General features: G+C 38.0%; 4 protein-coding genes across 6 annotated transcripts; 3 read left to right on the forward strand and 1 right to left on the reverse strand.

Moving 5' to 3' along the window:
* The first annotated feature begins 261 nt into the window (after positions 1–261).
* On the forward strand, positions 262–14722 carry LOC128226621 (E3 ubiquitin-protein ligase ZSWIM2-like). Of its 2 annotated transcripts, none has more exons than XM_052936583.1 (14): positions 262–307; positions 2998–3154; positions 3487–3604; positions 4048–4276; positions 4723–4962; positions 5176–5260; positions 6062–6189; positions 6780–6957; positions 7884–8005; positions 9281–9532; positions 9777–9907; positions 10506–11006; positions 12082–12257; positions 12755–14722. In XM_052936583.1, exons 2-14 carry the CDS (start codon positions 3005–3007, stop codon positions 12968–12970), a joined length of 2526 nt encoding a protein of 841 aa, XP_052792543.1. In that variant the 5' UTR covers positions 262–307; positions 2998–3004; the 3' UTR covers positions 12971–14722. The 2 variants fall into 2 exon arrangements, with proteins under 2 accessions (XP_052792543.1, XP_052792544.1); XM_052936584.1 differs by having other exon boundaries at positions 12121–12257.
* Positions 14723–16752: 2030 nt separating this feature from the next.
* Positions 16753–24222, forward strand: LOC128226569 (uncharacterized). Of its 2 annotated transcripts, none has more exons than XM_052936514.1 (5): positions 16753–17218; positions 19386–19951; positions 20473–20569; positions 22275–22417; positions 23236–24222. In XM_052936514.1, the coding sequence occupies exons 2-5, from the start codon at positions 19475–19477 to the stop codon at positions 23404–23406; spliced, it is 888 nt and encodes a 295-aa protein (XP_052792474.1). In that variant the 5' UTR covers positions 16753–17218; positions 19386–19474; the 3' UTR covers positions 23407–24222. The 2 variants fall into 2 exon arrangements, with proteins under 2 accessions (XP_052792474.1, XP_052792473.1); XM_052936513.1 differs by lacking the exon at positions 16753–17218 and adding an exon at positions 17517–17724.
* Positions 24223–26966: 2744 nt separating this feature from the next.
* LOC128228183 (protein fem-1 homolog C-like) lies at positions 26967–35191 on the reverse strand. The gene is made up of 2 exons (XM_052939345.1): positions 34582–35191; positions 26967–31981 (listed from the first exon to the last, which is right to left on the reverse strand). Exons 1-2 carry the CDS (start codon positions 35123–35125, stop codon positions 30657–30659), a joined length of 1869 nt encoding a protein of 622 aa, XP_052795305.1. The 5' UTR covers positions 35126–35191; the 3' UTR covers positions 26967–30656.
* Positions 35192–38455: 3264 nt separating this feature from the next.
* LOC128228079 (DDB1- and CUL4-associated factor 12-like) lies at positions 38456–51939 on the forward strand. Its single transcript, XM_052939168.1, has 9 exons — positions 38456–38611; positions 42207–42454; positions 42808–43014; positions 43589–43649; positions 43782–43954; positions 44474–44536; positions 45074–45230; positions 45640–45785; positions 46639–51939. The coding sequence occupies exons 1-9, from the start codon at positions 38584–38586 to the stop codon at positions 46801–46803; spliced, it is 1248 nt and encodes a 415-aa protein (XP_052795128.1). The 5' UTR covers positions 38456–38583; the 3' UTR covers positions 46804–51939.
* Positions 51940–70844: the final 18905 nt, after the last annotated feature.

Genomic DNA, 70844 nt, shown 5'->3' on the forward strand with positions numbered 1-70844 from the left:
TCTTCTTATTTAAAACCAATATTTGCAGAGAACCATACCGAAATTTTATTAAGAGTCAGGAAGAACAAAAAAAACGCAGTTGTGGTAATACCCCCAAGACCAAAGACTGCACTTTAAAGAACGTAAATTTTGTTTACAATGTGTTCTTTGTAAAATATATAACCCCATTTAAAATACGGTGCGGTAATGTGTACGGGTTTTATCTGATAGTAATCGATTAAAACAGAAAAATAAAATGTACCTCCCTAACAATATTCAAAACGAGGTTGTAAACAACATGGCGTCGGTTTGTTGAAACTCCGAAAAGGTTTAGTGTTTTCATCGTATTTATTGAATAATTATTTCATTAAAAAGAAATATAATATTAATTAATTGTGTATTGTTATTTTGATGAGTATAATGTAAAAAAAACATACCTGTTAGAGCTAAACTTTCACCCAGAAGTTCGATTTATTCTGTTTTATCTAAAGGCTACATTAGTCTAAAATAATAGACGTGTTATACGGGATTCTTCCCTAACGTCTAAACGGGAATGTGCAAAAAACGGGGGTGTTTTAAAAATATTGAAATTGTTTAAAGGGAAGTATTTTATGGTTGAAATTGATCATAAAGAGTTATATTCATATTTTACCATGTAAGTGAAATGTTATTTTGCACTAAACAAGCATTTTATGCATTAAAACAAGTTGTTTACCTTTCCATAAAACGAAAGCTGACTGACACAGACAACAATTATGCGAAGGGGAACAACTCGATACAATCGTAATAGCTCGGCCTCCTCCGACAAAGCTTCGAGATAGACCTCATTATACAATCGTAACAACTCGGCCATGGCCGAAATGTTCCGAGTGATTTAAAACTGTGCCCTAAAGCCTTGCAGGTGCCCTTCATGTATATATCGTTATGTTTTGACTGAATGAAATGAAAAAAAGCCGTCAAACTCATAATTATAAGTTGGATATTTATTTTTTTGTGTACGGAACTAATATAAAATAACATTATCTGGTAATATTTCTTGTTTTTATGATATTTTATAGACGCTATATGCTTTAACCCGGAATCCTGATCGGAACAACTACCCACTTTTGATACTAAACAATTTGTACGTGAAGGATTTGCCATATCAAAAATCTAAAAAAAATCCGTCAACGTACAATTATTTGGACTAAAGGCTACATATAACTCAGTAACTGTTTGTGGTTCGTAAATGTGCATTACTTTCCCCGCAGGACGGTTTTAGTGCTCAAAACAAGTGTAAAATCTTAAACAAATAATGCATGTGGACAGTATTCATGATCCTCTTAGTTTAATTAATAAACATATTCTTAAACATGAAAATAAAATTCTCATTATCTGATTCGAAAGAAATATTTATTTCATAAAAAATAGGACCAAAAACAGTTTGTTTATGGAAGAGTTTGTGTATTCTTAAAGAAATAAACATGTTCAAATTCTTTTATCTTTACTGTCTTTTTTTTAAAGCATTTTTGTTCATTTTTAGGAAAAAAATAAAAAATAAGAAATAATTATTTTCTTTTATTGGCATATTTTTAAATATAAAATGATTAATTATACTTTGCAACATTTACTTTCTCTTTGGTGCATCCGGATTTACATATCTACTTTCACTTTGTCTCATCCGGGTGTGATGCAGTTAATTTTTACATTGAGTTTCATTGGACGAAATTTTGATTGGCTGTTCATTCGCGCTAATGAAATTTCTTGGGTAAATTGTTACGAGGTTTTTGTCATTCGATCATAGTTGTCGTGACAGTCAGTTGACTTTAGAATAATTTTCAGCTCCATCCTTTTCCTGGTACAACTATTTCTAGACTGACACAGCAAATTACGAGGTGCTTAGGTGGGGCTTCCTTTAGTTTTGTTTTGGTTCATGTTGACACTAATAATGTGGCCAAAGGAGACAGTGTATCTTTTATTGGTAGCGCATTTACGGATTTGGTTTGTGCTATTCGTAAACAACACCCAAATATTCGTGTGATCATATCAGCAGTACTACCTCGGCCGGTGGATGATGCATCTACAAAGAGAGTTATTGTTAGTTTAAACTCAAATTTGGAAAAGACCATGGCTAAGGATTTGAACTTTTTATTTATTAAATCGTATAGACCCTTTTGTTATCAAGGGGAAATCAAACGTCATTTATATGCTCGTTTGGATGGGGGTTTACATTTGAATTCCGAAGGTACAAGGCATTTGAGAAAAAAATATTCTACGTGTGATTTCTAACTTGTGAAAAAAGGGGAGTAATGAAAGAGGGATTTGTGGTCATGGTCTTTCTGGGATTTAATGTTTATTATTTAAATTATTATCATTTTTATTTCTGTAAAACTTTAATTGAAATTCACTTGGTATTTCATTATTGATTTGTAAAGTAAAATGAAGATTATAATTGATATTTTTGGATTACAGGGGTTTTCAGTTTATATAAAGTAATTATAGTTTATTAGCATGATAAATTCTGCATGTTGCATGTGTATTTGTTGATGTCAATATGTTTGTTACCTTTGTGTTACGAAGATTTATCTTGTCTGTTGTTTTGCTTTGTGTGTTGCTTTCAGTGGGCTTGGGTTGGCGAATTTATACATTATGTGTTAAGTTATTTCTTTGAAATGAGAATTATTTGTATCCCAAATTATGTCACGACGGAATAAGCTATATAAACTTGACTATCATTTGGTGTTGTTCTTATTCTTCCTAAGTAAGGGTTTTTTCTTTAATAATAAGCTATATAAAGAACTGAGGATAATTATGGACAATGGTATCAGTCAATATGTTCATTCAGTCACCGAAGTTATGATATCACCAGATTTTTCATCTCTGAATACACACTGTGGCACACATTATAAGAACAATGTCAAGAAAGGTTCAAATCTTAACAATCTGATAAGAAAGCTGAATTGACAATGACCTATTTTTCATTGCAATTAATGGTTTTAGAGCAGTTTTAATTTGCAATTATCAATTTTGATATTCAAGATCAGTGATGGCTAGAAGTGTTCCTTGGCAGCGTCAGTGTAGCGACGGGGTGTTCTGGAGGCAAACCCAGGCTCAGAATGCCACCATATACATTCTAAGAGAGACAGGACCAACTGGTTTCCTCCTGAAGGAAGAAGGCGAGACAAAACCATGCAAGGTAAACAGTAAATTAATACATAGATGTTGGACTTGGCATAGTTATTTTTAAACTACTGTGTTCTGTGTAATTTAGGATAACAAATATTGTGTAAATGGCATTATGCATTCTATAACTATTTCATTCTTGAAATTTGTCAGGATTGAAAACATGCATTTTTTTCCTGTGTACAATCAGTACGATGTATTGCACTATGAATTGAATACATGTGGTTTGTGTTTGTACTGCTCATACTGAAAAACAACATAAACATTGAAACTTTAACATTACTTTTATTTTGTCACAGGCTATTTTAATAGTAAAATGTTTCATATCTGCATATTTATCTCCAGGCATTTCTTGGAGACCCCCACAGCTGTACTTGCTCCCAGTTCATGAAGGACCGAGATTTGTGTAAACACATCTGCTGGCTGCTGCTGAAGAAGTTCAGAGTTCCACAAACCAATCCTAGTAAGTATTCTTATTATACGTAATGACTATGATCAAGATAATAAGTCTTAAATTGCATATTATTATTGCATTTGCATTTACATAAATACATATTAGAATATATCAAAATATTATAACATGTGTTGTAAAGTGTATTTTACACCTTGGCTTCATTCAGTAAAGTATTCTGGTGATTGTAAAAGTGTACTGGCACAGATAATTACTAACAGGCATGTACATAGGCTATAGGCTAAATGCAGAAATTAATTAAAACACCACATATCAATTTCTTGCCTTTGCATCATAAAACACTGTTTTACTTTAGTTTTATATGAATTACGCAAATTTAAGTTTCCTGATCTAAACAAGCGAAAAGTCTGTTTTACATTTCATTACACTATACTTGCTCAATGTAAAGATTGAGCCAGTGTCATAAGGATATATGTAATTCATATTTCCCTCAGTGTCCTGGCAGAAGGGCTTGGTTGAGCGAGAGATCAACGAACTCTTGCGGGGCCTCGTACAACAGATGAGGAAGAAGGTACCGACTGCCGTCACGCGCTGGCGTCGCCCCATGTCCGCCAACAGTGATGCAAGGGAGGTCATCCCACAAAGGGAGATTGCTGAAGATGATGTGTGTCCTATATGTCAGGATGAACTTCTGGCTAAAAGGCTTCCTGTGACATATTGCAAGTATGTTATATTGATGTCCATTAAAAAGACTTTTTGAAATTAGCTACAAGACAAACTCATGCAAATGGTTTTCATACATTTCAAACATACTGAAAATGATAACTTGAATAATACATGTACCAAAAACACATTACTGAAGGGGAAAAACTGTTTATACATAAAGTTTTAGAATTTTCATTGTAACATAGTTCTATGCTGCTATGTTTGTAATTCATTTACATGCTGTCAAAAATAAATAATTACTGGATTATTCATAGACATTCCTGCCTCATGAGGTGACCTGAATGGTACCCGTTGTGTTTTAAGAAATATGTAAGGAAAGCTCCTTTCTAGTGGCAAGTTAAATGCAAAACTGCTTGCTTACAACCAATGATGAGCATGCAGGCAATACCATAGCAAAAGAGCTGTCATATAACAAACAATTAGCACGTTATCATATATTTCAGGTTTGGATGTGGAAACAGTATACACATCAAGTGTATGAAGGTCTGGGCAGAGCACCAAAAGTCTCAAGGGGAGACAACTGTAAAATGCCCCTTCTGTCGAGAGGATTTTGGCCCCTTTGAGATGCTCAAGTATGAGAATCGTAACGCGGAGGGGGTACAGCATGGAGGGCGTATGGATCGACATCTCGGTACCACCTGTCAGAGTTGTAGGCAGTCACCTATAGAGGGGAAATGCTACAGGTATGGGCTGTTTTAAAACAGATGTTCCGTAAAAAGGGTTATGTAAATGTGTTGAAGAAAACTCCAGTTCTATTGGAAGTTAAAAAAGATATATAAATAGATTCACCCTTTTACTTCATTGTTACATTATAATCAAAGTACCAACAAACTTATATGTACTTTCAAAACATTTGTATGCATGTTTTAACGGTATGAAAACAAATAATATTACAGGTGTTCATCTTGTGCTGATTTCCACCTCTGTCAGTCATGTTTCAACACTCCAATACACACGCAACATGCCTTCCAGTACAGACATGTGAGTAGAAACAAATCATGTCTTTCTGTACAGATATGTAAGTAGAAACATAGCATGTCTTCCAGTACAGACATGTAAGTAGAAACATAGCATGTCTTCCAGTACAGGCATGTGAGTAGAGACATAGCATGCCTTCCAGTACAGACATGTGAGTAGAAACATAGCATGTCTTCCAGTACAGGCATGTGAGTAGAGACATAGCATGTCTTCCAATACAGACATGTAAGTAGAAACATAGCATGCCTTCAAGTACAGACATGTAAGTAAAAACATAGCATGCCTTCCAGTACAGAAATGTAAGTAGAAACATAGCATGCCTTCCAGTACAGACATGTGACTAGAAACATAGCATGTCTTCCAGTACAGGCATGTGAGTAGAGACATAGCATGTCTTCCAATACAGACATGTAAGTAGAAACATAGCATGCCTTCAAGTACAGACATGTAAATAGAAACATAGCATGCCTTCAAGTACAGACATGTAAGTAGAAACATAGCATGCCTTCCAGTACAGACATGTGACTAGAAACATAGCATGCCTTCCAGTACAGACATGAAAGTAGGAACATAGCATGTCTTCCAGTACAGACTTGTGAGTAGAAACATAGCATGCCTTCCCGTACAGACATTTGACTAGAAACATAGCATATTTGTTGAAAATAAAGAATCTTATTAAAATTAATCTGAACATTTCTATGACTGTGCTGTGTTACCACATGTGGGAATTAATAACTGAACTGATGAACTTTGGAAACCAACAGAAAATAATAAACAATTTCCTACTTTCCATCTATTGTTCAGAAACGTAATCAGCAATGGCGGGCAGCGGGTCGGGCATATGGCGCTGTTTTACCACAAGCTGTTGTTGATGACCTCGTTAACAGGGAGATCACAGAAAACGACTATGATCTCCTAACACAGCTTGATGGGTGAGCTTTTTTGGTTGTAAATTATGTCCAATCATTCTTCACTAAGACAAGATAATATAGTCTGTCTATTCTAATCATATTGATTATTTACTTGAAAAGAAATTATTGACATCAGTGCAAGTAAGAAAAAAGTTAGGTATAGAATTAGGATTTTCTTAAAGAGAAGGTATTGGGGTAATATGCTTTTTGTTGAGTTATAGAAATGTCAAACATGTTACACATATAACATACATTAGTTGAACATTTGTCAAAGACTGCAAACCTATTATTTTAACCAGAAGATTACCCTTAAAATTTTGACTAGTATCTGACTGCTTTTTGTTTGACCAGTAGATGATCCCTATTGGTTTGAACAGTGGATGGCCTTATTGATTTGACCAGTAGATGACGCCTGTTTTGAAGTCTAAGGTCATCTAATTGATCCTTAGTCCACGATAGTGTTTGCAAACCTGTTTGTAGTGATATTCCAAAAGGTAGCATAAGGGTTTTCCCTGGGGAATGGTGGGAGAATTGGCAGTCTAATATCTTCTGGGTAACAATGTAACCATGTATCATGCATTATTCATTCATTGTAACTTAAATTATTCCAGCTCTGCAGCCCCAGTTGGCAGTGATATCCCAGAAGAGGTGGTGCAGGGGTTTCCCCTGGAGAGAGTACGTCAAACTGGGCCTCAAAACCTTCTACAGCCTGGGGTTCAATGTCGAATATGTCTCCATGCTTACCAGGTTGGCCAGTATGTACGCAAACTGCCCAGATGTAAACATAGGGTGAGACTAAGTGCTATATTTGTCACTGTGATAATATCAAGTCATGTTTATTCTAGACATAGAAAGGTCATCGGCAATGATTAGTATAAAATCGGTTAAGTTTTCGGTTAAGTCAATTTATCGCAAAATGTATATTGATTGGTCAATATTATCCAATAATAACTATTAACCAATCAAATCATTTTAATGAGTCAACTAGCAAGGGTAAACCTGTGGAGAACTTAACAAAGTTTTATACAATTCACTGCTGTTCTGTTATTGTTATTTATGCAAACTGATCAACAAAGGGAAAATATAAATATCTGTACATAGTTATCATATAATTTTCCAAATTTGTTTTGCAATTGATTTCTTATTCAAAATCAAAGACTTTTGGAGTAAACCTTAAAAATTTTACATAATCAGCCTAAATACTCAATTTCATAAAAGAAGTATACATACAGTACATAAACTAGTTTTAAGAATGTAAGTCGGACCAAATTTTAACTATCAATGATCGGAGATTTAAAACATTAAATTAATAATCAAATATTCCGAAACATGTAAAAACATTTGCATAATGGCTTCATTGTTATTTAACTGTATGTATTTATTATCTCAGCCTGTTATGTTAAGCAGTAATTTTCATTTATCTTACCTTGATGAAGTTAATTCGATTACAAATTGAAGTATCTTAAAGATAGTATTAATTTTGCTTAGAACTTACCTGTATTGGAAAAACAAAAATTGGACCAAAATGGTCTCAAAATTGCAAAACATCTGCTCTTGGGATATAGTTTCTGTTTACATTAAAATCTCTATCAACCCCTGCCAATGTTTTACCTTTTTATCGATTTTTTTTATTTTAATAGATATTAGTTACAATCGATTATTGGAACAACAATAACATAACAGACCCTGTATTATGGCAAATGTTTGTATTGCAGTTTCACAAGGACTGTATAGACAACTGGCTCCTCCACTCCAGACCCACATGTCCTATAGACGGTCAGGTGGTGTGGGACAGGTTTGCTGCCCAGCTTGACGACACTAACAACACCAATAGAAAGTGGGTAACAGTGAAAAATGATATCATAAGTTATGTCTTGTTTTGTAAGAAAAGGGGAATAGGCTGAGTGTCATAGTTCAGTGTGTGTATACCACGTGATAAATTGCGTCATAAATGCTACGTCGATGGGCAATATTTGACTTCGAATGAATACTTTAAACAAAGATAACTTCACTATTTCTTTACCATTTTGAATGAAACATAGCGCAGTCTACGCCGCTTACGGAGCCCCGCCCTGCGGTTTTTTACCACTGTTTGATTCAGAGTTTAGTTTCTTAAAACACTTTGACAAACCTTATCACAATACGGCCGTCTGACGGAGCACTGTCAAAACAATATTTTGGAAACAGATTTGTCGAAGTGTTTGATGAAACTAATCACCTTATCAAACTTAAAAAAAAAACGAAGGCGGGCTCTTTAAGCAGCATAGACTGCCCTTTGTTTTATTTAAAATGGTGTAGTAAAAGAAAAGTAATCTTTGATTTAAGTCTTCATTTTAAGCAAAATGTTGCCTTCTGACGTAGCATATAAGACGTAATTTATCACGTGGTATACACACACTGTAGTTGTCACCAGTAAGTAATATTATTTGCAAGCTGTACATGTACTTTCTTTATGAATTCTTTATAATACAAACAGTATCATTCTCTAAACATAACAAATGATAATTTGATTCCTGTTGGAGTAGATTTCTTCTGAGGCCAAAAAAAATAAATTGTTTGTTTAGGGTAACCTTCCCAAAATTTCTAGGTAGGGTAGGTAGGGATTTTTTTTGATTTTTTTTTCAAAATCTGTCGTAAGTTCAGAGTGTTTTCTTGCACATGGCAGTCTTTCCTACATTACTCTCATTGCCTGACTTTGTTTTATCATATAAACAACAATTCTGATTAAAATCTGCATTTATCCGCCCTTCGTAACTCTCTATTCGCTAACAAATATTTTTTTTGCTCAGAAACGGAAAAAAATAGTTAGGGTCGGCGCATTTTTATAGGTATGGTCGGGTTACCCGAAACAGACATTTTTTTTTTTTAGGCCTGATTTGTTTCTAATAATTTTGAAAGAGAAGATTATATCTTTTCTAAAAAGGTATGTCCTCATTCATTGCATTTTATGATCATGATGAATGAATAATGGAACTTTTATGTTTATACTTCCTCAGAATCCTCAAAACTTTATTCCCTTTTACGCTACTTAAGTACTCAAAGAAAAATAGGGTATAGTTAGTGTACTGGGGGTATCCGGAGATGGTGTTTTTACCATTTAATTCACTTTTAGACCACAAAAACGAAGTTCCCAAGGTGACGTCCAGACAACCAACACACTAAACCTCGAGATTCCAGGCCTTGGAATTTCCCTCCAAAACCAGGCCTCAGGGTCCCAGCCTCATCATAGAGGACATGTTCAGGTCCCTAGGGTCAAGCCAGGGGACAGGAGGGGTCGGGATAGGTCAGACAGGGAGGCAGAAAGGGTCCTCAACTCCATACAGAATAACTTTTCACTAAATGGGATCGCTGTTGGTGCAGAGAGGTATTGACACACAAAACCACTATTTAGAAGCATTATGTTATTTACCAATCATACTGAAAATTATATTTGAGATGTTAATCATAACTACCCAAAATGCTACTGTATTGGGTCACCAGATAGGATCACTGCTTTTAACCTCCACTAAACAGTAAACTACACAGAATGGAGAGCCAATAGAAAATGTTAGTTCTTAATTGTTTATAATATTGACTCTGTCCAAATCCATGTTTCAATATTTAAACAGTGATCCAGACATGGGACCAACTACATCAATGGTTCATCAGAGAGGTAGGCTGCTTCATCGACCTCCAGTGAACCACGTAGAGGGGAGAAACGGTTCTCAGTCTCCAGTTGCAGTTATTTCTTCACGTATAGGTAAACATTTAACTTTCAGAATACCAGTTAAAGTTTTTGATGAACATTTTATTTGTTACATTGTACTAAATAAATCTCCTCTAATATAGATTTTTTCCAATATTGCTTGATCTTTTAACAACATGTGTATATATTGATTTTCATTTTTTCAACAACATTGCTAGTGTAATAAAAGTGTAATAAAAGAGGCCATGCAAAGCATCATTGAAGATACTGGATCGTTTATGCCCTTGAATGTAGAAAAATAAATTATGACTCACTTGATCACAATGACAAAATTTGAACAAGGATTATAGCTTTTAGCATGTCTGTGTTTGGAGAAAAAAAGAGAGGAAATTTGATAGCACTGGAGCCATTGTTGGCGCCATCATTTTTGGCATGCAAAGTTTTTAACTTTCACCTTGACTCAAACCATTCAAGACTTTCTAATGTTACTTAGTACACATGTTTCCAGAGACAATACACACATAAGAAATGTCCTTAATTTTATTTTATAGTTTTCCTTGTTTGACCAATAATAAAATAAGAGTGTTGGTGTTTTAGAATATTTCTACTTTTTTTGCAAGGATGAATTAAAATGTTAACTTTTCATTTATAGGTCAAGAGAATGTAGACCCCCTTGACCAAGTTGTGGAAGCAAACCAAGAAATTGGTCATCATGGAAACAATCATTCCTTCAATCACCATGGTAACCCTCTTATTCCAAACTTCCGTGCACAAAATCCTGGATCCGTGTTTGGTCAGCAGGTAACAAGACAGCATGATGCTACTGCAAGCCTCCTCAACAATGCAGAACGCCTAGAATCATACACAGAAATGCCAAACATCTTTCATGATGGAACTGAAAATCACTATCAGTCACAGGACGAAATGTCACATGTTCAGGGTGAAAGTTCAAGGTCACATCCAAGCAGAATTGTTGGGGATGTGCCACCGGAGAACAGATTGTTTTCATCTACTAATACTGGTGAACATGGTTCCAGTTCCCATGTCATGTTTGAACCCAATGGGTCTCTCAGGGGAGGTAATTCAAGAGTGAATGGTGTTCAAGGGAGGCAACTTGCAGGAAGTAGTAGTGCTCCCTCTTCTGTCAATGGAGGTACTTTAATCTTTTGTCTTTAGTATTGCGTATTTAATGCTAAACATTGAAAAATTTCAGAGTTCTTTTTTTTCTTTAATAGTTTATCAATTTGAAAATATTTAAATTATGCTTGCTGTCACATTATCAAAGTCACTATTTCTTTTGTTAATGTAATTTGACTCATTAGTATAATTATGTCTCCCCCTCTCTGGGGGAGACATATTGTTTTTGCCCTGTCCGGTAGTCCGTCAGTCCGTCCGTACGTCACACTTCGTTTCCGATCGATAACTGGAAAACCGCATGACCTAGGATCACCAAACTTGGTAGGGAGGTTGGTCGTGAGGTGTAGAGGATCCCTATTGTTTTTGGGGTCACAAGGTCAAAGGTCAAGGTCGCGGCGACCCCCAATATAAAAAACATTTCTGCTCAAAATCTTGAGAACGGTTTGACCTAGGTTCACCAAACTTGGTAGGGAGGTTGGTCATGAGGTGTAGAAGATCCCTATTGTTTTTGGGGTCACTAGATCAAAGGTCAAGGTCGCGGCGACCCCCAATGTAAAAAACATTTCCGCTCAATATCTTGAGAATGGTTTGACCTAGGTTCACCAAACTTGGTAGGGAGGTTGATCATGAGGTTTAGAAAACTCCTATATTTTGGGGGGTCACAAGGTCAAAGGTCAACGTCGCTGTGACCTCTAATGTAAAAAAATATTTCCGTGCAATATCAGGAGAATGCTTTGATCTAGTTTCTTTTACCTTTTCTTCTATATTATAAGAAAAAATAAACATGTTTGGTGTATTTTTTGCCTTATTTTTAACTCATTTAGCCTCACTTTTGTTGTCTGTGACATTTTGTTTCTGTAACAATTTTTTTTTTTTCTAATTTTAACATAATTATTCATTTTTCATATGCTTTGTTACTTTTGCTATCCTCACTAATATTTTGTTGTTTTTCGCTTTTCTTTTCCTTACCCCTGCATGCTGTTTCCTACCATTGTTTCCATGGCAACCAATCTGTAACCTTGACAACCAATTCTAACCCTTTTCTGTGGACTTGGACTTTTTGGATTACCTCTGACACTTTGCAACAAAAGCGTTGACATATTCTTACAACCTCCCTTTCACAACGTTAGAGAGAGGGCGGGCAGCACAGAGGGGGTGGAACCAGGGGTCAAGTGTAGCGCGAAATCGGAGTGGGAGTAGGGAGCGGAGACAACCAATATCCGGACAGATACCAAAGGAAGGGGAACATCTGTTAGAGAGACTGACTGTAAGCAAAGTTGTATCTTTAGGCAATTTTGAGAGTAAACATAATACCCTGAGTAGTGCTCAGTTTGAGTTACACAATATGGAGATCATGCTTTTGTTTAGATTTATTTATTTTACCATTCATTTACTGTTGTTTAGGTGGGAAATCATGTATTAATCTTGGGGTTTTGGCTGGTCAGTAGATAAAGCCTCAGTTATTAAGCAAATCACAATGCAAGACAGTATATGGCTAAAGTTTCATTTGCATTGTAACACCTTACTGATATGCATGTATTACAGATATTTTTAAATAAAATCCCTAAACTAGCTCCGTCATTTAAAGTTCATGCATCAGCCTTTTGCTAGTGATATGGGCAAATCATAATTTCTATAGAATTGAACTGATATACTAGTAATCTGCCCTTTGTTAGAATATATATTGTAAAAATAAAGACTAGATGCCCTTGTAAAAATGCTTCATTTTAGTTTTATAAAACTTAAATTCTTTCGACTTTCCAGATTTTCACAGACCTTTTTCTTGGCAACAACCCCCGTAATCATCCCCCAATGGCCAGCAGCAACACTGTGACAGGTCTACCCCCACGTCCTCAGAGACAACTAGCAAATCACGCAGCTGCCAGACAGCGCCGATTTGAGAATGAGAGGCGGAGGAATAATTTCAGTCTTGAGGGAAACGCATGCACAGATGTGACATTAAGAGACTTGCTCGGTTAAGGAAATGAAACTGTAAAGAAAACTCAAATATGCTGCAAAAAGGAAAAATGAAAGACTGATCTACTGATCAGCAGTGTTCAGAAATTATGTAACTGGTGCACCTCAGAGATCTTCTGAGCCATTATCACAAAATGTATGGAAACAATGTCAAATTGTGAAAATTGCCAAACATCTTCCTTTTAAAAAAAAGCTGAATTCCAAAAATTGAAATTAATACCTACTACGGTAGATGTTTTATAAAAGAAAACAGGCCCTAAATAGCTCATCATATTGGTATAGATTTTAATTTTATTGATATGCAGTGTAACTGTATTATTTTATATATCAACTTTTCTGTAGCTGTACCTGCATTATCATAGATACACAGTATTACATGAATAACTTGTTGGAGAAATTCAATAACATGTTCAAGTAATTGCTCTTTCAAATGTTGCAATGCATTATTATTTAATTGTACATTGTATTTATTAGTTTTTACATAATTGTTACAGATTTTATTTATAAACTACTTACGGTATGTTAATATTGTGCAATGTAAAATGCTTGTCTCATATTTAATACTAGATTCTTTAAGTAAGTGGGGTGTTTTACCCTTCTGAAGAAGACACTTAGACACTAAAAAGTGTTTATAATTAAATAATACTTAAAAGCATACAGAAAATAATATGCATGTAGATGTATGTAGGTGTTTGAAAATGTTTGTATAAATTGATGATATAAATGTACTTAAAATTGTGTGTGTTTTTTACAAACCATCTTAATACTACAATAAACCACCAAGTATTACCCTTGACAACTTTATGACATGTTATATATTTTCTTTGTTTATGTTTTTCACATATGTTTAATGAGTTGTTTTTAGCTCATCTACCAAATTGGGGCATTGTCATAGCCTTGGTGAAGGGGTCTGCAATAACACTGTCCATATATTTTACCTTTGGCCATAACTCATAAAACATTTCAAACATATAAATGAAACTGAATGCACATGTTGCCCAAAACAATATGCACATGTATTATGACAGTAAAGCAACGGGTATAACTATGGCTTTAATAAATTTTGAGTTATTGCCCTTGTTTGACAGAAAAAATAAGAACAGACGAGAAATGGCTTTTGATCCAAGATGGTCTTGCTATGAATTTGTGATTAGCTGAAATTGTGATACAAAGTTGGATATAGTTTTTAGTATTTTATTCATATTATATATTGTCACTTGTCTGTGATATTTATTGTTACTGCTTGTTAATTGTCATTTGCTCAGTATTGATAGTTGATGGTGTTGTAGTTTGGAAATATTTTTTAAATATAAACAGGTCTTGGAATTTGAAGCGGGCTTTATTGGTTGAGAAACTGAAGATTGTATGTTGATGTGTGTGACTGTGTGTATATATGTATCTGGTCATTCCGTTGATGGATGATTACTACTACTGGTGAACTATTCTATAACAAATAAGCTAGAATGACGATTCCGTCCATTTGTCAATTGCTTATTTTATGATGAATATCAATTGCAAATATATAAAAAATACAGTTTTAGAAATGGTTTCAGTTTGAAAGATTTTTAAGTGAAATGCATATTGTTGAATCTTCTAAGATCTCTTTAGGAGTTGTGCAAACATTACATGTATTCTGCATTATTTCAATATTGTTAATCCTTTTTCTGCTGAATGTTTCATGTATTTAGCTTTCCAATGTCAAAAAGTTATAAATCTAGCTTGTTAATGCACGTTTGAATAAATATAGAAATTGAAGAGATATTTTCTATACCATTGATGACACGAGAAAAAATAGTTTTGAAATATGCACTTAAGTTCCAAAATGGGGCATTTTTGCCAACATTACATGGCATTATCGCAAAAAAAATGAAATGAGAAAATTATCAATAACAATTTCAGAATTAATTGGATACAAAATGTTTAAGAAAATCACTGTTGCTGTCTTAAGAGTACTTTAAGACCTGCTTTTATATGAACTGAAAAAATGATTTAGGGGACGTAAATTATACAAAGTTTTCATGCTGGAAAATGTTAATGAAAAATGTTTAATTGCTAGTGATACCTACAATCTTGGAACATTAAAAATCCTACTCCCAGTTACAATCGATAATGCGGAGGCGTTTGTAAACAATTTTTGACTCTGGAAGTTAATAAACAACCAATCAACGAACAACGTGTCAACATTGGGGAAACTGTTTTTTAAGAACTTATAAATGCTAGAAAGTTGATGAGTCACGTTTTGCCGCTGGAGGAGTGTATTTGACCGCCGAATCAATGCATGGCCTGTGGTTGATCAACGTCTCGACGCTGGTGTGTTTATGAAAAACGTATCTATGAACAGGGCATCTCCGCTGTGGAGTGTTTATGAACAAATTCAAACGCTTGAGATAATAATGACCTTGTATACATCTACGTCTTTAGTTTTTATGCACAACCAATCGTAGCTGTATTTATATGAGTATGTTAATGACATCGCATATTCAGCGAGAAGGCATGAAAATCGTAATTACGCTGTGGACGAACGCGTACAAACAACCACTGGGGATGTCAATTAGGTGCCGCCGCTGGAGGATTTAACGTGCTGCTGTTGGAGGATTTAACTACCGCCGCCGGAGGATTTAACGTGTCGACGCCAGAGGATTTAACTTCCGCCGCCGGAGGATTTAATGTGCTGCCGCTGTAGGATTAAATGTGCTGCCGCTGGAGGATTTAACGTGCCGCCGTCGGAGGATTTAACGTGCCGCCACTGGAGGATTTAACGTGCCGGCGCTGGAGGATTTAACGTGGCGCCGCCGGAGGACTTAACGTGCCGCCGCTGGAGGATTTAACGTGCTTCCGCTGGAGGACTTAACGTGGCGCCGCCGGAGGATTTAACGTGCCGCCGCTGGAGGATTTAACGTGCTTCCGCTAGAGGACTCAACGTGGCACTGCCGGAGGATTTAACCTGCCGCCGCTGGAGGATTTAACGTGCTTTCGCTGGAGGACTTAACGTGGCGCCGCCGGAGGATTTAACGTGCCGTCGCTGGAGGATTTAACGTGCTTCCGCTGGAGGACTTAACGTGGCGCCGCCGGAGGATTTAACGTGCCGGCGCTGGAGGATTTAACGTGGCGCCGCCGGAGGACTTAACGTGCCGCCGCTGGAGGATTTAACGTGCTTCCGCTTGAGGACTTAACGTGCTGCCGCTGGAGGATTTAACGTGCCGCTGCTGGATAATTTAACGACTTGCCGCTGGAGGATATAACGTGCCACCGCTGGAGGATTAAACGACTCGCTGCCGGAGGATTTAACGACTCGCCGGCGGAGGATTTAACGACTCGTCGCTGGAGGATTTAACGATTCTTCGCTGGAGGATTAAACGTGCCGCCGCTGGAGGATTTAATGACTCGCCGCTGGAGGATTTCACGACTCGCCACCGGAGGATTTAACGACTCGCCGCTGGAGAATTTAACGACTCGCCGCTGGAGGATTTAACGTGCCACCGCTGGAGGATTAAACGACTCGCTGCCGGAGGATTTAACGACTCGCCGCCGGAGGATTTTACGACTCGTCGCTGGAGGATTTAACGACTCTTCGCTGGAGGATTAAACGTGCCGCCGCTGGAGGATTTAACGACTCGCCGATGGAGGATTTAACGACTTGCCGCCGGAGGATTTAATGACTCGCCGCTGGAGGATTTCACGACGCGCCACCGGAGGATTTAACGACTCGCCGCTGGAGAATTTAACGACTCGCCGCTGGAGGATTTAACGACTCGCCGCCGTAGGATTTAACGACTCGCCGCTGGAGGAATTAACGACTCGCTGCTGGAGAATTTAACGTGCCGCCACTGGAGGATTTAACGACTCGCTGCTGGAGGATTTCACGACTCGCCACCGGAGGATTTAACGACTCGCCGCTGGAGAATTTAACGACTCGCCGCTGGAGGATTTAACTTGCCGCCGATGGAGGTTTTAACAACTTGCCGCTGGAGGATTTAACGTGCCGCTGCCAGAGGATTTAACGACTCGTCACTGGAGGATTCAACGACTCGCCGCTGGAAAATTTAACGTGCCGCCGCCAGGGATTTAACGTATGCATTGTGTGCGTATGAGCACAGCGTATCGACTACATGCAAAACGTGAATGGGCAAATTATAAACGCTAGGGAAAGGTTGTCATCGGTTATTTGCAAGTAATGGTTACCTAAATATCAGTTGAACAGCAGTTGCGTTGTTTTCATGGGCGCCTTGAGAAAAAAACGGCAAACAGTGAGTAAGTGAAACTATTGTCGAGATAGAAATCAGATTAATTATGTACATACATTTCAAAGTATTACATTGTTTTATTGTTTAATCACCGCCCTAGATCTAAAATTCGACACATGATCATTGTCTAAGACTGAATGACATCTATTGTATATACCTATCTATCTATGTATATCCAATATTGGCGCATAGACTAAATCCCATCGATTCAATTACACCATACTTTTTTCTTTAGATAATGGCTTTAGAAACTTAATCACTGGAATGGATTGGAAAGATTAAATATAAATGACTGTATTCATATTCGATCGGGTAGCTTACAATGTGGTTAAGCATTTGCGCGTGCGCACAGCGACTTGGCAACTATTTACCATTAGATTTTGAAGATTATTATTAGATTTATTTTTTTCACACTTACCCTTTTTATTTGTGACTTGGAGGATTTATAGGTTAAAACAGGGGAAAATGAAATACTAGAAATGTAAATTTATTCGGAATTTTATACTCATAGAGGTAAGCCATTTTTTACATTTTAAATACAATATGTTTAAATATTCAATTATACATGTATGTAATATTGATAATACAATTTTGACTTAATATTTCAAATCAATACATGGATAAATCACGATATCTTTGTTAGTTTCTAAAGGTGTTTAAAATCATTTGACACCGTTTTAAAATATTACTGCTGTGTCAGTAGATCAAAATGATAGCAATCGGTTTATATTAAAGCGTTATAAAGACAGATATGTTATATATAAGTGTATTGTCTTAAATAATACATGTCGTTAAAACACATGTCAAATACATTCCAACCATAGCACAATATAATAGTTATTACCAGTGCCGAACAAGTCACATCGTGTAATGTATGTATAATATGACTTATGGGGATATTTTTCAACAAATAGTTTTAACATTATTAACTTATTTCTTAAGCAAGTTTTAGTTATTATTTAAACAACGCAATCTGTTGCTGGGCGCATTATATCGATCTGTATCCTAATCACGGTAATGACAGCACAAGGAGTTCATTTAGATTAAAATAGTAGCGGGGAATACAGTACATCGATATTCTTGAAAAGATTTCCGGGCAAGGACCATTTCACTCGAACCATACAAAACTATTATATATCCCTTACTAGGCTGGACAACAATGTCACGTTCTCTTAATTAGCTTTTTTATTCTTATGGACTCTGCTGGACCATTTATTTTTCAAGTTAGCACTTTCTTCTGCGTTTTAAGTTCGCTTTTAGTTTAATCAATTTTTTAGTTTGATTGCTAAGAAAGCTAAATTCATAGCTTTCTATTCCATTTACTGAGTAGAAACCAGTACTGGTGCCCATTTAAAATGCTCATAAAAAAGAACCGCTGATTTGTGGATCGAACCACAACCCCTTGGGTGACAACTAGATCACCCTTACGCCTTTTGAATACTATTTTCAAATCAGGAGAACCGTAATATTGTTTCATAATAACTAAACATCATTTTAAAGCCTATCAAAGAAATAAAGATTGTGCGAAATAAGTATGATATGAATTTATATATTTGTTCAAACAAATCAGTAACACAGAATTATCATTTTTGATGATTTCGCCAGATTTATCTCATATTATACCACACTGGCTGGCCAAGTGTTTGCCCAAGTACTTGAGTCAAACTATCTTGATATTCTATAGTTTACCTAATGGTTTTCGAAATTATCCGTATTAGAAAAATGGCTACCTGAAAATAAATATTTGGAATAACTATTTTGTTTGCAAATCGTTAAAAAGTATTGGCTAAGCCCTGAAAGGATTAATTTAAAGCTTTTCATGGGTATTTGTTCGTTTGTAAAAAGAAGTAATTGGAAACATTGATCTTGCGAATAAATGGAAGTCTGAGCAATACATGATAGTTGATACTGGCGTTGTGTTTATGTATTTATTTTTAAATCTGATTTAAGTAAGTGTGGTGCTTTATTATAAGCTATTTATCTTCTTCTTGTTTGTGAGCATTAGCGGATGCATATTGTATAATAACTAAATAATCAACAGAATAAGTCCATCTATTTTCCCATTGACTGTGATCAATACGACACAAATGTTCTTGCTATGACAACAATCACACATGTATAAAAAAATAATGTTGTGGATATTTTTATAAAAAATATCTTTATTTTATTCTCAGATCCTGATTTTTAAAATGAAGATTCAAGCACATCACCGACTGAGTACCAGATAACCCCGCCGCCGACGACGACGACAAAACAGTCGACAATGAGCCACGTAGATTTTCTTGACTTTACGTCACCAAGCCAGTCAGCGTCAACGTCATCAGTCGGCGCTATTCCGTTCGGCTTCAACTCAAAGACAAACTATGACGCCAACGAATCTCTCATCCAGATACGGAGTGAGAATTTCCTTAGGAAACCTGAAATTAAGGAGGAAGACATTTGGAAACGGCCACCACCGGACTTCCGGCCACAAAAGTTCGCACCAAACCCACCTAAACGCAATTCCCGCGAATCTCAAAGACCGTGGCTATACGGTACTATTCCGGGGCAACGGGAAATTGTTAAACGGGAAAGACCGAAAGTAGTTCCTCATTTGTTAAAACCGAAGTCTCAGGAAGATAGAGGATTAGTGACAATGTTTCATATAGACCGGCCATTTACGGCGAAGAAAAAGTTTGTGAAAGAAGGGATGTTCTACCCAGGAGAGTTTCAGAACCCCGCACCGCACGACTTCAGAGGGGTATAATAATTTCTAGTACTATGGTCTATAATATGTCGATCTCAAATTATGTTTGGATAAGAAAGTCACATGCTTAGCTTGTTCTTTTAAAATAAAGGTCCCTGTACGGGCATAGCCACGATGTCCGTAACGTCGTCAAACACTAGCTTTAACTGTCGCAGTTGTTAGTAGCAAGCCGTATCACTAGCGAAAGTGTTTCCTACGCTTGACGGTTTGAGAACAAACGGACGATCTTGCGATTCAATTCTGGTAACAGAGTATGAGAATAGTTTGGAGGCAAAGGTTTCCGACTTAAACCCAATAATTTGTGGGTTCCATCTCAACCAGGGGTACTTTTTTGCTCAAGAAACGTACAAGTGGTCTAGCTAAAATAAGAAATATACATCAACGTTTGTTAGACGATGCTTTTAAATTCAAGTTACTGGAATAGCGTAGTGTCATTATATAAGAAATGTAATAACAAATGTATACTAATGAATAGTGTAGTAAAACCGAATACCCCCCACACCCTTCTGTTTCAGTATCCGCCACTGAAGACCCTGGGGCTTCCGGAGTTTGAACAGAAAACTGACAAAGATCCCTACAACATCAAGTTTCACACAGATCGACTCAACATCAGTAAGTATTGTAATATTGTTTTTGTAAATTGTACCTTAAAGATGAGACAATATATGATAAGCACCTTCATGAAGCATCACCAAATGAACTTCATTTTTTATTTTCGAAATCTTGTTCAGCTTAATAGAACGTTAGAATTAAGCAATACTTATCACTGTTTGTTTCAATCTTATAAAAAGTTCTATTGCAATTGTATTTACATCTCTGGCTATCTTGCCATCTGTTAGCTTACAAGTCCATTTACGAGGTAAAAAGGTCGAGGTAATGTTCTATAGCCTTAGTGAACGATGCCCGATGCCGGCGTCGTCGTCTTGCTAAAAACGTTAATCATGGTTATACACAGCTGTCCAATGGTCAACTAAGAAAACGGACGAGCGTTTGGCAGCCGCTTGTGGTGCTCTTGTTTTGAAAATATTCTGGAAAAAAAAACGTTTTCCAAGACTTAAATTGATTTTCTTTAGAAATGTTCAGACAGGCGCGCATCAATGTCTGCTATTCAAAAGTTCATGACCATGTTCATACATACATATTAAGTAAATAATGCTGTTCTTGTCCGCATCATGTTAGCTTAAGCCATTGATCATAGATAGCAGGTTTTTAATGTAATCGCAAAAGTTTAAACGAGATTGATTTTGCATTAAAAGGGCAAACGTTGTTTATACAACTGATATGAAATGTAAATAGAACTGGGCAGATGATAATTGCTATTACCAGCTACTATTTAAGAGTCGTGGTGGTCTTTGCACATTCCTTATTTAATATGACAATCAATTTAATATTATAATAAATAAAATCTTGTAATTCGAAACTCACGGATATTGGTTGACTGTATAAATTGTTAAGACTTACAATATTTTATTTTTGTCAGTCACTGTGTGTTACCGTATTTTTTATTAGTTTCTTCCTTTAATCGTACTTAACTACGCTGTTTAGTAAAAGGTCCAGTATAAAATACACGATACATTTGTACGTATACATAAAATATCTATCAACAGATTATGAATATCTACTTAAACACGGTTTGTATCTATGTCATTGTATATTTTTGTAGCTAACCAGATTTTTCATTTTTACTATATGTGGAAATCAGACAATACATTTATCATCATAATTTATAGCTATTTCATTACTTTTTATCATTATTAAAATAGTGTTTGTATCAGACTCATATTGTAAAGGAATGGAATGTGTAACTTGGATTCATTCTGCCATGGTATCAGGGTATAGGGGACAGTTTAATGTATATGTACTTCTCAATTAAAACCATGATTTCCCTTCATTGGTATGATCGACCAACCTGAGGGTTAAAATACACAGTAAAAGAATACTAACAATTTTGGTTGCTTTTACCTAGAACGTATTCAGATTTCCTTTTCGAAATCAGATATTATTTGAGTGTACTTCTTTTTGTAAAAAAGAGAAATATGCCATACAGTATAAAGCATGTCATTTCAAAAAAATGATTAAACTATTTATATACTGTTTTTAAAAAGAGTACCCAGTAACGTAATCACTAACAGAAATAGTTGTACTTTCCCGACCGACTCGACGGGATACGACTGGTTATGTTATTATTTTGCTTGTACCGACCCGCTGATAAATGGTTGTGTCGGGCAACAGAGGAAAGTTTCTAAGAAGACTATTACATGTACAGCCATGGATTTTTATGTATAAATAGGATAACCATTATTCCTGTTTCCTCCAGTCCACGGCGCTCGAGTGGACAAGGCGACAGACCGAGAGATCAAGGGCCTCCAGATGGCACCGCCAAAGTCCCCTCCGCCGTTACATGAGTGCCACTTGTTAATCGACCCGGGACCTTGGCCCGTCAAAAATGAACAGTTTACGGTAGGTACAGTGTCTTGTTTGACGTGGTTATTTTATACGGCCAAAGTCCTCTCCATCACTACGCGAGTTCTACTGAGACCATGGTCAGTCAAGAATGAACAATTTACGGTAGGTATCGTGTCTTGTTTCATGTAGTTAATTTATACCGCCAATGTCCTCTCCATCCCCATACGAGTGCCACCGGGCCCTGGTCAGTCACGAATGGGCAGTTTACGGCAAGTCTTGTTTGACATAATTTATAGTCTCTAAGTCCCTACCTCCCCTGCCATTTGTTTAAATATATCGGGCACTCTAGCCAGTCGAGAAGAAGCAATTTACGGTAAGACTCGCTTCTTGTGTGCTGTAGAAACGAGTAGTCTTAAGTCGCCCCGCCCCAACATGACTCACAAGAACGCCACTTCTGCTCTTTATTCACCTATCAAGAATTTGCAATTCATGGTAAGGCTATAATTTCAAGGCACTGTAATATGATCGCGAAACGTGCACTATCGACATTCAGATATACAAATTGCATGTCACGTAATTCAATTAAAATAACACCTGCATTGCAGACTGCACCAGGTAAATTTATTCGCCTCTTAAACTTACATAATATGAATATAAATTCTATACCTATATAATTTAAACATTACGTCACATTCTTTTTGTTACTCTCCGTATTTACTTCTTGGTATCATCGACAAAAGGACAATAATTTGAATATACTCATTTACAATCAATAAGATCATGCATAATGTGACTTAAACACTATTAAAACTGAACTTCGTTTTTAAATGTTATTAACTTTTTCATTTACTTTAAAATTTCGCCCACTTTAGCGTCACCGCCAACGGCATCGGCCGGCCAGGAGCGCGTTTATGGAGCGAGCGACCCGTACGCTGGAGTCGGAGTGGGCACGTGAAAAATACGAAAAAGCACTCCGGGAGTCTACGGACGCCCGCGACCAGCAGCGCCTATACCACTCCATGGTTACCGCCTCCAAGGCCTGAGGCTACCACTTCCCTTGTGGTGGACAGGATGCCACTCTGCTTTCGTACCAAGACGCTCGGAGATGAATAATCGACGTTGACCAACTACCACTTTCCTCATTTTGTGAGATCAACATCCGAAAAAAGTTTTTTTTTTGTTTTGGTAAAAACAGCATATATAGGAATTTATATCGATCATTTATAATTTATTGTAGAGGAACATTCATATCAATTGTTGTAACACATTTAAAAATTGTAAAGAATCTTCCATCATGAATCTTAACCACAATGATTCTTTTCACCAGCTCAAAATGTGTCTTATAAAACATTAATTGTGCAATTATGTATCTTGAAAAATATACGTGCTGTGATATATATGTTTAGGATTTATAACAAATTTTAGAATCATTGTCAGTATTGAATATCTTCACATTTAATGTAGGTATACTTTGTTATTCTTATATGTTACTATGGGCCGATTGTTCAGAACTTTGTTAAATTTAACATCGTTGTTAACTTCATCGGTGTTAACTTCATCTTTGTTAACTTACAAATGAATATTGCTCTGTAAGTTTCACAGATACACTTAAGATCTTCAGTAGTCCAAACAAGAGTTGAGACAACTGTTTCGGTTGTACTTGTTTTAAATATATGAACACATCGTCAAATATTTCGCCTTTAAACGTTAACGACGATGTCTTTATCCCGTTGTTAACTTTAACAAAGTTCTGAACAATCAGGCCAATGTTTGTTATTACTTTCACTTATGCTTATGTTGATAATCATGCACATTTAATAACAAATATGTTATTTTTATCAAATATATATTAAATGTTATACGTGTTAGTTCTTGGTTTGGCTTTATCTGTGAGTATTCATATTAATTCCAGGTTCAATATATTCCTAAAAAGTATATCCGGAACGCTACGTACACAGCGTTAACTGCTGTGAATCTACTTATGCATAACAGAAATGACTGACCTCTCAAAATGACCTTGATCTTTGAACTAGGGACCTTGAAGTCCGCTCAGATTAACATCGAATAGCATTTATGTAGTAAAATTAAAAACAAGAGGCCCATGAGCACCTATGCTTTACTGGCATGGCACTTGTGGTAATTTTCAATCCAGAGCATGTATGTATGGGTAATAGGCATCAAACATATAGTTCACTTGGGACGTTTTGTGTTTGAGTACGCTGAAAACGTTGCACGTTCAACATCTGAGGACAGAAAATGTTGTTAGCAGATTAGTTGCATGAAATATTTTAATATGTGCCAATGACCGTAGTTCATATCCAAAATATGAACATACTAGTTACAACACACATTCAATGTCAATCAACCGATCATGCTACAACGAATCGCGGAAGCTCAGAAATAAGAAAGTAGGTCAAAAGGTAACAAACAAGGCCATCAAAGTACAACATTGATATTTCTTATCAAAACTGTACACATGGTCCCAATTTCAAAGCTGTAGCTTCAACAATAAGAAAGTAGGTCAAGGGGTCAGAAACAATGTAATCAAAGAACAAAATAAATATTTGTAGTCAAAAAGGTACATATGGCCCAGATTTCATTGCTGTAGCATCAGAAATAAGAAAGTATGTCAAAAGGTCACAGACAAGGTCATCCGAGGACAACAATGATGCTCGTTTGCAAAACTGTACACATGGTCCAAATTTCATTGCTGAAGCTTCGACAAAAAGGAAGTAGGTCAAAAGGTCACAGTCAAGGTTATCGGAGAACAACATAAATATTTTATGTTTCAAAATTGAACACATGTTCCAAAATTCATTGCTGTAGCTTTCAAAATAAGGAAGTAGTTCAAAAGGGGAGGTCCAACTTTGGCCCCAGTGGCATAATTTAAACTGTCTTGGTAGATGGTCATCATATGATGGTCCACAACAAATATGAAAGGTATGAGCCTTGTGGTTTGAAACAAGAAGATTTTAAAAGTTTTTCTTACATAACTTTTGACCCCCGGAGCAGGGCCAGTTTTGACCCCAGGGGCATAATTTGAACCATCTTGGTAGAGGACCACTAACTGATGCCTTATAATAGCAAGGGTCTGGGCCTAGCGGTTGCAGATAAAAATACTTTCAAACATTTCCGTATATAAGTTTACCAAACTTGTGAACCCCGGGGCGTGTCCGTAATGGCCCCTGGGACATAATTTGAACAAACGCTCACAAGCAATTGTGTTCAGATGAATAAACGAACGACAGAGACTTCAATCAACGTCATTTGTAATGTTGATCTATTTTTACCAAGGGCAAGGGAGAGTACAACATAAAACCAACTGCACAACCAAAAGACAAGTTGTCTCTCTTTAATCCTAGACTTGGCTATCGACTTTGCTAAAAATAGCATTTTTGTTTACACTTTCAAGGGCCATACAGTAGTCATGCATGGACGGATCTGGCTGGTTTTCGAAAGGAACCGAGTTCTGATGGATATCTTACTACTGTACAAGACTGAAGACTGTATCATATCCACATGCAATTGTTTACAGACGCACGAACGCACAAACGATGTACACATCGCCATCGCATAAGCCTTTGGCCAAAAGAGCTACAAAATCACGGTTGCATGATAATATTTAAGTACGGACTGTAACGTTGATGTTTGTGGAAGCAGTAGGGTTATGTAAATTTTGAACTGTCAAATAAGGACTAGAGCTGAAACCTGTGTGCAGAATGCCATGTGAACAAAGATATTCAAACCAGGATTGCAAGCATGCGACTGGGATGTTTTCCAGCTTGGCTTCATCAATAACCGAACTTGACCTATCTTTGAAAAAATAAAATTTTGTGACCCTGGGGGCCGTTTCAACATAGGATTTAAGTCATAACTTCAATAATCTTAAATTTCAAAACCATCACAAATTGCAATTCTATTTCCTCAATTTTTTAAGTAATAATAAGACGACATGAAGTAAAGTGTTAATGATCAAGAATGAGCGGGGTCAATTTAATGACTTAGAATACAACCACATTGACTGATATATTGTCAACGCAAAATCTGACACAGGGAGTTTGTATCGGATGAGAGGAAGTAGGGGGACCTTTTAACATCCGCCAAAGTTGAAATTCGAAATGATTAAGCCTACTACTTATTAATTCCCCATCCGCAATTTCATTTGGCTGTAGGTTGTATTTTCATATTGGCTAATCTCCAATTCATTCAACTATGTAGCAAAATAATGAAACTGACTATAAGACAATTCCATTATAAGACTAAAATCAACTCAGATCTTGATTGAAACATCTCCCCTGTTTCATAAAGATTGCCGTAATTATGACATCTACATTATCAAATCAATTGTAGACAAATGATAAAATGACGTCAGTACCAAGAGCTGGGGATGAGCTAAAACACATTGTTTCTTATTACGAATGTGCATTCAAAAAATGAGCACATTATTGATGAATTTCAGTTTTGTAAACTTTACATGGAACTTAAAGATGATCGCTATTAAGGTAGGCTATAAAGGTAACCACAAACTAGGCCCATCAACAATACCTTCCCTGAGCCCTGGTTTAAAACCGGGACAGGACATTAAATGAAGACAAGACAGTCACTATTGTATAATACCTTTTTTAATTATAACACATGATTCCATATGCTGTATATAATAACATTTTGCAAACAACAAAGATTAAAGCAACAAAGAAACATGGCTAAGAAAATAAAAAGATCTCTTCAATCATAACAAATCAACAAGTAATCTCTAAATCTATTCAATTCAAATTTCCATATTTCTTTCAAATAAATAACATGTTGAAACTTATATGCGGAAGTATGAAAGATCTACTGAAGTATTCAATGAAGAGCATATATTTGAATATAATCTTTACAAAAAAAAAATTCATACCAAATTTCATCATTCACTTAACAGTTAGTGAGACCGTTAATACTGTATGCATCCTCTTATACCTACTGGACAAAATTATTCGTTAAACTTTACAAAGCTTTGTTCAAATGATCTTATTTTTAATACCCCAGGATATTCATGTTAAATTCAGATACAATTAAGATTCATACTCATATCAAGCCTCCTATCCTCTTTAATAATCAGAATACAGAAAGCCATACATTGAAAGCACGAAATCATAGTAAATATATCATGTATGATCTGTACACGGGACTAGCATCATTGGATGACATGAAGACTATGGGAAATCTCTAATGATCAAAGTTCCAATCTGGCAGATCCTTGCCAGTATTCTAAAAAGAAATGAGATTTTGAACCATGCACAAACACTAAGTCTTGTCTTTTTCAGTAAAAAAGGGACATCATTCAATATTGATTAACGCTATGGGCCTTGCCATACATGAGTATCGTAACTGTCAACATGTGTACCAAGTTTCATCTGAAAATTATGAACGGTTGTTGAGTAACGGCCAAAGGTACAGGTTTTGCAAGCCAACACTACCAAGGTTATGGCAATACTTGGATTTTCTTCTCCTTTGTCTATCTAAAAAACGACTTAGATTTTCAACCCTAACATGGTCTTGTCAGTGGTATGTTTATTGGAGCATCTTACCATAAGGAACACCTACTATACTGAAAGCTTGGGGGAAACATTTCTGATAGAATGACTCCTTAATAAGTTACCATCAGACTCACCAACATCTTTCACAGTGTGAAAAATTCATATCACTACTATGCCTCATGTCTCAACACTGTAACCTGCTAAAAATAACTTCCAGAATGACAAACAAGCCAAGCTAAGAGAAGTACATTTGTTCTTTTCCACAAAATAATGCCCCAGTTACTACCATTAGTTCATGACAATAGAATGTAACTTAGCCCCCCCAAAAAAGTTCATTTTATATAATATGCCATATCTTTCTATTTGCATAATGTCAAAATTCTTTACATTGTGATCTGAGTGTTTAAACATTGGTGTCTATTCATGGATGGTATTGACAAAGGCATTCAAACAATACAACATTACTTTTCATCAACGTTAAATTTACTGAGCATACATTACAATAGAATTTCAAATTCAACAAAAAATCCTCTGACATAGACACTGAAACACAAATGAACAGTTGGTGTGCTTTAAATGTATTAATCTCATACATTTTGGAAATCTAAAACTGTAGTGGATCCTTAATCACTTAAAAGCACATACAGTCAGTGCTATCAATTAGAACTCATGTATTGTACGATCACATTTTTGAATCAATATTTCTGATAACTAATCATAATTATATAATATCAATGTCAGATGTTATTGCTCAATTTGCAGTTACCGTAGGCGTAGTTTGATTTTGCAAAAATACACTGAATTAAATTTGTGTCATGCATTTGATATTTAACTGAAATTCATGATTGTACAAATTTTGGTGAAAAGAAGGCCTTGACTTCCCCTAAAATGATTTCCCTAAGTGGAATTCCACGCAACTACTTCAAATTTGTCCTTTAGAACTGTTAATGAGAACACTGAAAACCTTTAAATGCTTGGTGAAAATTAAACAAACAATTTAAAAGGCTGGCTCTCATTGATTTAAATTCATAACTTGTAAGGAGAGGCACATTCTAAACAGGATAAAAAAAACCCACATCAATCAACTGAAATGATGATCATGTTTATGACATTGAACTAGGCATCCTATTACACATATTTATAAATCACAGCTGAAGACTCAAGCTAGTTTTCACATTTAAAAGATTCTCTAACTTAAAAAACTGTAGACATTAATCCATTTTTGGTTGTGGAATAAAATAAGGTTCATAAAAAATGAATAGATTCTACCAGTAAATGGAAATTCCAAAATCATAATACACAAATGTACATAAACAATATCATTCTGTTATATTTACACCTCAACTTCCATTCCTTTAATGAACTGCCTTTCGGCAATTGTGTTTATCAATCGATGAACGCAACATCTCTGGATATGTTCGGATGGCAATTCATTGCATAACAATATACATGAAAAATATTGATATTGTTATTGTTTGTTTTGTGTCAGCAGGTCCTGTAAAATGTAAATCAACATTTTAGAAAGTATTATTTTTTAAATTTTAAATGAATTGTTGCCATAAGTGTTTGAATTTTACGTTTAAGAGTGATTTCAAGTGGCTGATCTTTTCCCACGATTGTGACGTCATTTGAAAAAAAAGCTTCCTGTTACAGTCGGGTCATTCTTTTTACAGAATGGGTAGGAAAGAGTGACTGAAAGGTTTTCTTAAATGAAATGAAGTATTTTTTTAACAATTATTGAATGAAATAATGAACTATTGGTGTAAATATAAGTAATGAATTGGGGGTTGATGTCATTTTTGGGGATATGAACGCAATTGGGCTGGTCAAAGTATGCGTGGAGTCCTTCTTCGGACTCCACACACTTTGACCAGCCCAATTGCGTTCATACCCCAATAATGACATCAAGCCCGCAATTCATTCCTTAAATGAACCTCACATTGTTATAAACCAAAGTAAATGTCATAAAAATAGTACATGATACACAAATGCATGAATATCAATAAAGAAATTTGAAAATAAAATAAAATCACAAAGTTACAGATGATAATTGCCTTAAAGATTTACATGGACAATGCTTTAATAAATTAGTCGACAAATGGTTCCAAGAGATACAATTTATGACAGAGGACATTCAAAGTTTTAGCTAATATACACATGATGGTGCTGGTATACATAAAAAGCTTTCAGACATTTCCGATCTTTCATTAAATCAAAAATAAATTCAAGTGTATGAAAAAATACCATAAAAGTGAATTCATTTATGTTAAATAAAGTCATAACTCTTGCAAATAAAGTATTTCAGAAGTCATTAAGTAATAATATCATATGTCCAATGAAATACTTAAATTCGGTATATGACTTCAGTTAGACAATTATTTCTGATGTTTTATGAATATTCTCTAGATATTGGTAACAATTTTTAACTCAAAAGTAACCAAAATAATACCAGTATTACATGTACATATAGCGCAGCGGTTCACTTACTCAATATAATAAACAATGGCATTGGGGTTTTAGAAGCAAGATGATCACTGATTTATACATATGTGCCAACAAAAACTAAGTGTCCAACAGTGCTACTTGAAGCAGTTATTGAAATAAGGGCATCACCTGTATAAAGGACAACTAACTTGCAAATTGACCAAGATACGATGATAGACCTACCAGTAGACGACTCTATATAATAATTCATTGCAAAATTCTTAACTCAAGCGTTGAAAATTGAAACAATGATTTAATGGATTAAGGATTCGTAAAATCAATCAGTTCCGTCAGTGCATTTCAACGAAATTTTCAAGCCTCCTGGGAATAGAACCTTTGTAGGGGATGGCACACTTCACAATTTTTCTTGCAGCAAGACACTGCAGAGAAGTAAACTGTAGCGGTGACACAATACTGTGTACCGGCATTCCTCGGATAAGTTGTGATGCAATTTTCCTTTCCGCGTTGCATGTATCAAGATGTGCACCGTGTTTCAAAAGTATTGTAAACACCTCTGGTTTAAAAGGCTTGTTGCTGGCAGCTATGTGGAGCGGAGTGTTTTTGTCCAAGTCAAATGCATTTGTGTTAGCCCCAACATCAAGAAGCAGAGTAACAACTGGTAATGAAGGGAACTGACATACTGGGTATTGGCCGACGCTGGTTGTATCTCGACTGCATGCTAAATGTAGCGGTGAGTATCCTTTTGCTCCTATAGGTCTAAGGTTGATCAATCTATATGCATTTCTCTTAAACAGTTTCTCTTCATCCTTACTAAGGGTGGTTTTTAATCGGCAGATCAGACACATAATGTGCATGATTATCACAAGAAGTCTGTTCACATGTGTTGTGCATTTGTCTGTTGACTCAAGCTGTGCCAAATGTTTTCTACCTTTCTCGAGCTCATCAATTGCTCGTAAAAAGACATCCATAATATCTTTGAATGACACAGGTTGAGGAGGTCTATTCCTTCCTTCAGTAGTCATAAATGAAAACAATTCGGCAAAAGACAAGAAACTACTCTGGGTCATTGGACTTAATGGTTCTAACACAGTTTGCTGTAGATCAAGGGCATATGTCCACAGCTGAATGCATCGGTCAAAGTTGCCCATGTCTGCATAGAGTGCTCCTCTGTATCGAATATAATAGGAAGTGTCTGGGTGGGCTGGGCCGAGTATCCTTTCTCGAACAAGAAGAGCCTGCATGCGCATAGCATCTGGATCTGCTACTAGCTCTTCAAGTTGGTTAATACAGGTAACTTCTTCTGCATTTTCATAAGCTTCACTGCTTGTAGCTCTGGTAGGTTTTAAAATCAAGTTTTGTCTGTCAGAATACCTTTCTCTCATAGAACGGCGCCAGAAGGTTAGAGCACCCAGCATATCTCTTTTCTTATCCACATAAGTAGATCCAAGTAGCTCTAGAGCATCTATTCTATGTTCTTTACTGCATTCTTTCCTGCCTATCAGATATTCAACAATTTCACCAAATCCAGCAACAGCAGCTGCGAGAAGAGGTGTTATGCCATAAGCATCCTTCTCAATGCTTGCATTATATCCAAGTAAAAGCTTCATAATTGCCAGGCTGCCAGACTCTGCACAGTCATGAAGAGCAGTGTTTCCTGAAAAAGTCAGAGAGCATTTAAAACAACATTTTCATGCATGAATGTCAAAGATTTTAAGAGTGCAATTATCTATAACAAGTACAACCATGAAAACAAAGTTTTTACAAAGCAATTTAAATATAATAAAAAACATGTTTGTTTTAAGAAAATATATAATAAATCATTTGTAAATGAAAATCCCAAATTAGAAGTATATACACACTCATCAAAATTAAGCTGTTCTAGAACAAGCTGTAATACTTCCATTCATATAAGTCCATATCATAATGTGATACAAACCCACAAACCACAATATATAAACATATGAAAACGAGCAAATTCATTGAATTTATATTACCTGCCTGATTAGACAAAGTAGAATGGAAATCAAGTGTTGGTAAAATATTTGGTACTGCTGGGGAATGGTGCATTCTTAGTATATAACTGAGTTCATTTTGGCACTATACAGAAAATCGAGAAAGCGCAGCAAGGCTGCTGGCCAAGAAAGCTAGCACCATTTTCTGATGTTCGCCAAAATGAACTCAATTTATTTGGTGTTCGCACTTATTTGACCCACTTACTAGATCACCCAGATGTCACAGGGTATTTTCGCGTGAAAGTTAAACGTCCCAGGCATTAGTTTCATTTAATGAGTGTCGGGCAATGGTAAATTGACGCAGATTTGTGAATATGTTATAAAACCAAATAAAATGAATTGATGTTTGTACATAAAATATAGAAAAGCACCAAAACATGAAAGTTTATAGTACTTTTCATTTAAAAATCAATTGTTGATATTTAGATTATTAGAATTACCTAGCTATGTTTGCATAGTACAGAACTTTACTGGGATGTCAAGGCATTCCTTGGAGGGGTTAACTCCACAGACTCTATATAGGAATCTACGCTAAAATTAAATTTTCAATTGAATATGATTTCAGATGCCACTGTTGGTACTTAACTGCGTTAAGCTATGGGGACGGACTTGGAGGGTTACACTGAGGGAAGCAGTTACTCATTGATTGTAAATGGGGTAAACCCTTGATTGTCATTGGCACATTAATAAGTGTGTGCATCAATGAACGTTGGATATGAGTTTGTTTGCAATTGTTTGAAATAAAAAATAATTGTACATACCGGTAGCATAGCATTTAGATTTGACCTGGAAATATTTTTTTAAACACCTGACCATGTAACCCAGTTTCAAACTAAAAAATGATATTGTCAAGGCAAACATTCTGATCAAGTTTCAAAATGATTTTCAAAGATTTGACCTTGTTTCTGCCGCATGTGACCCAGTTTCAATCAAGGCCAACAATCTGATTAAGTTTCATTAATATCGGACGAGATATATTGCTCTACATTTAGCATGTTCCAAAGATTTTTTCAAAGATTTGACATAGTGACCTTGTTTTAGACCCCAGTGAACCACTTTTTGAATGCAGTGAGATTTCATCATGTTCTGTCCAATATTGATCTAATGAATTTAATCATTTACACATGATATGGTTCAGACATAAAAATCTGAGAACTGACAAAGTGACCTAATTTTTATTACATGTGACCCAGCTTTAAAGTTATTGAGTTTATCAAGGGAAAACATTCTGATGAAGTTTGATGAAAAGTGGACCAAATATAATGCATTAAGTTTGTTTATTTGATATACCTATTATAAATTATAAACTACTTTCCTAGTTTTCAACCCTATGTGACCCAAACCATAGTGATTTTGACAAGGGGAAAATTCTGATCAAGTTTGACCATATCGTTCAAGACGACAGACAGACCGAATGTCAAATAAGAAGGGCATGTATCCATCTATAAGTGTTGTGCCGATGATCGATTATAATCGACAATTGGTCGGAAAGGTCTACCTCGGCTACAATTGATAGTGAAATTTGAATAATCGATTATAGAAACAAGGGACGTAACCGCTACCGACTTTGTAACCAGTAAAATAAATGAAAATATGTTTTGTATCTGGTTAATGCTAGTTTATGTTAAAATGTCAAGGTGGTAATATGTTAAGTTATCTAGTCATATTCCTCTCAAGTCAATACAGTACCTTATTGTAAAATTTCTTTGTAATTTAACTGCTAAAGGATTGGTTCCTTACTTCTGTGGTTGTGGTTTAAAAGTGATTTTAAAACATGTAACCGTTTACTTTTTACCATACATGTAAGAAATTAGTTTTCTCAGTTTACTGAAAGAAATTGTTCTTTTAGAAGATATAGAATTTTGCTTGATGTACTTGTAACTGATTATTTAAAAGAAATTGATATCTTTTTCTGTGTTTATTTTACACCTGTATACAATACTAAATGTAAGACAAAAATTAGAGCCTGTGGTCTCATGTACTGTAATAGTATTTAAACTTGAAAACACTAAAGGATAGTTGCGTTCTGAATAAATAATGTAATTTATACAAATAAATGTACACACCATATTGTAAGGGAACATTGGTTCTTAAAAATGATGCATGTACTGTATCTGTTTACCAAAGATAAATAAATAATAATTAAATTGATTAATAATCGATCATTTTTTTTCGTTTTTAAACCGATTATTATTTTTCCGTCCGAATGAATTTGCAAGTTTACTCTTCTTCTTTCAAATACCTTTTACACTCTTTCTGTTCACATCAGCCCCCTTTTCAAGAAGATATTTCGCGATGTCATAGTGACCTTTGTAACAAGCAATCATGAGGCAAGTGTGGCCGTGCCTATTAGCGATTTCAATATTTGCTCCATGCTGCACAAGGAACTTCACAATATCTAGATGACCATCAAATGATGCAGCTCTCAGAGGTGTTGAATTTGTAAGCGTTGTCTTATTTACTGAAGCCGTCTTTTTCACCAGGAACTGAACAATGTTCAGATAACCAGCCGCCGCAGCACACCATAATGGCGGCGCCCCTTCAATAGTCTCACCATCAAATGTTACAGAACCCGGCTGTTCTTGATCTGCACCACAATGGTCAATCAAATACTTAGCAACATCAAAATGGCCATTTCTGGCAGCCATTATCAGTGGGGTGGCCCCATTTGTTTTGGCTTGAACAAGTTGTTTTACAACATCTTTCGACTTATGATCAAGGAATATCTTAAGACGACTTAGTTTGCCGTCTCTAGCTGCGTTATAAACAACGTTTCTGTATTCCATGGCCTGACATACTAACAACAAAATTGTTAATTTTCGAGAATGTCAACTTTTTAGGAAAATACGTCGGTGTCGTTAAATAATATAATTGTAAATTCCGCAAATAAGGTTTCATACCACCAATCGTTAGATTCTGTTAATAAATATAGTTGAGAATAAGCGTTCAGAGGCAGTTTTTGACAAGGGCAATTTTAAAGGAAAAAGGAAAAGAAGATACGTGGACTATGAGATTAGAGCCAAGATAAAAGACAAGCGGAGTAAATAGCCTTTTGTTCGGCAAAATTATGATCCAGTGATCAATGGGAACCTGGTTAAATAGCCCCCAAGTCAAATAGCCCCCATTTTGGTCAAATAGCCCCCACACGTTTGGTCAAATAGCCCCTCTTGAAAAAAAATAGTCAAAACGCCCCCATTTTGGTCAAATAGCCCCCACTCCTTATTTTATTTGAAATTATATTTGAAGGTTAGGAGTTTATAAAAAATATTTGAATGTATATTTGAAGGTAAGTTGTAATATTTTTAAGATATTTGAATTTGTTTTTGAAGGTATATAAGTTGTAATATTCTTAAGATATATTGCATTTACATAATTGCTAAAGTCTACAGGTTGTATAAAGAAAGTTAATGTTGAAAATTATTTACATACACCATAGAAAATGAGAAATATTTCTTAAATAAAATTGAAACTAGGAAAATGATATTTTAACAAAAATAGGAAATTTAGAAAAAAATAAGAGGACATATTATCCGACCAAGAGCCGAATTTATTGATAATGGTGAAAAGCCGGTCGGTTGGAAAAAAACATTTCAAGGCTTTTTGGTCTCGTATTGAACATTTTGTGGTTAGAGCTGTGAATTTTGCTTTAGAAAATGGATCAATGTCTATTACACAAAAACAAGGTATCATTACATGTATACCAAAAGATAATAAACCAAGGATTTTTCAGAAATATATATATATATATTTAAATATAAAAATCAACATTTCCGTTAAAACTATAATTTTTAGGGTGGCATCGCCGCCTCAACAGCCATGCTGGGATTGCGCCGCCCTTTTACAACCTTGTACAGCTGGTAAGTACTAAGCATTGAGGCTGATTCGATCGACAATCAGTTCCGCCTGGTCTTAGAACAACGCTTGCAGCATAAGCAGTAGGCAGCGTACAGGTCCATGCAGAGACGTGTGTTCGCTGCATGGGACCTGTACAGATCTGGCGATCTGACCGACACCGGTCTGCTGAAAATTTCCTCTATATATGTGCACACCGTCCCCAAAAACAGATCAAACAGAAGATTAGTGACAGCTGCATAAGAACCTTAATTATTATTATGTATTGACATATAATATACATTCTCCATCCAAGTCATGGCCCCTCTTATTTTAAGATAAAAGGTTATGGTCGCGGTGACCTTGGACACAAAAAGCTTGTCTGATTGATAACTATATAATGCTTAGTCCCACGTACGGTCCTCAAACTTGGTACACGTAGAGATGTTGGTCGTGACCAGCATATGAACCGTATTTATTTTGTGGTCAATGGTCAATGTCGTTTTGACATTGAACACAAAAAGTGTGTTTCATTCATAACTATAGAGTACGCTTGGACCCAAGGTCCTCAAACTTGGTAGAGAGGTTTTTCATTACCTTACTCTATTCGTTTTGAGGTCAAAAGCCACGGTAATGATGTTCTTGAACACAAAAAAGGTTGTTTGATCAATATAGGGAGAATGCTACGACCTACGCTTCTAAAACTTGGTGGATATGTTGGTCATGACCTTTAAATAAGCTATTAATGCTTTAGCGGTGTTGTTGTTGTTGTTTTTGTTGTTTTTCTCTTTTAGTTTGAACAAATTATTTTTAACAAAATGTTGACATGTATTGTTATTTGGCTATTATTGTTCCATGTACATTTCAAAGTTATTGCCATGCCTGCATAAACATAGTATATGAGCATTCGGCTACAATTGTAATTGTTCATATGTCAAAATATTCTTACGATGTTTGTCTATATTGTGTTTGTCGTTTTGTAAATACGTTAATCTCGTCATATATGGAGGAATAAAAATCAATCTCTCCATCCATCCATCCATCCATCCGTCCATCAAGATGCAAGATGATGTCCACCTACATGTCTTGTGTTCTAGGGCGACCGACTGGAGGTCCGCGCTCTGTACAGTAGAGACCGAATGGCAGGCATGCAGGTACCAGTTCAATATTGTTTCTTTATCCATCCGCTTTAATCTCTATGCAGCTTGTATTTACACCATGTGCTGTGTTATAATATGACAAACCTTCTGGCTAAATATCAATCATAATTGTGTTGATTTAACAACAATGAATATGACGCTTAATCGAATTACGATCGCCCTCCATAATTAACACATGCGGGTTGTCATTCATTATAATGTTTTTATCATTCTTTTAAGTTTGGATTAAACTCTAGCCAGTATTGAAAATGAAAACAAAGATGAGTGGCTTTTAATTTGTTGTAATTTGTGGCGTTCTTGCGGATAACTGTATTCAGTATTGAAGTTACCACAACCAAGCTTAAAATAGTCTAGCCGGACCAGACCAATTCCGGACCAACGGAAACTTCCGTACCGATCCGGAAAAGAAAGTCGGGTATAAAAGACTGGCCAATCTGGAAGGTGTATTAAATTTATGAAAATATGTATTGTTTTGTTAAGTGCATTTATAATTTCAATACAATTTGTAAACAATGCGTTTTCACGTTGTGAAACAGTTAAATGTCGTCCGCTTCGTGTTTACTAATTTATATGAAATGATCACTCATTGGTCTCAGATAATGATTACAAATATTTAATACTGTACAAAAGAGACAAATTCAAAAGATTATTACTATTTTTAACAGAGTGGTTCCGAGAAATATAGTAAAGTAATTTGCGTCAAAAGTGTAATTGCTTATTGTTTGACTTTTGTACATTTATTCTGGGAGTAGGCTTTTTATTGGTCCCAGATTAATTTGAACCAAGTTTCTCAAATTGATGTACCTTTCTCTGTATGTTTTTTAATGACTATATATTGTTCTCAAGGTGTCTATCCAAACATTATGTATCATATATTTAATACTTATATGTAATTAAGCGGTTAATTGTTGTTCGTGTTATTATTATTATTTGGTACGGAAATGGTCCGATCTGGCCAGTCTTTTAAAAATTATACCCAATCGGTATTCTGACGACTTCCGAACGATTTCCGGACCGGTACCGCTATTTCCGTTGGTCCGGATTGGTCCGGTCCGGCCAGTCTTTTATACCCAACCTGCAGAATGTTTAGTGGCACTTAACCTATTAAGTTTGGAGTTACTCCCCTTTTGTTCGATTTATCAAAACAAATCGCAATATATTTACTGATTTTTGACCTGACTTCTGCAGTTTTGCAAGAAGATTTTGAGTTCTATTAAACAATGAATATAACGTAGAACTTCATCAGAATTGAAATGGCTTTCCATCGTCCATCTGTAAAAGGTACCATTTCAGATTAAGCATTCGATTGCAGTTTTGGGATCATATTGTCCTGCAAGTGCAACATCGTCAACTATTTTGAATGTTAATGTTTCGTGTATTTTTGTATTCTCTGGGAGGACTGTTTCTAAGGGAGATGAATTCGACTTAGTTCTTATATGTTCTTGTCAAAAGGAGCAATCAATTGTCCACGAGAAATTATCACTTTTATAGCTATTGGAGAATCTTACTCGTCCTGGCGGATGAGTTCGTCCTGGCGGATGAGTGTGATTGGATTGAGTGGATTTTCGAGACCTGGTCCATATCACTGCTAGTACAATAGTGCATGACTCTATTGTTCAGGCATCACATAATTAGAAGTATTATTGTGCGATGTTGAAACGATGTTGAAAACAAAATAGTCCAACAATATATCCTTTTTTTAACAGACTGCACAAATTGCTATGTGCACCTGTCGGGGTTCGAACTCACGACATCTCGCTCTGCAGGCAGACACTCTACCACATTTCTATAAAAGCTAGCTTTTTAGTGAAACTGTAAAAGTGCGGCTATGGAATTACGGACACTACGGACCATGGACATTACGGACCAGACATTACGGACCAGATTTAGGGACACTACGGACCAGATTTAGGGACATTACGGACCATCTTCGGAATCTTACGGACCATGATTTAAACATATTTTTTTTTATTTAATCACTCATTAGTTTTTAATTTGTTAATAATTACTTGAATATGAGTGCTCAGTTTGACGTTATATCTTCCATAAAACTGTGAAAAATCCCGTGAAGTTCGAATAGGTCAATGGTTCAATATAAAATCTTGTGAAATTCCAAAAGGTGTTAAAGACCTATGCATTTATAACAATTATGTGAACAATAATGAACGAAATTTGAAAGATCGGCAGTTAAATCAGTTAAAAGCAACAGAAGAAATATTTTCCAAAACAGTTTATTTCCCAAAATAAATCGAGCAGAAATATTTTCCAAAACAGTTTATTTACCAAAATAAATCGAGCATATATTAAATAAACGATGTGTGTTTGTTGCAATTCTTGCAAACTGATGTTTAAAACTGGCAATTTCTGTTGCCTTAATTAGTGTTTATTAGTTATAATGTATGTACCCGTAATTATCGGCGGTATATTACAAAAGAAACAAACCTTATACTGACAACCTTTAATTGGCAATCATAAAAGTGTGGAAACCCATTGTAACGGCGCACTTTCACTGAACCCACGGCACAATACACAATCCGACTGGTAGGTTACAGTGCCATTTATCATTTTGGCTCAGATTTAGCGGAAAATGAGGTTATGGCATGTTGACATTAAAAACCAGTCGAGTGTAATTCAGTGATCTTGTTCAAACGTAAGTAAAAAAAGTTAAAGGTTATACTTTTGGTTTGGACACTAAAAAAAGTCAAAGAATTCGCAGTCAAGACGGAAGCCTATACTTCAGTAATTCCAACAGTATTTTAAGAAAACTTCAAAATTGATCCGGAATTAGGCAACTGCCCAGTATATGCAACTGCAACCTATCTTTGTAAAAATCGGAGCTGCAACCTATCATTTTCTTTTCGTTCTCATATCTTTTAAAATCATTAATATATTTGTTCACAAATACCCGTACCTGTTATATTTAAACAAAACTTAAGTGTTTTATGCGATTTTCCCGAACTTTTATCTCATTTTCTACTAAATCTGAGCCAAAATGATAAATGGAAGTGAAACCTACCAGTCGGATTGTGTACATGTTGGAAACATTGCAGAACTGTTCTCGAAAGCGGTATCAGTTTCAAGGAAAATATGGATATGTAAATACACACTAGGTAGGTAGGCATATGATAGGCTATGTTTAAATTCCAAGAAACTATCATAATTATAGGTATTACGTTGATTTTCGTCGAGTCGAGCGTTTTGGTGACGCCATCTTGCACTGAAACCAACCATTTGGTCACTGACTGAACCTTTCAATTAAAACAGATGAAACGGAAAACAAACAAATATGACGATTTTAAGTTTATTTCAGAAAGCAATCGATCACATATGAAAACATTAATATTCACATTTACAATTATAGGATAGACACATATTTCGTTCATTATTATTCAAATTATTATAATATTTTATTAAAAATACATTGATGTTTAACATTGGATTTCCTGGGATTTTTCAGTTACATTAAAGATAATTGTCATACTGAGCACTAATATTCAAGTATTTATTAACAAATTTAAGACCAATGAGTGAATAAATTAAAAAAAAATGTTTAAAAACATTATAAATGATGGTCCGTAAGTTTCTGAAGATGGTCCGTATTGTCCATAAATCTGGTCCGTAGTGTCCCTAAATCTGGTCCGTAATGTCTGGTCCGTAATGTCCATGGTCCGTAGTGTCCGTGACCCCGGCTATGTACACATCAAATATCTGGTTACACATTCCTCCTCCATTTTGAAATTTGTCCTGAAATTTTGGAGACAAAGATCAATTTGCAATGACCTTCAGGCTAATCCTGCAACACAGGCCCCACAACAATCTCTTACTCTGCAGACGGAAACTACTGAGTTGCTTTAAAAAAACTAGCTCCATAGCGAGACAGTATTAAGTGCTGCTATATACATATATATATGGAATACCCAGTAACATAATGTAATTTATTATTTAACTTATTTTCTAAGTGATTCAAACCCACAATGTATATAATAAAAGGGTTATTAAGTAGAAGTTTTGCATTTTTATCTGAACATTTGTATTCATATCTGCTTGAGTCAAATTCAACTGTCAGAATCATGTTAACTGGTAATACATTACCTGGTCAATGATTTTTTTACATGTTGAAATGTGTATTCTGATGTGTTTCATGTTAATTTCAATGCAATCATCTCTGCTTGGCTCCATTTTTTGAGATATTTTTTATGATTAAAATGCCTGTTATAATGTACTCTCCTGCAGGGCTTCTAAAAACTGACAATTTGCCAGTCTCGACCGATTTTGATCACGATAGACTGAATTCAGAAAAAAATCGGTCTGAAATGTGTTAATTTTTTTTATTGATATAATTTATTAAACAATATGAATATCTTTTAATTAAAGTAATTATTATTTATTCTTTAATGAGTAGTTTCATCAGAAAACTATCATATACAACTATTTATTATTTCACTATGGCAAAATTTGAAATCTGTGTTTAGAGTGAACTGAACTATTCCAAAATACTTGATTTTTTTGTAATTTACGCAATTTTGTCTGTAAAAATCTTCATTATAACAAGACCCACAGGCGCATGTATCCTATGGCAGACTGGTGACGATAGGAGGACACAGGTGTATATCGATATCACCTGAGCATTGGCAGGTTACTGAACAGACTATCTAAAATATTGTTTGGATAACTATGCTTGATGCAAATAAGCGTTGTGTATGCAGTTTAATTGTAAGAATGACCATTCTTAATTTCCATAAACATAATAAAGTACCTCAGAAAAAAATCCAGTACAGGCAAATAGTTATTTAAAAGAATGTAAAATTCTTAAGTCATCTTGCACGAAAGCGTATCTCATTTAAGCGTACAAATGTTATAATGTTCACTTTTGCAGGATGCAGTGGATCGATACCCAGGCCTGTGAACATTTCACAAGAAATATTCAGATACACACAAACACGACAGCTAGGCCAGTCAAGGTTTAGTCATATTGGTGCTCAGAACATTGTGGACGACTATGTGGCCCAGCTTATGCCACTGCTGTTTAAGGAAAGGGAGTACCAAGTCGGCAATATTAACAAAATCTTCTCAGCCCAGTGGTTGAACAGTAAACAAGTTGTCTATGGAACAAAATGCAACAAGGTTTGTGCAGTGTATTTATTTATTTATCTATTGTCTTAATAAAAAATCTCAATTGTTATACACAGAAATATTTTTTTAAAGGCAAATTGAACTGGCTTTCAAGCAGGCCCTACTTTTCTCTACTTCTTTGACTCCTGCTTTCCCTTTGTTTTTTTTGAAAGAGCTCAACTATCCCTACTTGGTTAATCTAGTTTAAATATGATAGTGTGTTCACAAATGACGGGAAGGGGCTCCCCAAATCCCTCTAGCTAACTTCTTTCCCAACCTTATGCGCTTAAAAACTCATCTCTTTTATTCCTACTGTTTTGATCGTCATGCCTGATCGGTTCTGATCGTCATGCCTTAAATTACAGCTTGAAGTAATGGACCTCAACTCGGGAAACATTGACCACATCCCGTCACTAAAGAGTAGCAACAAGAGTCAGCCGGCTGGTTGTCCCTGTGGCATCCACAGTGTGGCTATCAACCCCTCACGTACACTGCTGGCTACGGGGGCAGAGAACACTAATGATCTAGCTGTGTACAAGCTGCCAACGTTTGATCCTGTCTGTGTGGGAGAGGTAACACATGTTTGAATCATTCTGGAAATGTGGTAATCTGAAACAACTTCTGTCAATTGCATAACTTGTTCAAGCTCTTGTTTTTTTTTCCAAGTTACATGTAAAAGAAAATGTTGAGATATTTGTAGTTTTGTATATATGTCATAGTTGAAATGTTCATCAAAAATTTATTCCAAGGGAGCGGCAGCAACAAGGATTTAATCATTAAACTCAGGTTAACAAGTAGAAAATTCCCCCCAGTATAAATGACATCACAACTCAGTAAATGAATAAAGTAAGTCACTTAGCTAATAAACTAAATAGAAGAAATGAACTGTAACTCTGGACGCTGGCTGATTGCCTGATAGCAATTGATGAACTATAAATCAGGTTACATGGAAAGTACAAAACTTACAAAAAGTCTTGTAATTATGAGGTAGATTCTGAATTAAACCTGCCTGACCAATGATGAAATTGTATTGAAATACAAGTAGAATGCCATTCTATTTATTTCATTCATTCTGATGCATTCTCAAATTACGGTAAACATTAAGTGAAAGTTCCATATAAATCGTACTTTGATTCTATTATACAGAGGGCTCACGGAGACTGGATATTTGATATTTGCTGGTTGGATGATGAATTCCTAGTCACTGGTAAATAAATTAGCTTCACGTTATGAAATTTATCCTAAATCTATCATTAAATATCTGCCTTTGGATGACTTGCAATGTACAAGTAGCAGTAGATACGCATTGTGTTCTAATCCACCTGTATTATACCCCCAGGTTCCCGGGATAGTTACCTGGGTCTATGGAGGATAGATGGGGTCGAGGACACTGAAGTCTCACCACTATCAAGCCTGCAGGTCCCAGAATACAGTTTCCAGGCCCCTCTCATAGTCAAGGAGTGTAATGATGCCAAGAAGGTCCGGGCGCTCGCCTATCATGAAGACAGAAAGGTAGGCTGAAAGATTATACATGTCTTTAAGTTTTCTTTATACAGGTACAAATTTATTTATCTTGAATGTAAAGATTGTAACGACAGCTATAAGGCTGATATGAATCATGCTTTGTTCCATCTCCATAATAGAAACCAGTATGTTTGTCCTTATTGAAAAGCTACGAGAACATCCCCTGGTGTTGTAAAGTGTCTCCATAAGCTATGTGACCATGCTTTACCTTATTAATTGTATATTTGAATATTCTTGGTGTCTTTCAGTGTATGTTAAAATTAACAGCTAAGAAAAAATCATAAAATACTCAGTAAAGTTACATCTTTGGAATGTAAACTCACATGAAAAATATTTATTTGTTATCCAAAATATGATAATTAGATTATGCAGCTGATAGTGTTATGCCTACAGGTGTATAGGTGTATGTATCACAGATGCAATTATTCTCTTTACCATTTCCCATGAGTTGTTCAAAATAAACTGTGTGGTATTTCATTCCGAATATTTATATTTTAACTATTGCAGGAACTAGCTGTGCTGTCTTTAAATGCCATGTTTCATTTATGGGACTTAGAAACGTTTAAATCTGTAAGTATCAGAGTATAGTTTGTGTTGAAGACTTTCAACATTGTTTAGAAAGGCGCAGCAGCACATGTAAAGAAGATTTCATTTCTTTCAACCAATTCCAGTTGCTGGGATATTGTATAACATACATAATTGTGTAAGCAAAAAACTTAAAAATAAAAAATATACTTTTTAAATCCATACAACTTCAGTTTTATTTTAATGGGAAAACAAATCCTCATCTTCAGGTAACAAAAGTGGTCCATTGTTCTTAAATATTTTTGAATATGACAGAAAATGCTTCATTTTGCTGAAAAGGTGTTGTAATGCAAATGAAAATCAAATAGTTTTAAGCATTTACAAACATTCTGTCCAAGTGTCTACAGATTGCTGTATGGTTTAAATTCAAACAAATTAAAAGAAAAATCTGTTAGTTCCTCAAAATTTAAAAAAATAAAAAATGTATTTAAAATGGCTGATAAATTCAATCCGAACTGCAGCAAAGCCTTTTCAAACAATCAAAATTCTGATTTGAAATGCACCATATTTTCCCCACTTTAGATAAGCCATCGTAAGTTGCCGAACAGTAAGGAGAATGTATGTATGTGTGTAGCGAAGGAGAAGCCGTTATACGCTATAGGATCCCAGTCACATGTGTATCTTGTGGATCCGCGCTCAAAAAAGACCCTCTCAATTATCTCAAAGTTCCGAGGGGCAGGTAAGTGGTCTTGTATTTTACCACATAGGAAAATAATATTGTGCTGATTTTGAATGATACAGTTCATTTTAATGATACTAGTAGATAGAGGATCCCGTACATTTTAATGATAATAGTAGGTATATGGGGAAGTGGGTTTACTTGTGTTGCTGGAAAGTATCATCAAGTTTAATATGTTAATATTTTGTGTGTTAATTATATTTATAATATTCAATTGAATTGATGTACTCTAAACCTCATGTATAGTATAAAATTCTGAATCAGTCTAAAGCTTGAAAATTATAGAACAGAAATGATGATATTTTGAATGAGAAAAACCTCTGAAAGCTCACAAGACTAGATATATGTGTACATTTTGATATTGCATTCTGTTATAAAACAAACAGCATTTATTAATCCTTTATTACAGGCATAAGATCAGTGAGTTTCCGGAAGGACATAATAACCATAGGCACAGGGACAGGACACATCCTGTTTTATGACCTTCGAGCTGAGAAATACCTAGAAAGTGGATGTGGTCACATGTGCTCTCTTGTTCTGGGCAAGGGATGGCTTGTGAGTATACTTAAACAATGGTTCTCTTACATCTACATACATATATGTTTATACAATATGGTTTTGTTTTTTATATTCCTATCCCTTTGTATGCTTTATACTTAACTGTCCTACTTTTATGGCCCACCTGAATGAAAAACAGTTGAGAAATTAATTGTCATTCGTTATGCATTCACCAACTGTGGTTATGTATAGGCAGAATATCTCCGATATATGCGTCTTGGACAATATGTATGGGCAGAATATCTCCGATATATATGTCTTGGACAATATGTAGGGGCAGAATATCTCCGATATATGGGTCTTGGACAATATGTATGGGCAGAATATCTCTGATATATGTGTCTTGGACAATATGTTTGGGCAGAATATCTCGACCAAGTTCCACAACCAGCCATGTGGCCTGGGTCACTTCAGAGCTAAGGCCCTTGAATTGCCTTAATAACACCAAAGGTAATGTTGTCTGCACTGTAACTCAAATTTTGTCCAGTCATCACCAAACCTGGACAATATATGTTGTGGTCCAAAATATCTCGGCCAGATACGACTCCCAGCCATGTTGCCAGCATCACTTCAGTCAGAGTTATGGCCTTTGAATTGCTAAGATTACTCAAACTTAAAAAAGGAAACATTCATAATTTTGACCGGCGTATCTTGTGACAGTTCTCCACTCTTGTTTTTAATGATAGCAGCATAATCTTTCATTCAAGCCATTTAACACTATTTTAAACTCAAATAATTAACACTCAAAAAGCTTTTAACATCAGGCAACTAATGCATGTTTTACTGAAAACTATCCTACCAAATGTACAATCATAAAGTTATTTAAATCAGGGTTTGTTTTTCTTTTCAGCTTCGAGATGAAAACTACTATGGATTCTTTATGCACCAGTTTAACCATGATATCCCTAATGCTATATACACCCACCAGTATGATGATACGGGCACGAGAATGTTTGTGGCTGGGGGCCCGTTACCCGCTGGACTCTGGGGAAACTATGCAGGGCTGTGGTCCTAGGAATAAATTGGGTCAAGTGCTGTAAAAACAATTGATTTTGTCATGTTTTATGTTCATGTAAAGTACATGCTAATTATATGGATATTGAAAAACATTGGGCGGATAGTTGACGATTTTTGTGGGCTTAAATAGACACTTTTGTCCACTTAAATGAACTGTGTATAATTTCACTTTGGTCAGAAAACCATGTTTTTACATGATCATAAAGGTTGGAAAAAGACTACCATAGAAATTGAATGTTTACAGTATCTTGCATATTATAGTCCCGATATTCATAAGGGTAAATTTTAAGGGCATTTCAATGATGACTGTAAATTGTCTTCTTGATGGCTGTAATTTCGAAAAGTGAATATATTTAAAGGGTGATTTTAAAGTGAATATACTGTGTTCATCTTAGAGTTATAATGGTGTACAAGATATGGACTTGTGGATACCTTAGTTGATAGTGGATTCATCATTTGGCCCAGTTTAGCAAGTTGCACCATAAATGGATCAGTTGTTGGGCATAGTTGAAAGTATCTAGTTGTATATTTGTGCAGTAAAAAGGGACTCTTTATTTGACTGTATATTTGTGCAGTTAAAGGGACTCTTTATTTGACTGTATATTTGTGCAGTTAAAGGGACTCTTTATTTGACTGTATATTTGTGCAGTTAAAGGGACTCTTTATTTGACTGTATATTTGTGCAGTTAAAGGGACTCTTTATTTGACTGTATATTTGTGCAGTTAAAGGGACTCTTTATTTGACTGTATATTTGTGCAGTTAAAGGGACTCTTTATTTGACTGTATATTTGTGCAGTTAAAGGGACTCTTTATTTGACTGTATATTTGTGCTGTTAAAGGGACTCTTTATTTGACTGTATATTTGTGCAGTTAAAGGGACTCTTTATTTGACTGTATATTTGTGCAGTTAAAGGGACTCTTTATTTGACTGTATATTTGTGCAGTTAAAGGGACTCTTTATTTGACTGTATATTTGTGCTGTTAAAGGGACTCTTTATTTGACTGTATATTTGTGCAGTTAAAGGGACTGATTTTATGTATTATAGGGTCAGACATCGGAAAGGGTTAGCAATGCCATTAAAAATTGATGACTATAGGCTTGGATTTGTTCAAATGAGTATGTGCCATTTGTCTATTGGTGTCTGATCATGAAAGTAAGTAAACTAAATTTAAAACAAAACCATAAAATCTGCGAACAAGTCCCTTTCAAACTGGCACATGTTCTTGTCTTTCATTATTGAATTTTAGTGATCACATGTTAAAACTGAAATTGTGATACATGTATATAGTATTGAGAAAGCATTTTAGCACATACATTTGTCTAACCTCTTTGATTGGTGTAGTTGAACATGCAATTTATCTTGCACAGATTTTTAAATTGTGCACTGACCGTGCTATATTTTTATTGGATGGGAAAATATCTATCATTCTGTGTTACTCATTTTACAGTTCTATACAGGTCTGTAACATTTTACAGTTCTATACATTTCTGTAACAATTTACAGTTCTAAACAGTTCTGTAACATTTTACAGTTCTATACGGTTCTGTAACATTTTACAGTTCTAAACGGTTCTGTAACATTTTACAGTTCTAAACGGTTCTGTAACATTTTACAGTTCTATATGGTTCTGTAGCATTTTACAGTTCTATACAGTTCTGTAACATTTTACAGTTCTATACAGTTCTGTAACATTTTACATTTCAATACATTTCTGTAACATTTAACAGTTCTATACAGTTCAGTAACATTTTACAGTTCAATACAGTTCTGAAACCTTTTTAAGAAGCAATTATTTCAGTATGTTTGAGAAACACTTTCATTTTTTCAATATTTTAATCAACTCTCCACAATGAACTTAATTATTTAGCATGTATTTGTTGTTGTTGAAAAACTTGAGCTATAATGTATTCATATCCTTGATGTCAGCAGTTTTGGCATTTTGTCCAAACTTAAATACTGGCTTTGTTGCAAAACCAGAAGTGTTAACTTGAAACAGTGAGTACACATGCTTACATTGACAATGGGTTGCAACTCTGATGGCTCTTGTTTAATTATTTTTGAGTTATATCCCTGGAACAGCTGTGAATAAGAAGACATGAGCACTGACATTCACTGTGCTGTGCTCTTTGCAAAACTGGAATAAGGTTTTAGAAATATTCTAATGAAAACTTGTGGGGTGATTTTATAGAATTCTATCATTTCTTTCTTTGTTATGACTAAGTCAATAATGTCATGTAGTATTTCATCATTTATTTGTTAAACAGTACCATTTTATGACCATGTACATGTATAGTAAATTTGTTATGTATATATTTTGAAGTGTTAGTATTTGTTATTGGTAGTATTTCAGCTACCTGTGACTATCAGCAAGCATCAATGAACATTTTTTAATGAAATTTGATACTATATATGGCTATTCTTTATTAAATGTCTCAACATTATGATAATAGTTTTCTAGAGGTATAGGTGTCTACCTCACACCTCAGTGATTGTGTGTTCCATACCCCCCAGTGCGAGAGTGATTTAGTAGTATAATGTCAACCTCTTAAACCAGAGGTCATGAGCCCCACCAGTGCGAGAGTGGTCTAGTGGTGTAGGTAACTGCCTCTCAGCCCAGAGCTCATGCGTTCAACCTGCACCTGTTTAAAAGCTAGTGATATAGGTGTCTGCCTGTCACCTCAGAGATCGTGTGTTTGATCCACACCAGGTCGACAGTGGTCTTGTGGTAAAGGTGTCCGCATCTTACCTGGAGGTTATATGCTCCATCCCGGCTAGAGGAACATTCTCTTGGTTTCTCAAGGACACAGTACTTGTTTCTGTCTAGGAAACAGACTCAAACATGATTCATATAAGTTCTCAGCTGCCGTCACAATCAACCTCATGTAATAAAATAAGTATTCACTAACTAATCGGTTAATCTGAGTTTAAGTCCTTCGCATTCTTGTACACCAGCGCGATAATACTATGCATACGACAGATCTATTATTTTTAAAACTCTGATGAATGAGAATGGTCATTCGAAGACCAGTTTGTATTTTCTGTTTTAATTAATCATAAATAAATTGTACAAATATGCCATTTTGAACTGTATAGATAACATTAAGTACTGTTTAATGATACAAAAATGTCTTGACTAAAGTTCCAATGGAATTTGTGTTAGTTTAGTTTTGAGTTTGGTATAAACCTTTGTGCAATGGACTACCTTGCAGTTTTTGTAGCCTACATAGCATGGCAGACACAGGCATTGCTTTGTCCGGTGGCGTGGTCAGAAGATGACCCCCTTTTAATTTTGCTGTCAGTAGGTGAAAGGGCATGGTTATGGTGATATTTATAGAAAAATGATTATCACTTTTGCTTCTGATCAATAACTTTTGAACGATTTGGTTAAGGCCTTTCAAACTCGGCATAAACATTGGTCAGGTCAGTAGATGACCACTACTGCATGATTTGGGGGACAATATATCAAAGCTGGAGGTCATGATCACCTGTATTAGAAAAATTATTGGTGCTCCGAACAAGTGATACATCAGAATCGACACATCAGAATCGACACATCATAATCAACACATCATAATCAACACGTCAAAATCACGGAATTATAGATATATATCAGGTCTAAATTGATTTTATATTCAGCATATCATCTGCAAAACCCACCAAAAGAACAGTTTTCAAAAGTGCAACTATAACAAAAAAAGAAAAGAAATCTTCAAAAATTAGATAAGAATCAAATGATTTATGAAGCTTATTAAACTAATATTATTGTTGTTAATTATTGAGGCTTTGTGGAACCATTGGTATTTAATGATGATATTTCAAGCCATGTTATGGGCATTATCTGTTTATTTTATGATTATTTTTGAGTTATGTGTATGGCAATTTCCAATTCATTTCTCAACTAGCTAGATACATCGTAGATTAAACAAAAACAAGGGCTGTAAAAGGTAGCAATCTTGTTTAAATGTTATTCTTCTCTTCCGTTCAGCTTGCTTTTTTTTTTAAACTTCTTAGAAGTGGTAAATTGAATTATCAATGTAATAAACATCCAGGCTGTAAGCTTCATTATATAAATTACAATAGACTGTTGTTATGTTACTCTTCCATGCAGATAATTGTGAGCTTTTTGCCCAATTATGGAAATCATTACTGTTTATTGTCTGTATGTTCAGGTCAACCTAAACAATAAAACAGTTTGTAAGTACTAAAATGTATGGGTTAATACAAATATAGCCAACTCCCTCTCCATAAAAAAGAAATATCATTTTATTGGCAGCCATCCGGTCAGTTGTTAAGTTTTCCATGATGTTGCAGTATAGAAAACTAAGAAAAGTTATAGCTTACCTGTTTTTTAGCTGGTCAGTTTTCTTAATATTAAAAGTTGAGGTATTTTCATAGCACTGGAGTGAAGGTTAATCATCTACTTTTATTTTTAGTGTAACTATTAAAGATACTTCTATTTGCAAATGAACGTAGCCTTTAAGGTTTTGCAGCATTAAATGATCAATGCTATAAACAATTGTTAAAACTGTTCTTCAAAGAAAAAGAATTGAGTTATTTTGATAGCTATTTTGGTGCTAACAAAAACAGACAAGCGAGTTTTGTTTCATGGTCCTCTTGTTACCTTCCATTTTTAAAACAGATAATTTACAAATGAAATTTTTGAAAAATGTTCAGTTTTTCTATTGTTTTCATGGAATGAAGAAAATGATAGGCTAAAAGAATAAAAGTAGAGTCAATATTTTTTTTAATATTGTCTCATGATATGTTTTTATTTACTTCATTTAAACCAATGTATTTTTCTTTAAATCACATAAGTTATTGAATGCAGAGGACTTGAGTACATATTTATGTATGTAGGCCTATGTAGGGTGTTAAGTTGTCTAATGCAATTGTTGTTTGGTATTATGTTCATGTGATTTGTCACAAATGTATAACTGGATTTATAACTTGGATCAAATGCTTAGGTTTAGTTAAGTCATGCCTTCTAATGTGGATTTTCCATACAAATGCTTCATTTTTTTCATAAATGTAATTTATGTTGTTACATTGTAGTACATGTAGGATTAAATGAATGTCCTTTTGTGCTCAAATTGTTAAAAGCTTATTTCCCAAAATAAAATTATTATGCTGACTTTTGTTTTTGTAATATTTATGCCCCCCCCTTCGAAAAAGAGGGGTATATTACTTTGCACATGTCAGTCGGTCGGTCGTAGGTCGGTCGGTCCGTCGGTAGACCAAAGATTGTCCGAGTGATAGCTCAACAATGCCTTGACGTATGGTCATCAAACTTGACATGAAGATAGGGCCTGACCAGTAGATGACCCCTATTGATTTTAGGGGTCATAGGGTCAAGGTGATAGTGACCTCAAATGGTAAAAATATTTTAAAACTTGTCCGAGTGATTTATCAACAATGCCTAGACCAATGGTCATCAAACTTTACATGGAGGCTGGGCCTGACCAGTAGATGACCCCTATTGATTACAGAGGTCATCGGGTTAAAGGTCAAGGTCACAGTGACCTTGAATGATAAAGGTTGTCTATTTGGTAATTTGACAATGCCTGCACCCATGGCCCTCAATCTTGACTTTGAGGTTGGGTTTGACCAGTAGATGACCCCTATTGATTTTAGTGTTAATCGGGCCAAGGGTCAAGATAACAATGACCTTAAATGATAAAAAGTTGCCCGAGTGATAACTCAACAATGCTTTCACCCATGGCCCTCCAACTTGACTTGGAGGTTCAGCCTGACCAGTAGATTACCCCTTCCGATTTTTGGGGTCTTCAGGCTAAAGGTCAAGGTCACATTGACCTTAAATGATAAAAGGTTGTCCAAGTGATAACTTGACACTGCACCCATAGCCCTCAAACTTCACTTGTAGGTTTGGCCTGACTAGTTGATGACCCCTCTTTATTTTGGAGGTCATCAGGTCAAAGGTCAAGGTCACAGTGACATCGAAGCCAAACTTGACAATTCCTAGACCTATGGTCATCAAACTTGAAATGAAGGTTGGGCCTGACCAGTAGATGACCTCACTTGATTTTGGGTTTCATCGGGTCAAAGGTCACAGTGACCTTTAATACGAAAAAGTTAACAAAGCTTCTCCCAGTGATATCTCAACAAAGCCTGGACCTATGATCATTAATCTTCACTAGGAGGTTGGGCCTGATTATTGTCCCAATAATCCTGACAACATGGCGCTCAGGGGAAGCATAATGTTTGACAAACATCTCTTATTATACTACTTTTTGATGTAAGTGGCTATAATTGTGTCCACGACCAGTGCAAGTATTCAAGGCGTTTCATACTGTACGGTAGCAACTGGAGACTCTTATAATAATGAGATCAAAAATACATATCTGTAAATCATTGACACAAGCATACCAAAGAGTTACCATATTCACTGTGTATATGAGTTGTATGGAGTTCAAAAGAAGATTTATTATAAGAATTAATAATTTTATTAATTTTATTAAATGTAGTTTCCCTGTCCCTTATGATAGCCATTGCCAGTATGATATAAGTACATTTTCCTCCAAAACTAATTCCTACCAACAACGCTGACACACCAAGCTATCAACCAAGGTCACAACATTGACCCGTGCAAGTAGCGGATATGGCCGGAACCCTGAACCATGCAGCTAGTGGTCAAATCCACAACCCTGAACTATGCAGCCAGCGGCCATGGTCACAGCATTGACCCATGGAGCTTGTGGCCATGGTTACAACATTGACCCATGAAGCTAGCGGCCATAGTCACAACATTGCCATGGCCACAACATTTTCATGCGCAGATAGCCTCTAAGGCCACAGCCATGGCCCTTGCTGGAGGCAGCCAATACCACAACCCTGACCCATGCAGCTAACGGGCTTGGCCATAACAAATCTGTGCAGCGAGCAGCCAAAGCTACAACCTTGATCCGTTGCAATAAGCAGTCAAGGTCAAAACTATGACCCGTACATCAAGCAGCCTGACCCAGGCAGCCAGGGGCCAAGGTCACAACACTTACTGGGCGGGCCCGTGAAGCTTGCTGCCATGAGCACAACATTGACTCATGCAGCTAATGGAGAAGGTCATAACATGAACCCTATCAGCTAGCAGCCAAGACCAAAGCCCTGACTCGTGTAGCTAGCGGTCATGGCCACAATATTGACCCGTGCAGCTAGCGGCTCAGGTCACAACACAGACCCATGTATCAAGCGGCCAAGGCCACAAACCTGACTGGTGCAGCTAGCCGCCAAACTCACAAGATCCATGGAGCTAGCGGCCATGGTCATACCATCGATCCATGCATCAAGCGGCCAATGCCACGACTCTGTCCAGTGCAACTAGCGGCCATGGTCACAAGACTGGTCCATTCATCAAGCGGCCAAGGACACAGTATTGATTTGAGCCAGCGGTCAAGGCCGCAATCCTGACCTATGCAGCTTGTGTCCATTGTCACAACATTGACCCGTGAAGCAAGCCAGCAAGGCCACAATTCTGACACGTGCATCTAGCGGCCAAATCCATAACACTGATCCATGAAGCTTGCGACCAAAGCCATAGCATTGACCTGTGATGCTAGCGGCCACCGCCACAATCCATGTCTACAGCCCTGACCCAAGTAGCTAGTGGCCATTGTCACAAAATTGACCTTTGTAGCTAGCGGCTAGGGTCACAACCCTGACAAATGTAGCTAGTGTGCATGACTACAACCCTGACCCATGCATCCAGCGGCCATTGCCACAACATTGACCCACGCAGCTAGCGGCTATGTGCACAACACTGACTCTTGCACTAACGACCATTTATACAGCCCTGTCCCGTGCAGCTAGCGGGCATAACAACCAGATGTAGGCATTTGCAACACGAAACTTCGGAGGACTTCAAGGACTTGTTATACGAGGGAAGTAAGAAGAGTTCATGCACCAGCCCTATATATTTGCTCTTTAAGGTCGTTTGGAAATAACGAGAAGATTTTGTTTAACCAATTAAGCGAATTTAATTCAGTTTTGTTAATTAACATTGAAATGGCACGTGATCGAAGCCATCCACATATATACATCCGTACATGTACAGTACAGAATACTACAATACAACCATTCCCTCACAATAACCCGTGCCTGTACAGTATCCTACAATACAGCCATTCTCTCACAGTAACCCGTGCCTGTACAGTATCCTACAATATAACCATTCCCTCACAGTAACCCGTGCCTGTACAGTATCCTACAATACAACCATTCCCTCACAGTGGCCCATGCCTGTACAGTATCCTACAATACAACCATTCACTCACAGTAGCCCGTGCCTGTACAGTATACTACAATACAACCATTCACTCACAGTAGCCCGTGCCTGTACAGTATCCTACAATCAACCATTCCCTCACAGTGGTCCGTGTCTGTACAGTATCCTACAATACAACCATTCCCTCACAGTAGCCCTTGCCTGTACAGTATCCTACAATACAACCATTCCCTCACAGTAGCCCGTGCCTGTACAGTATCCTACAATACAACCATTCACTCACAGTAGCCCGTGCCTGTGCAGTATCCTACAATCAACCATTCCCTCACAGTAGCCCGTGCCTGTACAGTATCCTACAATCAACCATTCCCTCACAGTGGCCCGTGTCTGTACAGTATCCTACAATACAACCATTCACTCACAGTAGCCCGTGCCTGTACAGTATACTACAATCAACCATTCCCTCACAGTGGTCCGTGCCTATACAGTATCCTACAATCAACCATTCCCTCACAGTAGCCCGTGCCTGTACAGTATCCTACAATCAACCATTCCCTCACAGTAGCCCGTGCCTGTACAGTATCCTACAATACAAACATTCCCTCACAGTAGCCCGTGCCTGTGCAGTATCCTACAATACAACCATTCACTCACAGTAGCCCGTGCCTGTGCAGTATCCTACAATCAAACCTTCCCTCACAGTAGCCCGTGCCTGTACAGTATCCTAAAATCAACCATTCCCTCACAGTAACCCGTGCCTGTACAGTATCCTACAACCAACCATTCCCTCACAGTGGTCCGTGCCTGTACAGTATCCTACAATCAACCATTCTCTCACAGTGGTCCGTGCCTGTACATTATCCTACAATCAACCATTCCCTCACAGTAGACCATGCCTGTACAGTACCATACAATACAACCATTCCCTCACAGTACCCCGTGCCTGTACAAAATACTACAATACAACCATTCCCTCACAGTAACCCATGCCTGTACAGTATACTACAATACAATCATTCCCTCACAGTAACCTGTGCCTGTACAGTATCTTACAATACAATAATTCCCTCACAGTAACCCGCGCCTGTACAGTATCCTACAATACAACCATTCCCTCACAGTAGCCCGTGTCTATACAGAATACTACAATACAACCATTCCCTCACAGAAGCCAGTGCCTGAACAGTATTCTACAATACAACCATTTCCTCACAGTAACCCGTGCCTGTACAGTATCCTACAATACAACCATTCCTTCACAGTAGCCCGTGCCTGTACAGTATCCTACAACACAACCATTCCTTCACAGTAGCCCGTGCCTGTACAGTATCCTACAATACAACCATTCACTCACAGTAGCCCGTGCCTGTACAGTATATTACAATACAACCATTGTCTCACAGTAGCCCGTGCCTGTACAAAATACTACAATACAACCATTCCCTCACAGTAACCTGTGCCTGTACAGTATACTACAATACAACCATTCACTCACAGTAGCCCGTGCCTGTACAGTATACTACAATACAATCATTCCCTCACAGTAGCCCGTGCCTATACAGAATACTACAATACAACCATTCCCTAACAGTAGCCCATGCCTGTACAGTATACTAAAATACAACCATTCCCTTACAGTAACCCGGGCCTGTACAGTATCCTACAATACAACCATTCCCTCACAGTAGCCCCTGCCTGAACAGTATTCTACAATACAACCATTCCCTCACAGTAGCCCGTGCCTGTACAGTATTCTACAATACAACCATTCCCTCACAGTAGCCCATGCCTGTACAGTATCCTACAATACAACCATTCACTCACAGTAACCCGTGCCTGTACAGTATCCTACAATCAACCATTCCCTCACAGTAGCCCGTGCCTGTACAGTATCCTACAATCAACCATTCCCTCACAGTAGCCCGTGCCTGTACAGTATCCTACAATACAAACATTCACTCACAGTAGCCCGTGCCTGTGCAGTATCCTACAATCAAACCTTCCCTCACAGTAGCCCGTGCCTGTACAGTATCCTAAAATCAACCATTCCCTCACAGTAACCCGTGCCTGTACAGTATCCTACAACCAACCATTCCCTCACAGTGGTCCGTGCCTGTACAGTATCCTACAATCAACCATTCTCTCACAGTGGTCCGTGCCTGTACATTATCCTACAATCAACCATTCCCTCACAGTAGACCATGCCTGTACAGTACCATACAATACAACCATTCCCTCACAGTACCCCGTGCCTGTACAAAATACTACAATACAACCATTCCCTCACAGTAACCCATGCCTGTACAGTATACTACAATACAATCATTCCCTCACAGTAACCTGTGCCTGTACAGTATCTTACAATACAATAATTCCCTCACAGTAACCCGCGCCTGTACAGTATCCTACAATACAACCATTCCCTCACAGTAGCCCGTGTCTATACAGAATACTACAATACAACCATTCCCTAACAGTAGCCCATGCCTGTACAGTATACTACAATACAACCATTCCCTTACAGTAACCCGGGCCTGTACAGTATCCTACAATACAACCATTTCCTCACAGTAGCCCCTGCCTGAACAGTATTCTACAATACAACCATTCCCTCACAGAAGCCCGTGCCTGAACAGTATTCTACAATACAACCATTTCCTCACAGTAACCCGTGCCTGTACAGTATCCTACAATACAACCTTTCCCTCACAGTAGCCCGTGCCTGTACAGTATCCTACAATACAACCATTCCTTCACAGTAGCCCGTGCCTGTACAGTATCCTACAATACAACCATTCACTCACAGTAGCCCGTGCCTGTACAGTATACTACAATACAACCATTGCCTCACAGTAGCCCGTGCCTGTACAAAATACTACAATACAACCATTCCCTCACAGTAACCTGTGCCTGTACAGTATACTACAATACAACCATTCACTCACAGTAGCCCGTGTCTGTACAGTATACTACAATACAATCATTCCCTCACAGTAGCCCGTGCCTATACAGAATACTACAATACAACCATTCCCTAACAGTAGCCCATGCCTGTACAGTATACTAAAATACAACCATTCCCTTACAGTAACCCGGGCCTGTACAGTATCCTACAATACAACCATTCCCTCACAGTAGCCCCTGCCTGAACAGTATTCTACAATACAACCATTCCCTCACAGTAGCCCGTGCCTGTACAGTATTCTACAATACAACCATTCCCTCACAGTAGCCCATGCCTGTACAGTATCCTACAATACAACCATTCACTCACAGTAACCCGTGCCTGTACAGTATCCTACAATACAACGATTCACTCACAGTAGCCCGTGCCTGTACAGTATACTACAATACAATCATTCACTCACAGTAGACCGTGCCTATACAGTATACTACAATACAATCATTCCCTCACAGTAGCCCGTGTCTGTACAGTATCCTACAACCAACCATTCCCTCATAGTAGCCCGTGCCTGTACAGTTTACTACAATACAACCATTCCCTCACAGTGGCCTGTGCCTGTACAGTATACTACAATACAGCCATTCCCTCACAGTAGCCCGTGCCTGTACAGTATCCTACAATACAACCATTCCCTCACAGTAGCCGTGCCTGTACAGTAGACTACAATACAGCCATTCCCTCACAGTAGCCCGTGCCTGTACAGTACCATACAATACAGCCAATCCCTCACAGTAGCCTGTGCCTGTACAGTATCCTACAATGCAACCATTCCCTCACAGTAGCCCGTGTCTGTCAGTAGCCCATGCCTGTACAGTATCCTACAATCAACCATTCCCTCACAGTGGCCCGTGCCTGTACAGTAAACTACAATACAACCATTCCCTCACAGTGGCCCGTGCCTGTACAGTAAACTACAATACAACCATTCACTCACAGTAGCCCGTGCCTGTACAGTATACTACACTACAACCATTCCCTAACAGTAGCCCATGCCTGTACAGTATCCTACATTACAACCATTTACTCACAGTAACCCGTGCCTGTACAGTATACTACACTACAACCATTCACTCACAGTAGCCCGTGCCTGTACAGTATACTACAATACAACCATTCACTCACAGTAGCCCGTGCCTGTACAGTATACTACACTACAACCATTCCCTAACAATAGCCCATGCCTGTACAGTATACTACATTACGACCATTTACTCACAGTAACCCGTGCCTGTACAGTATACTACACTACAACCATTCACTCACAGTAACCCGTGCCTGTACAGTATCCTACAATACAACCATTCACTCACAGTAGCCCGTGCCTGTACAGTATACTACAATACAACCATTCACTCACAGTAGCCCGTGCCTGTACAGTATACTACAATACAACCATTCACTCACAGAAGCCCGTGCCTGTACAGTATCCTACAATACAACCATTCACTAACAGTAGCCCGTGCCTGTACAGTATACTACAATACAACCATTCACTCACAGTAGCCCGTGCCTGTACAGTATACTACAATACAACCATTCACTCACAGTAGCCCGTGCCTGTACAGTATACCACAATACAACCATTCACTCACAGTAGCCCGTGCCTGTACAGTATACTACAATACAACCATTCACTCACAGTTGCCCGTGCCTGTACAGTATACTACACTACAACCATTCCCTCACAGTAGCCCATGCCTGTACAGTATACTACATTACAACCATTTACTCACAGTAACCCGTGCCTGTACAGTATACTACAATACAACAATTCAATCACAGTAACCGGTGCCTGTACAGAATACTACACTACAACCATTCCCTCACAGTAACCCGTGCCTGTACAGTATCCTACACTACAACCATTCCCTCACAGTAACCCGTGCCTGTACAGTAAACTACACTACAACCATTCACTCACAGTAGCCCATGCCTGTACAGTACCATACAATACAACCATTCACTCACAGTAGCCCGTGCCTGTACAGTATACTACATTACAACCATTTACTCACAGTAACCCGTGCCTGTACAGTATACTACAATACAACAATTCACTCACAGTAACCGGTGCCTGTACAGTATACTACACTACAACCATTCCCTCACAGTAACCCGTGCCTGTACAGTATCCTACTCTACAACCATTCCCTCACAGTAACCCGTGCCTGTACAGTATCCTACAATACAACCATTCCCTCACAATAGCCCGTGCCTGTACAGTATACTACACTACAACCATTCCCTCACAGTAACCCGTGCCTGTACAGTAAACTACACTACAACCATTCACTCACAATAGCCCGTGCCTGTATAGTATACTACACTACAACCATTCACTCACAGTAGCCCATGCCTGTACAGTATCCTGCAATACAACCATTCACTCACAATAGCCCGTGCCTGTACAGTATACTACACTACAACCATTCCCTCACAGTAACCAGTGCCTGTACAGTAAACTACAATACAACCATTCACTCACAGTAGCCCGTGCCTGTACAGTATACTACACTACAACCATTCACTCACAGTAGCCCGTGCCTGTACAGTATACTACACTACAACCATTTACTCACAGTAACCCGTGCATTCCCTCACAGTAACACGTGCCTGTATAGTACCATACAATACAGCCATTCTCTCACAGTAGCCCGTGCCTGTACAGTATCCTACAATACAGACATTCCCTCACAGTAGCCCGTGCCTGTACAGTATCCTAAAATACAGCCATTCCCTCACAGTAACCCGTGCCTGTACGGTATCCTACAATACAGCCTTTCCCTCACAGTAGCCCTTGCCTGTACAGTATCCTACAATAAAATCATTCCCTCACAGTAGCACGTGCCTGTACAGTAAACTACAATACAACCATTCCCTCACAGTAGCCCGTGTCTGTACAGTATCCTACAATACAACCATTTCCTCACAGTAACCCGTGCCGGTACAGTATCCTACACTACAACCATTCCCTCACAGTAACCCGTGCCTGTACAGTATCCTACAATACAACCATACCCTCACAGTAGCCCGTGTCTGTCAGTAGCCTGTGCCTGTACAGTATACTACAATACAACCATTCCCTCACAGTGGCCCGTGCCTGTACAGTATACTACAATACAACCATTCCCTCACAGTAGCCCGTACCTGTGCAGCATCCTACAATACAACCACTCCCCCACAGTAGCCCGTGCATGTACAGTATCCTACAATACAACCATTCCTTCACAGTAGCCCGTGCCTGTACAGTATCCTACAATACAGCCATTCCCTCACAGTAACCCGTGCCTGTACAGTAAACTACAATACAACCATTCACTCACAATAGCCCGTGCCTGTACAGTATACTACACTACAACCATTCACTCACAGTAGCCCGTGCCTGTACAGTATACTACAATACAACCATTCACTCACAGTAGCCCGTGCCTGTACAGTATACTACAATACAACCATTCACTCACAGAAGCCCGTGCCTGTACATTATACTACACTACAACCATTTACTCACAGTAACCCGTGCATTCCCTCACAGTAGCCCGTGCCTATACAGTATCCTACACTACAACCATTCCCTCACAGTAGCCCGTGCCTGTACAGTATTCTACAATACAGCCATTCACTCACAGTAACCCGTGCCTGTACAGTATCCTACAATACAACGATTCACTCACAGTAGCCCGTGCCTGTACAGTATCCTACAATACAACCATTCACTCACAGTAACCCGTGCCTGTACAGTATCCTACAATACAACGATTCACTCACAGTAGCCCGTGCCTGTACAGTATACTACAATACAATCATTCACTCACAGTAGACCGTGCCTATACAGTATACTACAATACAATCATTCCCTCACAGTAGCCCGTGTCTGTACAGTATCCTACAACCAACCATTCCCTCATAGTAGCCCGTGCCTGTACAGTTTACTACAATACAACCATTCCCTCACAGTGGCCTGTGCCTGTACAGTATACTACAATACAGCCATTCCCTCACAGTAGCCCGTGCCTGTACAGTATCCTACAATACAACCATTCCCTCACAGTAGCCGTGCCTGTACAGTAGACTACAATACAGCCATTCCCTCACAGTAGCCCGTGCCTGTACAGTACCATACAATACAGCCAATCCCTCACAGTAGCCTGTGCCTGTACAGTATCCTACAATGCAACCATTCCCTCACAGTAGCCCGTGTCTGTCAGTAGCCCATGCCTGTACAGTATCCTACAATCAACCATTCCCTCACAGTGGCCCGTGCCTGTACAGTAAACTACAATACAACCATTCCCTCACAGTGGCCGCGTGCCTGTACAGTAAACTACAATACAATACAACCATTCACTCACAGTAGCCCGTGCCTGTACAGTATACTACACTACAACCATTCCCTCACAGTAGCCCATGCCTGTACAGTATCCTACATTACAACCATTTACTCACAGTAACCCGTGCCTGTACAGTATACTACACTACAACCATTCACTCACAGTAGCCCGTGCCTGTACAGTATACTACAATACAACCATTCACTCACAGTAGCCCGTGCCTGTACAGTATACTACACTACAACCATTCCCTAACAATAGCCCATGCCTGTACAGTATACTACATTACGACCATTTACTCACAGTAACCCGTGCCTGTACAGTATACTACACTACACACCATTCACTCACAGTAACCCGTGCCTGTACAGTATCCTACAATACAACCATTCACTCACAGTAGCCCGTGCCTGTACAGTATACTACAATACAACCATTCACTCTGAAACGCGACTCTATTACAAGATCATGATATCCGAATTATTGTTTATCCGATCTCTAGTTACCTGAGATGTCTTCGAGATTGCCTATCCATTTTAAATTTTAAGGCATTTGCCGTATTTTAGAGTATAAAAAACGCAATGACGCCAGAGATGCGCCGACGGTGGCCTTACGTAGGGAATCGAGAGACCTAAATTTCAATACCACTACCAACCTCCTATCATTTTTGACGTCATTGCGTCACCGTTTCCATTCGCCTACAAGGCTATTTTATGCTCTATACTTATATTCTTATACTCAGCATCCCTGCACCTGACCAGGCTGGGACTAACTTTTCCATTTAGGGGACGCTATACCCTACAAGATGCTATTGTCGAAGTGTCTGGGGGGGATATTTGGTCACCGGTTTCTAGTGCGTCAAAGTATTCCATTCCAAAACTCGCGACATTTCGTACTTTTAACGCGCTGCCATATAGCTCGTAAGGGGGAGCTAATCTCGAAGATATCTCTGTAACCAGAAATGATAGGAGGTTGGTTTGGGTATTGAAATTTAGTTCTCTCGATTCCCTACGTAAGGGCACCGTCGGTGCATCTCTTACGTCATTGCGTTACCGTTTCCATTCGCCTACACGGCTATTCTATACGCTAAAATGCAGCAAAAAGGGCCTTAAAACTGGGTAGGCAATCTCGAAGATATCTCAGCATCCCTGCACGTGACCAGGCTGGGACCAATTTTTCCATTTAGGGGACGCTATACCCTTCAAGAAGCACTCATTGGTGTGTCTGGGATGATATTTGGTCAACGGTTTCTAGCGCGTCAAAGTATGCGCAAATTCGCGACATTTCGTACTCTTAATGCGCTGCCATATAGCTTGTAAAGGTCCGTTAAGGTCTTAAAATTTAGGGCTCTCGCCTCTCTACAAGAATCACTGGTCGGTGTGTCTGGAATGATATTCGATCACCGGCTCCATTTGCCTATATGGTTATTTTATAATGTAAAATGCAGCGAAAAATGCCTAAATCTAGGGTATGCATGATCAAAGATATCTCAGCATCCCTGCACGTGACGAGGCTGGGACCAATTTTGCCATTTAGGGGACTCTATAATCTACAAGAAGCACCCCGGCGTGTGCCTGGGATGATTTTTTGTCACCGGTAACTAACGCGTCAAAATACGCCAATTTTCGCGACATTTCGTACTCTTAACGCGCTCCCATATAGCTTGTAAGGGGGAGCTAATCTCGAAGATATCTCCGAAACCATAATTGATAGGAGGTTGGTTTTGGTATTGGAATTTAGGTCTCTCAATTGCCTACGTTAGGGCACCGTCGTTGCATCTCTTACGTCATTGCGTTACCGTTTCCATTCGCTTACACCGCTATTCTATAAGCTAAAATGCGGCAAAAAAGCCTTAAAATGGGGTAGGCAATCTCGAAGATATCTCAGCATCCCTGCACGTGACCAGGCTAGGACCATTTTTTCCATTTAGCGGACGCTATACCCTACAAGATGCACTCGTCGGGGTGTCTTTGATGATATTTGGTCATCGGTTTCTAGCACGTCTAAAAATGCGCAAATTCGCGACATTTCGTACGCGTTCCCATATAGCTCGAAAGGGGGAGCTGATCCGTCCGGTATGAGGTCCGTTAAGGTCTTAAAATTTAGGGCTCTCGATTCCATACAAGAAGCACAGGTCGGGATGCCTGGAATGATATTCGACCACCGGCTCCATTTGCCTATAAGTTTATTTTATGCTGTAAAATGCAGCGAAAAATGCCTAAAACTGGGGTATGCATGATCGAAGATATCTCAGCATCCCTGCACGTGACGAGGCTGGGATCAATTTTGCCATTTAGAGGACTCTGAACCCTACAAGAAGCCATCCGGGGTGTGCCTGGGATGTTATTTGGTCACCGGTAACTAACGCGTCAAAGTATGCCAATTTTCGCGACTGTTCGTACCTGTAAACGCGCTCCCATATAGCTTGTAATGGGGAGCTAATCTCGATGATATCTCTGTAACCAAAAATGGTATGAGATCTGTTAAGGTCTTAAAATTAAGGCTCTCGATTCCCTACAAGAAGCACTGGTCGGGGTGCCTGGAATGATATTCGATCACCGGCTCCATTTGCCTATAAAGTTATTTTATACTGTAAAATGCAGCGAAAATGCCTAAAACTGGGGTATGCATGATCGAAGATATCTCAGCATCCCTGCACGTGACGAAGCTGGGACCAATTTTGCCATTTAGGGGACTCTAAACCCTACAAGAAGCACCTTGAAATGTGCCTGGGATGATATTTGGTCACCGGTAACTAACGCGTCAAAGTATGCCAATTTTCGCGACTGTTCGTACCTGTAACGCGCTCCCATATAGCTTGTAAGGGGGAGCTAATCTCGAAGATATCTCTGTAACCAAAAATGGTATGAGATCCGTTAAGATCTTAAAATTTAGGGCTCTCGATTCCCTACAAGAAGCACTGGTCGGGGTGCCTGGGATGATATTCGATCACCGGCTCCATTTGCCTATAAGGTTATTTTTATCTGTAAAATGCAGCGAAAAATGCCTAAAACTTGGGTATGCATGATCGAAGATATCTCAGCATCCCTGCACGTGACGAGGCTGGGACCAATTTTGCCATTTAGGGGACTCTAAACCCTACAAGAAGCACCCCGGGGTGTGCCTGGGATGATATTTGGTCACCGGTAACTAACGCGTCAAAATATGCCAATTTTCGCGACTGTTAATACCTGTAAACGAGCTCCCATATAGCTTGTAGGGGGGGAGCGAATCTCGAAGATATCTCTGTAACCAAAAATGGTATGAGGTCCGTTAAGGTCTTAAAATTTAGGTCTCTCGATTCCCTACAAGAAGCACTGGTCGGGGTGCCTGGAATGATATTCGATCACCGGCTCCATTTGCCTATAAGGTTATTTTATACTGTAAAATGCAGCGAAAAATGCCTAAAACTTGGGTATGCATGATCGAAGATATCTCAGCATCCCTGCACGTGACGAGGCTGGGACCAATTTTGCCATTTAGGGGACTCTAAACCCTACAAGAAGCACCCCAAGGTGTGCCTGGGATGACATTTGCTCACCGGAAACTAACGCTATAAAGTATGCCAATTTTCGCGACTGTTCGTACCTGTAAACGCGCTCCCATATAGCTTGTAAGGGGGAGCTAATCTCGAAGATATCTCTGTACCAAAAATGGTATGAGGTCCGTCAAGGTCTTAAAATTTAGGGCTCTCGATTCCCTACAAGAAGCACTGGTCGGGGTGCCTGGAATGATATTCGATCACCGGCTCCATTTGCCTATAAGGTTATTTTATACTGTAAAATGCAGCGAAAAATGCCTAAAACTGGGGTATGCATGATCGAAGATATCTCAGCATCCCTGCACTTGACGAGGCTGGGACCAATTTTGCCATTTAGGGTTTTTTAAACCCTACAAGAAGCACCCCGGCGTGTGCCTGGGATGATATTTGCTCACCGGTAACTAACGCGTCAAATTATGCCAATTTTCGCGACTAGTCGTACCTGTAAACGCGCTCCCATATAGCTTGTAAGGGGAGCTAATCTCGAAGATATCTCTGTAACCAAAAATGGTATGAGGTCCGTTAAGGTCTTAAAATTAAGGGCTCTCGATTCCCTACAAGAAGCACTGGTCGGGGTGCCTGGAATGATATTCGATCACCGGCTCCATTTGCCTATAAAGTTATTTTATACTGTAAAATGCAGCGAAAAATGCCTAAAACTGGGGTATGCATGATCGAAGATATCTCAGCATCCCTGCACGTGACGAGGCAGGGACCAATTTTGCAATTTAGGAGACTCTAAACCCTACAAGAAGCACCCCGGCGTGTGCCTGGGATGATATATGGTCACACGGTAACTAACGCGTCAAAGTATGCCAATTTTCGCGACTGTTCGTACCTGTAAACGCGCTCCCATATAGCTTGTAAGGGGGAGCTAATCTCGAAGATATCTCTGTAACCAAAAATGGTATGAGGTCTGTTAAGGTCTTAAATTTAGGACTCTCGATTCCCTACAAGAAGCACTGGTCGGGGTGCCTGGAATGATATTCGATCACCGGCTCCATTTGCCTATAAGGTTATTTTATACTGTAAAATGCAGCGAAAAATGCCTAAAACTGGGGTATGCATGATCGAAGATATCTCAGCATCCCTGCACGTGACGAGGCTGGGACCAATTTTGTCATTTAGGGGACTCTAAACCCTACAAGAAGCACCCCGGCGTGTGCCTAGGATGATATTTGGTCACCGGTAACTAACGCTTCAAAAATGCCAATTTTCGCGACTGTTCGTACCTGTAAACGCGCTCCCATATAGCTTGTAAGGGGGAACTAATCTCGAAGATATCTCTGTAACCAAATATGGTATGAGGTCCGTTAAGGTCTTAAATGAAGGGCTCTCGATTCCCTACAAGAAGCACTGGTCGGGATGCCTGGAATGATATTCGATCACCGGCTCCATTTGCCGATAAGTTTATTTTATACTGTAAAATGCAGCGAAAAATGCCTAAATCAGGGGTATGCATGATCAAAGATATCTCAGCATCCCTGCACGTGATGAGACTGGGACCAATTTTGCCATTTAGGGGACTCTAAACCCTACAAGAAGCACCCCGGGTGTGCCTGGGATGATATTTGGTCACCGGTAACTAACGCGTCAAAGTATGCCAATTTTCGCGACTGTTCGTACCTGTAAACGCGCTCCCATATAGCTTGTAAGGGGGAGCTAATCTCGAAGATATCTCTGTAACCAAAAATGGTATGAGGTCCGTTAAGGTCTTAAAATTTAGGGCTCTCGATTCCCTACAAGAAGCACTGGTCGGGGTGCCTGGAATGATATTCGATCACCGGCTCCATTTGCCTATAAGGTTATCTTATACTGTAAAATGCAGCGAAAAATGCCTAAAACTAGGGTATGCATGATAGAAGATATCTCAGAATCCCTGAACGTGACGAGGCTGGGACCAATTTTGCAATTTAGGGGACTCTAAACCCTAAAAAGCACCCCGGCGTGTGCCTGGGATAATATTTGGTCACCGTAACTAACGCGTCAAAGTATGCCAATTTTCGCGACTGATCGTACCTGTAAAACGCGCTCCCATATAGCATGTAAGGGGGAGCTAATCTCGAAGATATCTCTGTTATTTTATACTGTAAAATGCAGCGAAAAATGCCTAAAACTGGGGTATGCATGATCGAAGATATCTCAGCATCCCTGCACGTGAGGAGGCTGGGACCAATTTTGCCATTTAGGGGACACTAAACCCTACAAGAAGCACCCCGGGTGTGCATGGGATGATATTTGGTCACCGATAACTAACGTGTCAAAATATGCCATTTTCGCGACTGTTCGTACCTGTAAACGCGCTCCCATATAGCTTGTAAGGGGGAGCGAATCTCGAAGATATCTCTGTAACCAAAAATGGTATGAGGTCCGTTAAAGTCTTAAAATTTAGGGCTCTCGATTCCTACAAGAAGCACTGGTCGGGGTGCCTGGAATGATATTCGATCACCGCTCCATTTGCCTATAAGGTTATTTTATACTGTAAAATGCAGCGAAAATGCCTAAAACTTGGGTATGCATGATCGAAGATATCTCAGCATCCCTGCACGTGACGAGGCTGGGACCAATTTTGTCATTTAGGGGACTCTAAACCCTACAAAAAGAACCCCGAGGTGTGCCTGGGATGATATTTGCTCACCGGTAACTAACGCTTTAAAGTATGCCAATTTTCGCGACTGTTCGTACCTGTAAACGCGCTCCCATATAGCTTGTAGGGGGAGCTTATCTCGAAGATATCTCTGTAACCAAAAATGGTATGAGGTCCGTTAAGGTTTTAAAATTTAGGGCTCTTGATTCCCTACAAGAAGCACTGGTCGGGGTTCTGGAATGATATTCGATCACGCGCTCCATTTGCCTATAATGTTATTATACTGTAAAATGCAGCGAAAAATGCTAAGACTGGGGTATGCATGATCGAAGATATCTCAGCATCCCTGCACGTGACGAGGCTGGGACCAATTTTGCCATTTAGGGGACTCTAAACCCTACAAGAAGCACCCCGGGGTGTGCCTGGGATGATATTTGGTCACCGGTAACTAACGCGTCAAAATATGCCAATTTTCGCTCGACTGTTCGTACTGTAACGCGCTCCTATATAGCTTGTAAGGGTGAGCTTATCTCGAAGATATCTCTGTAACCAAAAATGGTATGAGGTCCGTTAAGGTCTTAAAATTTAGGGCTCTCCACTCTCTACAGAATCACTGGTCGGTGTGTCTGGATGATATTCGATCACCGGCTCCATTTGCCTATATGGTATTTATATGTAAAATGCAGCGAAAAATGCCTAAATCTAGGGTATGCATGATCAAAAATATCTCAGCATCCCTGCACGTGACGAGGCTGGGACCAATTTTGCCATTTAGGGGACTCTAAACTTACAAGAAGCACCCCGGCGTGTGCCTGGGATGATTTTTTGTCACCGGTAACTAACGCGTCAAAATACGCCAATTTTCGCGACTGTTCGTACCTGTTAATGCGCTCCCATATAGCTTTTAAGGGGGAGCTAATCTCGAAGATATCTCTGTAACCAAAAATGGTATGAGGTCTGTTAAGGTCTTAAATTTAGGGCTCTCGATTCCCTACAAGAAGCACTGGTCGGGGTGCCTGGAATGATATTCGATCACCGGCTCCATTTGCCTATAAGATTATATTATAATGTAAAATGCAGCGAAAAATGCCTAAAACTGGGGTATGCATGATCGAAGATATCTCAGCATCCCTGCACGTGACGAGGCTGGGACCAATTTTGCCATTTAGGGACTCTAAACCCTACAGAAGCACCCGCGTGTGCCTGAGGATGATATTTGGTCACCAGTAACTAACGCTCAAAGTATACTATTTTCGCGACTGTTCGTACCTGTAAACGCGCTCCCATATAGCTTGTAAGGGGGAGCTAATCTCGAAGATATCTCTGTAACCAAAAATGGTATGAGGTCCGTTAAGGTCTTAAAATTTAGGACTCTCGATTCCCACAGAGAAGCACTGGTCGGGGTGCCTGGAATGATATTCGATCACCGCTCCATTTGCCTATATGGTTATTTTATATGTAAATGCAGCGAAAAATGCCTAAAACTGGGTATGCATGATCGGAGATATCACAGCATCCCTGCACGTGACGAGGCTGGGACCAATTTTGCAATTTAAGAACCTCTAAACCCTACAAGAAGAACCCCGGCGTGTGCCTTGGATGATATTTGGTCACCGGTAATAACGCGTCAATGTACGCCAATTTTCGCGACTGTTCGTACCTGTAACGCGCTCCCATATAGCTTGTAAGGGGTAGCTATCTCGAGATATCTCTGTAACCAAAAAATGGTATGAGGTCCGTTAAGGTCTTAAAATTTAGGGCTCTCGATTCCCTACAAGAAGCACTGGTCGGGGTGCCTGGAATGATATTCGATCACCGCTCCATTTGCCTATAAGGTATTTTATACTGTAAAATGCAGCGAAAAATGCCTAAAACTGGAGTATGCATGATCGACGATATCTCAGCATCCCGCACGTGACGAGGCTGAGACCAATTTGACATTTAGGGGACTCTAAACCCTACAAGAAGCACCCAAGCGTGTGCCTAGAATGATATTTGGTCACGATAACTAACGCGTCAAAGTATGCCAATTTCCGCGACTGTTCGTACCTGTAAACGCCTCCCATAAGATTGTAAGGGGAGCTAATCTCGAAGATATCTCTGTTACCAAATATGGTATGAAGTCCGTTAAGGTCTTAAAATGAAGGGCTCTCGATTCCTACAAGAAGCACTGGTCGGGATGCCTGGAATGATATTCGATCACCGGCTCCATTTGCCTATAAGGTTATTTTATACTGTAAAATGCAGCGAAAAATGCCTAAAACTGGGGTATGCATGATCGAAGATATCTCAGCATCCCTGCACGTGATGAAGCTGGACTAATTTGCCATTTAGGGACTCTAAACCCTACAAGAAGCACCCCAGCGTGTGCCTGGGATG

The sequence above is a fragment of the Mya arenaria genome, chromosome 3 (genome assembly GCF_026914265.1).
Source record: "Mya arenaria isolate MELC-2E11 chromosome 3, ASM2691426v1".
Lineage (NCBI taxonomy): Eukaryota > Metazoa > Mollusca > Bivalvia > Myida > Myidae > Mya > Mya arenaria.

Coding starts and splice junctions, on each gene's coding strand:
- LOC128226621 (XM_052936583.1), top strand. CDS start 3,005: ATGGCTAGAAGTGTTCCTTGGCAGCGTCAGTGTAGCGACGGGGTGTTC. Junction 5,261..6,061: donor ATGCCTTCCAGTACAGACAT/GTGAGTAGAAAC, acceptor TCTATTGTTCAG/AAACGTAATCAGCAATGGCG. Junction 12,258..12,754: donor ATCTGTTAGAGAGACTGACT/GTAAGCAAAGTT, acceptor TCGACTTTCCAG/ATTTTCACAGACCTTTTTCT.
- LOC128226569 (XM_052936514.1), top strand. CDS start 19,475: ATGAGCCACGTAGATTTTCTTGACTTTACGTCACCAAGCCAGTCAGCG. Junction 19,952..20,472: donor CACCGCACGACTTCAGAGGG/GTATAATAATTT, acceptor CTTCTGTTTCAG/TATCCGCCACTGAAGACCCT. Junction 20,570..22,274: donor CACAGATCGACTCAACATCA/GTAAGTATTGTA, acceptor TGTTTCCTCCAG/TCCACGGCGCTCGAGTGGAC.
- LOC128228183 (XM_052939345.1), bottom strand. CDS start 35,125: ATGGAATACAGAAACGTTGTTTATAACGCAGCTAGAGACGGCAAACTA. Junction 31,982..34,581: donor GAACAGAAAGAGTGTAAAAG/GTATTTGAAAGA, acceptor TGACTTTTTCAG/GAAACACTGCTCTTCATGAC.
- LOC128228079 (XM_052939168.1), top strand. CDS start 38,584: ATGGCTTTCCATCGTCCATCTGTAAAAG. Junction 43,650..43,781: donor TGATGAATTCCTAGTCACTG/GTAAATAAATTA, acceptor TTATACCCCCAG/GTTCCCGGGATAGTTACCTG. Junction 43,955..44,473: donor CCTATCATGAAGACAGAAAG/GTAGGCTGAAAG, acceptor TAACTATTGCAG/GAACTAGCTGTGCTGTCTTT.